At 35.4% G+C, this 72,089-nt stretch overlaps 2 protein-coding genes and 1 long non-coding RNA gene across 52 annotated transcripts; 2 read left to right on the top strand and 1 right to left on the bottom strand.

The window, feature by feature from the left end:
- The first annotated feature begins 481 nt into the window (after positions 1–481).
- myl4 (myosin, light chain 4, alkali; atrial, embryonic) lies at positions 482–5,844 on the top strand. Its single transcript, NM_001025183.1, is given in 7 exon segments — positions 482–615; positions 2,386–2,413; positions 3,348–3,497; positions 3,918–4,091; positions 4,419–4,496; positions 5,087–5,124; positions 5,248–5,844. Coding segments are annotated over 6 exon segments (564 nt in total). The 5' UTR covers positions 482–510; the 3' UTR covers positions 5,116–5,124; positions 5,248–5,844.
- Positions 5,845–12,634: 6,790 nt separating this feature from the next.
- Positions 12,635–71,063, top strand: maptb (microtubule-associated protein tau b). Of its 50 annotated transcripts, XM_068218899.2 has the most exons (15): positions 12,635–12,883; positions 15,005–15,102; positions 37,954–38,112; positions 42,019–42,114; positions 47,312–47,335; positions 48,276–49,484; positions 51,958–51,992; positions 52,247–52,420; positions 54,203–54,266; positions 55,235–55,285; positions 56,183–56,415; positions 60,428–60,509; positions 60,657–60,763; positions 64,885–65,023; positions 67,074–71,063. In XM_068218899.2, exons 3-15 carry the CDS (start codon positions 37,971–37,973, stop codon positions 67,076–67,078), a joined length of 2,361 nt encoding a protein of 786 aa, XP_068075000.1. In that variant the 5' UTR covers positions 12,635–12,883; positions 15,005–15,102; positions 37,954–37,970; the 3' UTR covers positions 67,079–71,063. The 50 variants fall into 50 exon arrangements, with proteins under 50 accessions (XP_068075000.1, XP_073800414.1, XP_073800401.1 ...); XM_073944313.1 differs by lacking the exon at positions 48,276–49,484; XM_073944300.1 differs by lacking the exon at positions 52,247–52,420.
- LOC141381184 (uncharacterized) lies at positions 31,233–36,892 on the bottom strand. The gene is made up of 4 exons (XR_012400942.1): positions 36,763–36,892; positions 36,610–36,697; positions 33,036–33,116; positions 31,233–32,898 (listed from the first exon to the last, which is right to left on the bottom strand). It is a non-coding gene; the product is annotated as an uncharacterized lncRNA (long non-coding RNA).
- Positions 71,064–72,089: the final 1,026 nt, after the last annotated feature.

Raw genomic sequence — 72,089 nt, 5'->3', positions numbered from 1 at the left:
TATATATATATATATATATATATATATACATACAAAAAAACAATCAGTCATAGCAGTTGCATGTTTTGCCAAAATTCTGCCTAATTCCTAAAAATAATTAGAAATTACACTTACAGAAATAAAGGTACAAAAGTAGCCAATATGGCCTCAAAAAAGTAGACGATTGTCCATAAACTGTCCTTATATAGAGTACATCCAATTCACATTTATGCACTTTTAAGGGTCAAATGTGGATCTGTAAGGTATAAACATGTACCCTACTGCCTCAGTGACAACTTTTTGCCTTTGTTTATTAAAGTGAACTATAAAGTATGAATGTAAAGCAGTGGTGAATGCGGTTTCTCGTTCTGCATCTGTCTCAGGATTCTGGCTAATGAATATATGAGCGTCCTGTCCTTGTTTGGAGGAGGTTAAAATGATAATGGGAAGGACCAAGCCTTTTGACCCATTGAGGAGGGTATAAAAACCTCTCATTCCTGATACTCTTCAGCTCATCGTCGTGGTGGAAGAATGGCTCCTAAAAAAGCTGAACCGAAGAAAGAGGCAGCAAAGCCAGCACCCCCTCCTGAACCAGAGAAACCCAAGGAGCCTCAGTTTGACCTTAAAAGCATTAAAGTATGTACATTTATGTTGTTGTTTTTGGCATTGCTATTTTACTAACACCCCAGTTTTAGTCCATCTGAGAGCAGATACAGGACTGTAAAAAACGTTAATTCATAAAATCCAAGTTGAACTAATAATTTTATTTGGGTTTAGTTAAGATGACTTATTTCATTGCAAAAACAATACTTTTTTTCTTATCTCATTGGCAGATTTTTATTTATTGATTTTTGCTTGTTTTAAGGAAAAGCTCACTTTGATATTATTTCTGAAAACAAGACAATATATTTTAACTAATCTAGAAAATGCTTCTTGGTTAAATCATTTTAGATATATGGACTAATAGCAAGAAAACAACTTTATGTAAGATTTACTTAAAGCATTTTTGCATTATCTGCATGCACAAAACATAGTTATTTGAATATTGATATTTCTAAACATTCCTCACTATTTAATCACAGTCAAATGGTTCAAAACTTCCATGAATATTTTTCTTCTGTTGAACACAAAACAAGATATTCTGAATCATTTTTCAGGATGTTTTTTTCCCAACAATTTTTAGAATATCTTCATTTGTACTCTACAGTACAAATGAAAAAACAACAAAAACAACAGATCTGAAACAAGTAATGAGTAATTGATGACAGTTCACCCAAAAATGTAAATTCTATCTCTTTAAATCAAGGTTTATTTTCAGATTAGAAAGACTAATGTTGACTGCAAATCTAATGCAATAGATGTTAATATTTATTTAAGAAAAATAATAACCAACGTGGTTTCCAACCACAAAACGGAAGAAAGAAGAGACTTTCAAGACCTCACTAAGAAATCAGGTGGTCAAATTTGACATATGAGAGATGAATATTAATAAACAAAATCTAAGCTTTTAAAAGTTGTTGCAGCACACAAAAATCACATTTAAAATACAGTTGTCATATTTTGCTATTGTAAATCAATTTTAGATTAATATACTTTGAATTAACTTCTTAGTTATTATTGCACTTTGTTTTGGTTTGTAACAAAAAACCTTCCTGATATTAATGAGGATTAAACCAGTTCAAGAAACCCCATTGAGTAAAAAAGGCCTATTTGGATATTGATTAGTCTTAGTCTAACATTGTTATTTAAGTATGGCACATAAGCTGCCCTGCATGACAAAATGGCTCAAAATCAATAAAATAAGGTTAAAAGGTTTCACACAAAACTTTAGGTTTAAAAGTCCCATCTCCGCTAAGTGCCTGTATGTGAAAACATAAATGTTTAGTCGTATTGATCTGATACCACATCTGCATCTTTAACTAACCTGAGCATCACAGTTGGGGATTCTTGTTGTCAAACACAGCTTTGCATGCAGCTGCCTGCAAAAAAGTACAAAAGTAGTATAAACAAACAGACATTTTTCAGATGAAAACGATAGTGTTCGTTAGTTTAGCATTCCCGCAAGGAGGTCTCTCAGTTATGCAGACTATTTGGTTGGGGTTTTACAGTAATTCCCTCTGGTCTGAGAACACACGTCTGTTATTCTTAGTCTCCCTGAGTGGTGAGCAGCTGACTTTTGTTGAATGACTTTGGAAACCATCTTAAGGCGACTACAAACATCTGTATTTCCATTGTGATTTTCCAAGGTTAACTGTTTCATCATGTTATAAGAATATTGCATAAGGAGAAAGCTCCACTTCAATATTGTTTATAAATAATTAGGATAATCATAACATTATACTGTACATTACATTAAGAGTTTCTTATATAAATGTCTACTACAAGATCTTTTGTTTTTCCTCCCAGGTTGAGTTTACAGCAGACCAGATTGAAGGTAAAGATTTATAAAATGTAAACAAACCTACATTTCATGTATTCAATGCTTTGGCAGATAAGGGGAAGAATGACCACAAAGATGACACTGAACCACAAAATATTTTGTCATTTTATTATTGAAATCAAATACATCTGAATAATAAAAAGGTAAATAAATACATAAGCTTTCCATTGGTCTATGGTTTGTAGGATATAGGACAATATTTGGCTGAGATACTATTTGAAAATCTGTAATCTGAGGGTTCAGAAATAAAAATACTAAGAAAATCAAGTTGCCCAAATTAAACTGTTAGCAATGCACATCACTTTTCAAATATGCAATTGACATTTTTACAATATGAAATGTAATAAACATCTTCATGGAACATGATCTTTACTCAGATTTACAATGGTTTGGCATAAAAGAAAAAAATAATAATTTTGACCCATTTATAATGTTTATGTCAACACAATCTCACGCCATACGTTTTTGATTTAGTGGCTAATTTAAATAGATTTGCAGTCTCATTCATACATTTTAGTACAATATGCTAATCCCACAATGACGGTTTAGGGGTAATGTTTGGTGCCATGACTCCTTTTTAAAATAGTTTAAAAACAGTCATTCTCGATGACTAAACTCTGAATTAGTGTGAATTAGCTGACAAAATGTAAAATAGTAAGATTTCTTCATGAGATCAGGCTGGTTTTTGTCTATCGCCAAAAATATACCCTTTGTTCCAAGGTCACAAATACACTTCTGCAGTTAATTTACTGAACCTCAGACCATCAAAATGATGTGACTTTTTTGAGCATGTATTTTTTTATGTCTTTAATACTCTGCTTAATATAAAAAATATCTATGGATGACCCAAGAGTGAGAAAATAAAGAAATATTTCCATCTTCTTTATTTAATACAATATTTACTGTAAATATCCCCATTTCCACACAGAATTTAAAGAGACCTTCATGCTGTTCGACAGAACGCCAGCAAGTGAAATGAAGATCACTTATGCCCAGTGTGGGGATGTCATGAGAGCACTGGGGCTGAATCCTACAAACGCAGAGGTCCTTAAAGTACTGGGAAAACCCAGACCTGAGGGTGAGAGAAATAAACTGCTTCACAGTACAGAATTAACCATTGATTGTTTGCACTGAAAAAACAAAATGATTCAAAGATGATTCCATGTATTTGCTAATTTCTTTCAAGGTAAGAAGTTGTAAACAATTTATTTGGGTTGAATTTAAACAAACAAACTAAGTTGAACATTTTGAAAAGCAATTTGCTTGTTTAAATTCAACCCATATAGATTGTTTGCAACAGTTTTGCAGAGATAATGTTTTCAGTGTTTTTTTTTAAAGATTTAGGTGCTAATATATACATTTTAGGGCCTAAAATTAAAACACTAATATGGACCTTCAACCTTTATTTCTGAGACTGTTTGTTTTGTTGAACACAAAAGAAGATATTTTGAAAAATGTTGGTATTTGTTTATTTTAACATTTATCCTTTTTTCTCTAGAAATGAACACCAAAATGATTGACTTCGAGACTTTCCTGCCTATGTTCCAACATGTGTCCAGGTCCAAAGATCAGGGCACTTTTGAGGACTTTGTTGAGGGCTTGCGAGTGTTTGATAAGGAAGGAAATGGCACTGTAATGGGCGCTGAACTTCGCCATGTACTTGCAACATTGGGTAAATACAAAGCAGTTCCTCTATGACAGTCTTTCTCAACCACATTCCTGGAGGACCACCAGCTCTGCACATTTTTCATGTCTCCTTAACCAAACACACCTAATTCACATCATCAGCTTATTAGCATAGACATCCAAAACATGCAATTTTGGTGGTGCTCAAGGAATGTGGAGAGAAACAACTACTAACAAACCCAATGCAAAGATCTACTGGAATATAAGCAGCATCCTAAAATCTGTGTGTTTACATGGATATTTATTGAGATTAGAGATGTGTAACGGGTGTTCGAAATCATCGCTCACAGAATATCACATTTCTTTTCTGCAGGTGAAAAGATGACAGAATCAGAAGTTGAACAGCTGATGGCAGGACAGGAAGATGGAAATGGATGTGTCAACTATGAAGGTTTGAACATGAAAAGCTAAAACTCTCCTAAAAATCTCTGAAAGCTTGTACAGTCTGCTATTTACTTCTATATGGTTTCTGTATATAGTAACATTAAAAAGTAGGCTCTTTTTTTTAAATAAATACTTTTATTCCACAAGGATTGATAAAAAGTGATGGGAAAAGTATATTGTCAATTAAAAAAAAAAAAAAAATTGAATAAAATAAAATAAATATTTTTAATAAATATTTCTCTATCGACCAAAGATTTGATTAATTGTCATGGTTTCTAAAAAAAAAAAAGTTAAGCAGCACAATTGGTTTTAATATTAATATAATAATAAATGTTTCTTGAGCAGCATAATGAAATACTTTCCGAAGGATCATATGAGGTAATTGCGGCTACAATTCAGCTATACCGTGCCATCACAAGAATTAATTACATTTTAAATATATTCCTATAAAGATTACTCTGTTTTCAAACAAGTCTTTGGAAAATGAACAGAATATAGTTGTTACATCAAAAAAAATTATGCCATATACAGTAGTTACTGCTGACCTTATTTTTGGGTAGATGATAATCTTAGTCTTTTTATCTTTTTCTCCAACAGCATTTGTTAAACACATCATGGCTGGGTAAACACATAAGGTTAGTGCTGGTTGTGCATCATCAATTCAATGACAATGTCGCATTACAACTGAATACAAATACAAAAGGAAATGTTTAAAAAAGATCTGATTGTCTTCTTACGTTTCTCTTTTTCCATCGCAGGTAGTAATATGGCCCTTTTTTCTCCATTTATCAAGTGCTTCAGCCCAGCTCCCCGCTCTCCAGTGCCCTTGAACTACTTTTCCTGATGAGCTTTTTTCTGGTTTCATTTTTTTAACATGGTGTTGAACAGATTTTATAAAATGCTAAAAGAAACAATCTGATACCTTTTAGCAAACCTTTTCCAAAGAATGTACAAGTGAATAAATTTACTTACATGATACATACAGTACATTTCAGTTCATGTTTACTTAATTTAGTTAAATTTACCTGGGTCAACCTTCACAAAAGTCTTGAATGGAATAGAACTGGTAATAAAGGGTTAGTTCACCCAAAACTGCTAATTCTGTCATCTATTAAACACCATTTACTTGTCACAAACATGTTTGAATTTCTTCACTCTCAAAAAATGAAGGTACAAAAGCTGTCACTAGGGTGGTACTTTTTCAAAATGTACAATTTAGTCATTTTAAGTACTTATATATACATTTAAGGACATTACAAATACCTCTAAAATATTAATATAGACTTTTTAGGTACACTGACATCGTTTCTACCTTTATTTCTAAGAGTGTTTGTTCTGTTAAACACAAAAGAAAAATTTTTTTTTTTTTAAATGACTGCCATAAAATTTGTTTTCCTACTATGGAAGTCGATGGTTTCTGACATTCTTCAAAACATCTTCTTGTGTTTTCAACAGAAAAAAAAGAGTAAATGGGTAATACATTTTTGTTTTGGGGTGAACAATCTCAAATGTACATTTCCTTACCTCTGCTTTAATACAGCTGCAGCCAGATAGCTCTGAATGTGGGGATTTCCATACAAATGCATTACAGCAACAGCTGGAAAAGAAAACACTTTGTATCAAGAGTGAGATGAGAGCATAAGATGAATAATGGGAGGAAATTACCATTACTGTACATGTGTAAAACATTAGTTTGATTTCAGCTAAAGTCATTCAGTAAAACCTTTTAAATAAAGAGTGTACAGCATGAATGCAGCATTAATAATGTAATATGGTACCCTGATGTGATTATTGATGTATATTAGCTCTGAAATCTTCAACCTGGAGAAATAATTCATGAGTGTGACAGCAAACAACAAAAACAACAAGAAAATAATAAGTGTAAGCAGACTCTTCTGATGGAGCTCAAATAAAAAAAGAGACTTAAACTGTTGTCATCTCTTTTTTTAATGAAGCACACAAGATCACCTGTACTTTATTAAATGAACTACAAACTCTCTTTTTTTCCGCAGAAATACCCAATCCACATTTTGCTTGCTGTTATTGTGCAACGGTAGTCTTGACTGTGCTTCAGTTATTAAAGCATTGCTATTCACCAATCAGCAGCAAGGAATAGATATACGTGTAACAGAGGCCAGCTAAGGAAATGCTATGCAGGTAAACCTCACTCCTCTGACCTCTAAAAGTGCTCTAGCAAAAGACACTAGAGGCCATGGTCTTTATAGTCCTTGTTAGAGCAACCAACTCCCATACAAAAATCACCGGTTGGGTGCAGTTGGACCGGTGGGTTACACGTGTGGGGCTCGCCTGAGATAGGAGTGAGGTTTAGGGTAGGTGAGTGTGATGGAGGCCAACTAGCAAAGTGCTGTGCAGGTAACCCTCACTCCTCAGACCTCTAAAGGTATATAGTGACAGACGTTATGGGCCATGGTCTTTAGCTTCCTTGTTACAGCAACTGACACCCATACAAAGAATTGCCGATCCCAGCTCAGACGAGGTTGGGTGCAATCGAACCAGTAGATTACACATGCATTTAATTAGAATGCAACAGTTATGTTTCTAAAAGTAAAAATTCTATTGTAAATGGCTCATTAAACTTAATTTTTTAACCGTGAAACCAATTTGTTCTGATTATTTCAACTCCTTTTTGAAGAAATACGTAGCTTAAAGGAATATTTCACTCTAAAATGAATTTTCTTTGATTATTTATCCACCCTTCACTTGTTTAAAACAAATGTAACTTTCTTTCTTCCGCTGAACACAAAAGAAGACATTTGGAAGAGAGCTGAAAACCTGTAACCATTGACTTATACTGTGTTTGTTTTTCCTACTATGGAAGTCAATGGTTACAAGTTTTCAGAATTCTTCAAAATATTTTTAGTGTTCAATAGAGGAAAGAAACTCATTAAATTTAAAACTACACGTGTGAGTAAATTTTGATTTCTGGGTGAAGTATTCCTTTAATACACTGCAAAAATATTTTATTATTTTAGATTTTTTTTAGATTAGATGTTTCTAGTCAAAATGTAAACAAATTCTTAAATTAAGCAGCATTTGTCTAGACAAGTAATAAAAAAAAACAAGTCACAATTAAGTTTTTCCTTAAGACAAACAAAATAGCCCTCTTATGGGGTGAAAAAAAATTAGATTGTATTGCTTGTATTAATAATTTTACTTTTTTACAGATTTTTTTTTTAATTCTGTACTAAAAACTGTTTAACAAAGAAGATTTTTTTCAACACATTTCTAATCATATTAGTTTTAATAACTCATTTCTAGTAACTGTTTTATTTTCTCTTTGCCATGATGACAGTAAATAATATTTGACTAGATATTTTTCAAAACACTTCTATACAGCTGAAAGGTACATTTAAAGGCTTAACTAGGTTAATTAGGTTAACTAGGCAGGTTAGGGTAATTAGGCAAGTTATTGTATAACAATGGTTTATATGATGGAATAGCTTAAAAGGGGCTAAAAATTTTGACCTTAAAATGTTTTCTAAAAAATTAAAAACCGCTTTTATTCTAGCTGAAATTAAACAAATAAGACTTTCTCCAGAATAAAAAAAATATTATCAGACCTACTGTGAAAATGTCCTTGTAATATTTTTTTAAAATAGTTATTTTTAAAAAGTAAAATAAAAAATTAAAGGGGGGCTAATAATTCTGAATTCAGCTGTATCTGTATGAACTGTTCAAAAATAAATATGTTCCACAATTGTGATAAAAGTGAAACACAAGTAACACCAATATTAAATATATCTCAGCCCTTGATGGTGGGACTGACCAATCAAAATCGGGTATTCCAGAGAAACTATAGAAATGATCCACAACCCTCAGTAAGGTTACAGACAGCTCATCCTCATGGATTAGTAATAGACAAGTGTGTGTTCGCAGCTGACGAGTGTTAACTTACAAATCAGAGCAGCTCTCCATTCAAAGCCTATTGTATTTTCATTGTGTGTCCTTGTGGTTCATGGCAACAGAGATGCTGTCATCTGTCTCTCTTATTGTTGGGCCTTGGGACACAAGCATCTCCTTTGATTTTTCAACACAACGACTCAAAAATAGCACATTAGCCTCAGCTGTGTCCTTGAGGATTGAGAAAGAGCAGGTTATTGTGTTACAGACACATGGAGAGGAAAGACAGACAAAGAAACGCACAATCTGTCAGCAGCAGTACCAGAAGGGTTTCGTCTCAGTCTCAGCCAAAGCTGCTGGATTACTGTGAAGTTTTTTTTTTGTGCTAAATATATGTACAGCCAGAAATAAACTGCTTCTTCCTGTCTCGTTGCCAGGATACCTTTGTAATAACTATTGTACTTACAATGTTATATTCATTTTGTCTTAACACTGTCAAATAGGGCAGCACAATATATCATTTTAGCATCGATATCGCAATGTGTGCATCCGCAATAGTCACATCGCAAAGATATGCAATGTAGTGTCTGAATTACAGCTGAGCAGGAGCTACAGAACTGTATTTAACCACTATATTTATCCGGAATTTAAGTAATTCATCCAAATTTTGACTTATTTGTAGTCCAAAAATATAGAACAAGATTATTTTGCTTACCCCACTGGCCAGGGCTGGAGTGGGACTCCTTTTTCAGCTCTGGAGTTTCAAGCCTTAGACCGGCCCATCAGTTCACGACTGACTAAGTTAAAATAAAGTCATTTCCAAATCAGTTTCTAATGACACTATCACATGTTTCAAGGAAACAGCTGCTTTAGAACTTCAAATGTTTTCCATAAATATGAGAACATTAAAGGATAGCTAAATCTCCAACATTATTCTTTAAAACATCACAATGTCCTTTCCTGCAATATCTGAACATATATTCTGTGCAAAATTCTTTATAGATAATATCCAGTCCTTTGTAATGGTGGTCACACAAAAATATAAAATAAAATATGTACATCTATATAAGTAACCCAAACAGTATCATTTGTCTTAACACAACTGCTCAGGAGAGGCTCGAACTCGGGTCAGCTGCGGTGTCGTAACGCAATGTGCTGACCACTGTTATCCGCAAGACTCTATTAACCACAGTATTACTTTCTATTGATGGCTTAAACTTTTTCTCCTCTTTTTAGATTTTTGATAAAGTTAAGTCAGATTTATCAATGTAGTGGATCATCTGATTTTCATTGAACAGGTGTAATTTTCATTCATATTAGATATTCAAATTCTTATATTCAGTAAGGTGCTGCTGTTTGAGGTCGAATGATAAATATGTCATCATTAACCTGCAGGCTGCATTTTGCTCACGGAGCTGCGAGAAAATACATTTAAAAAAGAATGGAGCTGCTGCAAAATAATGAATAAAAAGAGTAAGGCTATGGTCAAATAAATAAATAAATAAAAAAATAAATAAGTGTGACCTATGAGAGTGCAAGCAGCAAGGGACACTGGACCACCCGGTCAAAAACCAGACCGGTCCAACGGGAATTCTCCCGGTCCTCTCGTTTAGCCAATCCGGGCCTGCCACTGGCAGATTATTTGTTTGTTTTAAGGAAAAATTCTTGATTCTTCTTGAAAACCTTTAGAATTTTTTAACTTACTTCTTCTGAAGGTGAAAACATCAGGAGAACATTCTTCATTTATTCATCCATTAGTTTTTCAAAAATCTGTGTTAGCTGTGAATTTTTGAGTTTTCCATTTTTTTGAGATTACTTTTACTTTACAATTACTTTGTAAAAAAAATAATTTACAAGAAAAATGCTTTGTAAAGACAATTAAATGTGCATTGTGTTTAATTGCTAAATTAGGAGTAAAGACCTTTAATAAAATGTGTAATTTATTTTGTTGTCTGTTCTGTCTCTAATTGAGAAAATTTGCTAGATTAAGTTGAGTGAATTTGATGTTCTGCTAACTTGATATTGTAAGTTAACCTATTAAAACTAAACTTTGTAGTTGGGTCAATTATTTAACTATATTTAAGTTGGGGAAACATAGAGAATTACCGTAAGTCAATACATCTTAACTGAGTAAATGCAACAAGGTAACTTGACTAGGTTAAGTTGTAAAACAAAACAATAATTTTACTTGGTCTAAGATATATTTTTTATTATATTTGGACAAGAAATGAGACAAAGTAAGAAAAGCATTTTTTATTTTATTTTATTTTTTTGCATTGTGATTTTTTATTTTCTTTACCTGAATACTCTGTTAGAGTCCCCAGAGAAACCATCAAATATGCTATTGACGATTTACAAAACTATCCTGTGAAACTATCCTGTGTTTCCATATTTTATTTTACAAAATAAAAATTTTGCAGTATAAGATTTTTCCAATATTGTGTGTAATATACTGTAACCATAATTGATTATTCAATTAAGAGTTTACATTTTTTCCCTCATGACTCTGAGAAGAATGATATATTTAAAGATAAATTTAGCAATTTAATCAGTATAGGCTGATAACAAGTGGTTTCTATAGCATTATTGTGCTGCATAAGCGGTAAAGCATCTAATCTAATGCTAATCTGCATCTAAAAATGAATTAGATAATAAAGGCATTTACATAAAGCAGCAAAATTTCATTGTGTTCAATTCAAACATCACATTCTGATCACAGATGAGGATTTATTGAAAATGCCAGCAGTTGGCAGCAAATGATCGTATTACTAATAGAGTCGTTTATTTAACCAATTAATTCGAATCAATGATTCGTTCAGTTAGATTTGCTACTAAATGTGTTGAATTCATCAGTTGGCGAATGTCATAAGATCACCGTACTCAACACAACTGATACATAACATTACTCGGCTCATTTAATTTTAGACAATTGTCTAATAATGTAGCTACCCGCCGGTTATTAAAACAGTCCATGCTTCCAAATATTGATGCGTTTCATTTATTGAACACCATGAAAACTAAAGGAAAAAGAAACAAACAACCCAAATCTTTTACACAAACCCAATCAAAAGGACATCAAAATAAACAAATAACATACAAGGTTTCATTTTCCGTGTTGGCCTCATAACCAGCAGTAGAATAAGCAGTAGCACCCAACATGTGCCTGCATTGAGATCTCACTATCCTGTCCATACAAACTCTTGCACCTTACATCAATCAAGAAAGATCATGTGACCTCCGACTCAAGCCAACTGGAAACAAAGGAAATTTATAAAGTAAACATAAACCAAATACGCTTTTAAATAATGAAATACAAAAACAATCAACAACCAAAAAAATACAAGCTGACGGATCAGCGTCAGCTACAAATAACACTGCTAAAATAATTCATTTCATTTTATATAAAATAATAATTACATGGTGGAGCTTCTTGAGTTTGTTCAGTAAGGAGTGTTTGGATTGGTTGATTAAAAAAACTCACCACGATTGGCTAAACAGAATATCCTCCAAAAAAGATGTGTACGAATCATGTCCTACCAGAAATGTCTTAAAAATGTGCACACAAATTCAAAGGACTCCATGCTCGTGTGAGCATTTTCAAATGCACATTCAATGGTTTATAAAAACATATAACATAATTCATATATGCATGAAGAAAGTTAACAAAGAACTTCATATAAACATAATTGTGTAAACATTTAAAATGTATGTAGGTTGCTGCATATGTGTGCGCATTTGGGAAATATTTTTGCTTTTTACTTTTAAATTAATGAATTGTTTTTTGAATTGATGAATTGGAGTTGTGGATTTATGAATTGTGTTTTGAGTTTGAAAATTGTGCTGTGCATTTATTAAATTTATGAATGCAAATGTATTATTATTAAGACTGATATGACTCCATAGTGAACTGTCCCTTTACTGACAGAAAAATCTGTTACCTCCTTCCTGAGGGAGACCAGTCACAGTGACAGGTCTGAGACGCCACCTAGTGGCCAAACGTGTTTGTAACAGCCAGAGCTTTTCTCCTGTAAGAACCAATTTAACAGTATCATCATTTAGATCATTAAAGGCTGATGTGTAAAAAAATACATACGGGAAAGTTTCAAATTACAACATAAAAAAAAAAACAGCTGCAACATACATTAGCAGGCCATTAGCTTTCTCTCTCACAGACACAGCAGAACAAAATCTAAGAAAACTGCCTACTCATTCACAAGCGGGCAGGTTGCTGAGCAACTCCCACCCAAAGCCAACCTCAACCAAGCACACGATTGGCTTGCAGAAGATCATATCACACAGCAAGGACACTGAGAGCATCAGGAGCAGCATCTCTCTTCATCATTCAACATTCTACAAATCCTACTGCAGTGTTTTGCATGCGAGATATCACAAGATATCCACAATAAGGAGAAGAAAATACATTTAGGAAATTTGACTTTCTTTTGGGGGAAAATACCAGGTCGTGCTGCGGTGAAAGGACACAGGGACACTTTACTGTTCATGTGAAGGTGTGCAGGTGACAGACTTGGCTTGGTATGTAACTCTAGGGAATATGGATGAATTTGGTGAAGCTGATGGTGCAGTGTTTGTGCTTGAGTGTGTTATCCTATGAATGTTTGTTTAAGATTATGCTGAAGAAATATGCTGTGTGATTATAGAAAGCACGCTTTTTATAAACAAACGCTGTGGGTAAATATAAATTTTTTTTGCATTATGCTATCACTTACTGAAGAAATAATGTTAGAACTTTTTAGTCAACTATAAACTTAATTTAAATACAAATTTAATTTGAGATGGGTTTTTGTTTGTTTGTTTGTTTTATATAGCACATTTAATAGCAACAAATGTTTATTAAAGTGCTTAACAAATCAAAAAACACACAAAATCTATACTTGCATATGTAAACAAAATGAAATACAATCAAATGTAAGATAAGTTAAAGCGATATTAAAAAAAACAACAAGGGAAGACTTTGACCTGAAATACAAAGGCAAACCATTCCACAGACGAGGGGCTGCAACAAAACAAATCCTGTCTCCTTTTGTTTTTAATAGACACTCAGGAACACCCAGCTAAAACTATTGTGCCGATGGCATTTGATCTTAATAAAGTAAGATTGTTTAGCAAATATGCTTGTATGGCCATCTTATATCTTAAATCTAAACTGAGTTTAGGCACTCCTGATTTACAGTAGACGTTTCTAGTCTGTGTTGCATTGATATTTTAATTGAACCACACCAGAGTGTCTGAAAGCAGCCCAAAACTCATTTGGTTTGTTTTTTTGTGAGCACAAAGATTAAATGACAGCTAATTCATTAACTCTACAGACTGCAGCTCTGCACAAGACTTTTGGCCAGTGGAGAAATTAGAATGGTCGTGCCGAACAGAGTCTGGTTCTCTCAAGGTTTTTTTTCTTCACTCTCCTATTGGTAAAGTTTTTTTTCCCTCTCCGCTGTCATCACTGGCTTGCATGGTTCAGGATCTGAAAAGCTACTCATCGATGAATTTGCTCTTCAGTGTTTGGACTCTCAATAATGATTTAAACACACTTAACTGAGCTAAACTGAACTGAACTGAACTTAAACACTAAAAACTGAACTACCCTGATCCAGTTACTATGACCATTTATGTGAAGCTGCTTTGACCTTTTACAGTCATTGGCTTTGACACAAGCTACATTGTAAAAGCACTATACAAATAAAGCTGAATTGAATTGAATTAAGAGAAGTTTCACAAAATAATTTCGAGAGGAGCATGTGGTCTCTCATCTACAATTATTAGTAAGCCAATTAGATTAATCCAAACTCACTACAAGTAACCTGGCTAAAATTAGTCCCTTATCTTCGTTTTCCAAATAAACCCCCATCCACCCCATCTCCCCCTTTCTTCCTTTACCACGGGGAGCTCTTGAGAACTACTTGATCTCGTACTGCCCTTACATGCTCAATCGACCAGATGGGAACCCTGGGCTCAATTATCTTCGAGCTTAGGGTTTTCTCCCGGGACAGCATTCCAAATCTGACAAGTGTAAATGTGCACAGTATAATAACAGCAAAAACTTACAGCCTACATAAGGGATTTTTCCATATATTAAGGTTGCTGAGGTAGTCAATGAAGATGCTGTTCACATACACAGTATAGGCCCTTTTTATATAATTTTTTTTACATTATTTTTAAATAGTACAATTTTTTATAACCTTCGGTGCATCTTCCATTGGTATATATCCACAGTTTTACTACAAATACCATGGTTGGTGTTGCAAAACCATTTAGGATTAGGCTATAGTTGACCATGAAAACCCCAAACTAACTATTGGTAAATCATACCATAGTTTTATCAAAGTAATTGTAGTAAACTTGTGGTTATACAAAGTGAAGTCGGTGCAACCAAGATGTCTTCTAAATTTTACTGTGAAAAAAAATGCTTGATTTTTGCAAGGAGTCATTTTAAATTCATAGAAACATTCTCAAAAGTTTAAAGGTTTGAAACACTTGCTTTTTTGTAGGTGGCTGCCATAAATGAAAACATACTGCTAATCTAATACTGACCGCAACGAAAACATTAGCTGTGTGTGAATAATATCAGTGAAATGTCAGTTCAGTAGCGCACATGTTCTGCTTCATCCTGACATCATTCTCGCTCTCGCTCTCTAGCGCCATCCTCCCTTCGCAGGACACTGAAGGAACTGTCAGGGTTTGCTCACTGGCTGACTGCTGCAGTTGGACAGACAATAACTCAGAGTGCTACAGAGGTAAGTCAAACCGGTTTACAATCTTAAAGATCAACATCTAACAGCGATTCGTCATTAATCATACAATAAGCTATGCCTTTAAGCATCGGCACAGTTTTTACACTTACAATCACTGTATAAGTCTTAGGATGTTAGTAAATCCGACTGTTGGGTGTGTGACTGAGACATAATGGGCCTGATTTTCTTTATAGATTAATGGGGGAAAAGAAAAAAAATGCATGTCATTTCACTGAGATAGCATCGATAAGAAAGTGCACCTGAATCTGCTGGATTTCTTTATGCATTTGCATGAACCGGTACTTATCTCCAAGGATACACTATATTAACGATACACATTTAATTCAAATGAAATAATATTGCATTGCGTCTTTTTTTTCTTTGTTTTGTCCTTCTTTGCATGGCATGCATTAAATGCATGAATCTCGAAGAGGTGTGGGCGAGGAACGCATGCGATGCTTCACGTGCACGCGGTTTGCCGGTGTGGAAAAACCTAGAAGTGTGGAGCATAATGTGGCTCACGCCGGTGTGTTAAGTCAGTCTGTATGAAAGGTGTCATTTTTAAACAAAGGTAGCCTATATTGCAGGTATAACATATTAAAAATCTATATTTTTGTTTTGCTGTCTTTTGCTCTAAAGCCTAATCGGTCTAAAAGCGGTAAGCGGACGTGTCACTGGTCCTCCGGTGTAAAGGGATTTTCGTAGTTTGCTCTCCTCTGAAAATGGTGCTGATGTTGCATGTGAATGTTTGTCATGGTTACACAAATCGCCACTGAATCTGCAAGGTTGCTCTTTATATGTGCATTTAGCCTACTAAACTGAGTTTACAGCACGTCTTTTTGAGAGATTCCCCGTTTCTTTCCTCCCCGTGAGCGTGGTTTATCGAACATGACCTTTGTAACACCACATGGTGCTTTTGTCTGGGCGATTTCGCAAGTACAGTCTTAATGAAGGAGGACAAATATTTTTATAAATGTGCTAATACATACACTTAAAATAAGACTTCACATTTCCAAATGAAAAACAGAAACAACTAATTTAATGCGCTTTCTCATGCAGTATTTCATCTCTTCAGTTTATGTAGCACCATTAAACTACATAAAGGCTATTTCTCCCTTTTCACTATTTTAAATGAGAATGTATAGACTTAATTCTGCATTTTCGAGGCAGCGGACACACCTTGCTCCCCCGCCCTCCCCGTCTCTCTCTCTCTCTTCCTCACACACAGACACACAGCATCACGGCTGGCTGTTGCTCGGCCACGCGCTCATCATCCGCGCCCATTGTTCGCTTCGTAAGTACTGTCTCTCTTTTTGAAAATACCCTTTATGAACGTTGTGCTTTCGGAAATCCTTGACTGTAACGGCTGAGGCGTAACGGTCTAAATGAACGTCTGCATCTTTCTCACTTCCTCCCCCACGCCCATCTCTGCTGAACATGCCTGTCTTCAGCACTGTCGCCTTGGTATGGATAATGTGGGTTTTTATTGTAAAAACATTGATTGGTGATGAAGAAATTACATTTGCGGTTGGTTTTTAGGCTTGGTTTTATCGCGGGAAAAGATGTTGCTCTAGAAAAGTTTGTTTCATTGATATTTAAATGTCGGTTGGTAACGTTATTCTGAAATAACGTTATGTGTGGGTAAACCCGAATGGCTAACTGTTATTACTTTAGTAATTTATAGCCATTAGTGTTTTAAACTATATTAATGTAAAGTGTGTTATATTATCAAAGTATTTCCAACATTTTGTTTATGAATGCTACAGCATACTGCTGTATTAACTATAGAGAACTGATAATCTGTTACATACTGTAGCCTGCTTCGGTTTACAGCACAATGTGGTGTATTGTAGTATAATATACCTTATAGTTGTTGAAAACTACAACATTGGCTCATTTGTTTATATTAGTAGTTGTTATCATAACATCATAATATCATAACTATAGAATTATCAGACAGTCAGGTTAAATTAACAGATTAATTCAAAGTAGCCTACTTTAAGGTTGCTGCTAGAACGGATACAGTTGCAGCCGGAAATTAACGAGAACTAATAATATTATTTATTAAATTTCCAGACAAATTTCAGACAAATTGTTTTTTAGATTTTAGTTAAGGTACTAACTGTATTAATAACATGGTCACAGAGTACAAATGTCTTGTTGGTGTAGCCTCAGTGGGACAACAGAAAAAAAGTAGTATGATATCAGTACCTTGTAGTTAATAGTTAAAGGATGCTCCAATCAGGATTTTTGCAGCCGATATGTAATACCAATTTTCTTTCATGGTGATCGGCCGATACAGAATTCAGATTCTGATGCTTTTAAGCTTTATAATGCATTAAGCACATTTTTTCCTCAAAGTCTGAAAGGAATAAATTAAGTATGCTGCATATAATTCCTTAAACATGTTCCTTACAACCATGTAGGTATGAACATGTCATGGCCAGAAGCAGCTTTACAGAAAACAATTCAATTATTTTATTTCAGCTTAGGCTATGTATAATATACGTGAGCGCTTGTGCGTCTTCCTCTGCTTGTAAACTCAGAAACAAACACCTGCGATTGGTTCATGAGAGTAACAATCAAGTCATGAAATGTGTTTATCAGCCGATACCGTTCGTCAGCCAATCGATTGGAGCATCCCTAGTAATAGTAATAAAAGCAATAATGACTAATAATTTCATTTGCAACTACAATAAGTAACAAATAAATAATTAATAAAAAAAATTTGCATTTAATAAATGCTGCCTTCATGATCAGAATAATTTAATTTAAATTAATGATAATAATAATAATAATAATAATAATAATAATTCCTTACATTTATATAGCACTTTTCTGGACACTCAAAGCGCTTTACACATTGGGGGGAATCTCCTTATCCACTACCAGTGTGCAGCATACACCTGGATGAAGTGAAGGCACTCATATTGCCCCAGACCACACATCACACACCAGCTGATTGGTGGAAAGGAGACAGAGTAATGAAACCAATTACGACATGGGGTTGGTTAGGATGCCATGATGGACAGAGGCCAGTGGGCAAATTTAGCCAGGATGCCGGTGTTAAACCCCTACTCTTTTTTTTGAAGGAGATCCTGGGATTTTTAACGACCACAGAGAGTCGGGACCTCGGTTTAACGTCTCATCCGAAAGACGGATAATTAAATTATTAAATAAATTTAATAATTAAAAAAAATAAAACTCCAAAACTCCAAACTTGACTTTAAACTTGTGAAGTGAACACAGCTACAAAATCCAACGTTCTTTCAAATTCTAAGAGCACTTTTTTTTGTGAAACTTAAGTTAATTCTCAGGTCATAGATTTGTGATGCCACTAGCAATCTATCTGTAAATAAAAGAACAAGAAATAATTTAATAAAATATATATTTTAAGGCTTTTCAAACTGTGCTTAAAGGGACAGTTCACTCCAAAATAAAAATTCTGTCATCATTTACTTACTTGGCTTGTTCATATTTGAAGACATATTAAACAATGTTGGAAGTTGACTTTCATAGTATTTGCTTTCCTACTATGGATGTCAATGGCTACTGGTTTCCAACATTCATCAGTATATATTCTTTTGAGATAATAATAATAATAAAAAAGTTATTCTGGTCTGGAACAGGTCAAGTCTTTTCAGTGTTTCAGAGAATAATGTAAAAGAGTGACAGAAAGGACACAAGTTGGGATGAAGAAGAGGTCATTTCATTGTTTTCAATTCAGAAAAAAAACTTACTAATAAGGGATGTTAACTCAGGGTCTAAAAAGGCACAATATTAATATCAGCTTATGAATACTCAGAATTATTTGTTAACTTAGAATAAATTTGTTAACATTAGCATTCCCTTTATCCTGCATTGCTTTTATGTTTAAATTGCTACCTAAGAATACTACTTTTCTACTGATAGTGGATCCCCACCATTAGACAGAATCAGTGTTTTCTTTCCAGCCCAGAATAATTCGGTTTACCATGGCAATTAAGACCACCCATTGAACATTTGTTAAATCAGATTCAGTCTACAGACCATGCAGTGATGTGTGTGCTACTCCTGTCAGACAACCGCCTGCTACTCGCATCAGTTATCTGCTATTAATCACATAATTTCAGAATTGAGGAGGATGGGCTTGCTTGAGACAACATTTCTTTTTGAATGACCATGAGGAAGGATAGAAATGCCAAGATCATAATATGAGAAGTTCTTGTTGTTCTTAGCTATGTTTCCATCCAAAGATGCAAATTAGAGTAATACCCCGTTAACTAAAAAACAAAGAAAAAAAATGAAAAAAAATGTTGCTTTCTTATAAACTGAACCAAAATATCAAAAAGGCAAATGGATTTTGACGCAGCAGGGAAAGCCAATGTGGTATTTTTTTTCTTTAATGAGCAATTCTATTGTTATGGATGTTCCATTTTTAGAAAAACTCAAAACATACAGAGAAAGTACATGTTACATTATATTGAAACATCTGTTTGTATTTTCCAAAAGAACAAACCACAGAGTTATGGGATCAGAAATATATTAATCTGTAAAGTTTTTTTTATATTTTAAATGTGGAAAACAAACATGCGTTATGGATGTGACCAAAAAAGTCTGTGAGTTTATAGTAGACAACATACTTTGTAGAAGTTCTGTGAATTAAACTGCACAACCCAAAAGAAATAATGCTAATTAAAAAGATAAGAGTCGGCTCACTATAGAATAAACATGATTGATTAGATATAATTTGACATTTTTTGCATTTATGAGGAAAACGCTTTGTTATGGGTGTGACACCTCTGCGTTATAGATGTGACAGATGTGAATTTGCCACTGGTCTGATTTTGGTAAATTAAATATAATTGTTTAAATACAGAACCATTTTTGAGTATTTTTACAGGACTGTAAAATACAAGCCTACACAAAAAAAAAAACAGAAAGGGTTTCGCTATTATAGTGAAAATGTAATTTTTCCATGATGTGGTTGACATTTGCATGGAATTGCTCATATAATAAATTAGTAGCACCTCAGAAGACAAAAATGAAGTGCAATTAATGCAGGAGGTTTTTGGAGGAGTTTGAAACGGGTCTTTAGGAGCGCAGTCGTCAAGACAATTCTGGGAGGTAATAATAATAAACCACTTTGATGATGCACTGATGATCGCTAAGAGAATTTAGTATGACCAAAGCAACATTTCAGATATTTTACTATTTGGTTGGTCCAAGGGTTTGTGCATTAATGCCTTCTCATTGGTTAAACATTGGACAAAAGCTTATTCTACTCAGTGGTGTTCATAAGTTTTATTTTAATGTTACCATAAGCAGTTTTTTATTTGCAATATTACAAAATGTGCATTAAAAAAATCGGTGGATGAAAACAGCTAATGTGAAGAAAATTAATTGTGATTAATTAACCACAGCAAGAAGCAGCCATATTGTATCATCTTTCAGATCAGAGATGCATGCTTTATAATTATAATATAAGTCATTTAATCAATATTGCCAATGAATGAACTCATGAGATGAATTGAACATGAACTGCATTAGAGTGTGTAGCGATAGACTATGTTTCAGATTATACTTTGTTAGAGGGTCTCCACGGGGGGTGTGAGCATTAGGGTCCACTTTGATTTAATTAGAAGAGTCATTATCACCTAATCAGATCTCAAGAACTTCCGGGGTTATAACTTGGATCTGGAGTTACCAGAACCGCACATTGTTGTAAGACAAGCCAGATTCAACATGTTTGAGCCGGTTGAAGACCGTGAGACAGTGTCTCTCTCTGGTCTCGTTGGCCAGATTGCATGCAGTGTGCACTGCAGTCTTGAACTCCCTGATGCACCATGGCAACAGATGACTAACTTCCTGTGTGTAGTGTGCTGGAAATCACAAAAAAACGCACGGACACAAGCTCATGGAATTAATCTATCTTTTATTCTCAATGCTGAAGGCGGTTCAGTGTTTTATGCTGTCTGCGCCTCACAGCTATCTGCATCTGCACACATCGCTGGATGTATATCACCAGACTGACATTTTCACCATCAGGTTTGCGTATGTAAGATACTTGTTCGAGTAAATGCCAACCGTCCTTTTCAGGAGTCAGAATATTTTCATATGCTAAGTGGATCATGCTGTTATCAGCAGCAATGTCGTCTGGCAGCATGACTATTATTTCAGGTTGGTCAGTGTATGCATGCACACAAGCACACACTGACCGCTCTGGTGGTTTGTTAATTTATTGTCCATATTCAGTTTAGTGAGGTGTGATCTGCACTCTTGTGGAGAGTCTGGGCTGCGGGTCCAGAAACCACATGGCAGATGGGAAGGTTTGGACTCTGGGTTAAATCAAGGACATCTCTGCTGTTTGAGCAGGTGTGACATGGGAAAATAACCACAGCTCAGTTTATATATCAGTGAAGCTATCCTTGCAGTAATGCATATTATTTGCATTCTCTTGTGAATGTTACTGAACATTTTTACGAGATTAAATAGAATCTCCAAAACTTGTATCAGGCTTTGTGTAAGGCCTCGTGTACACTAATACGTTTTAGTTTTAAAACCGCGTTTTAGAATGAAAGTGATCTACGTCCACACTGACGTCTCACCTGGCGCTTTTGAGCAGCTCTTCGTCCACACTACACCCCTGAAAACGCACATCACGTGACCACAGTATGCGCACGTCTGAGCTCCAGGCAGTCAGCAGGGGGCTTTGAGCACACCTCCCCAGGTGAGAGCAGTGGAGGTCGGACAGTTTATCAAGGATCTTCCTTTAGATTTCACTACAGTTGTTAAAAGTGATGTTTGATTAATCTTGTCTCTATCTGATGGTATTTTGAATCTATTACTTGTTCTCAGGTAACATGTTTTGGCAGATCACAAAGATAAGTTAGGCTATATTAATTTATGTAACCACGTACACTGATTTTGCATATTGACTGATTGCTTGCTTTTAATTCCTATAAACTTCTTGTACGGTATACTTTTTTAATGGCCATTATTTATTATAAAAACTTATATTCAGCAAAAGAAAAGATATGTTTTGTATTTTAAAAAAAAAAAAAAAATGAAAGGAGGCAGTTATGTTATTCTAAAGTCCCTTTGAGGCAAGGCATTTCACTCAGCGGCCATCTTTGAAACACCTCTCGGGCAGTATGCTCGGGCAATCTGTCTGAATGAGTAAACATCAAATTATCCAAAATTGCTTGCCAAGCTTACGATTAAATTTCATATTAAGAATTACCAATAAAATTAAACAAAAACTGTGTCTTTAGTTTCATTTCTAAACATCCAAAATCTGCAGAAACTCTCGTCTGGTCCTCCCCCCGAAGTATTGTCAGTACATATCGATTGATGATTGGCTTTTGTACTAGAATGCGGGATTTATTCAGCATATTGACCCTAACACTTTTCCCCATTCAAAAAGATACAAGTGACATGACTTGTGTATTCTATAGTCTATGGTTATAGGCTTCGTTTTGTTATAAACATGCATACAGTGAAGATGATGATCATATAAAGATAGCTACACAATGCCTTAAAATTTTTATTATCTGTTAATATAAAAATGAAAATGGGCAGTTCCTTATGTTTTCATTTTATTGTTAAGATAGTGAAACAACATAGCCAGGGTGAATGACGTTATAAAGTAGCCTACACTGTTTTTACCCGACATGTCCTCGGGAGTTTGTTTTCTGTATCAAACTTGTGAAGTCCAAACTTAAGGAAGGGGTCCAAGATTGAAATTTGGGCACTTAATATTGAGTAAAAAGCCCCAATCAGACTTCAGATCCGTTTTCGCCCACCCACACTGACACAGAAAAGCAGCGTTTTCAAATGAAAACGGCCTCTTTAGCGTTTTCAAAAAGCTTTATTTTCAGGGCTCGAAAACTCAGGGTATTGTGGATGGATGCCATAACCATAGCAAAGCTAATGCATTTTAAAACTGAAAAGTGTTAGTGTAAACAGGCCTTAGTTCATCTCTTTATACTTCAAAATGAATGAATGAATGAATTAATTAAAAACAAATGAAGGCTCTTGTCAATTCAATTTGTCAGATCTTCTACTTTCTATGAAAATAAATGTTTGATTATCCTGCCCATTTTATAAAAAGTCAATTAGAAGTGTAGTTAACAAGCTCTAAAATGACCAAAACAAATCTATTTTTGTACTTTCAAATGTATAATTTGACTTTTAATTTATTGTACTAGTTATACATTCTTAATAATAAATGTAAAAGTCCAATTTATGAATTAATTTTGTGTAAAGAGTATTGGAGCATGATTTTACAAGAAAATACTATTTCAGTCTTCTAGATAGCTAGTTTAATTGATTGTATTACTCGCTGATTCTTGCAAAATTTGCTTTCTAGGGACAGTGTTGCCCAATCTGTGAACAAATCATTGTTTTAAACTGAGTGCATCAATTGATTGAACAGACTTGAACAGATCTAGTTTTACCCTAACTCAATGATCCAGTCCCACTGGATGTCAGTTGAGTGGAGAGAAGGTTAATAATAAATAACCACTTAAATTCATTCTCCTCCTCACACAAAGCAATCATTCAACAAAAGAAGACATTCTTAAATCCTTTTAGGGGTTTTCTTTTGACAGCTCTGATCCCCTATTCATGTTTACAAAAGTAGCATTGTGATTCATAGAGTAAACAAACTCATTATAGGTTTGAATTTACATTTAAGGACATTTAAAGTTGTCATTTTCAGGTAATCAATACCTTTAAACACATTAAGGTTTTTTTGGGATGAGCAATTGACATTGATAAGCTCTTAACTACTGGATTAGCGTTTAGGAGTTGATCTTGCGGGCTGGTGCAAGCATGCAGCAATGCTTTAGGGAATATTGAACATTTTTTCTGATTAAGCTGCACCTGCCACACATTTGGCACGTAAATGCATGCAGCCACCACCCTCACTGATCCTGCTGCCCAATTCTGGAGCTCTGCGGGAACCGACCGACAGAGAGAATGAAAAAGAGACGGGTTAAAGGGAGGAGACATGAGATGGGGAGATGGCTGCCACTACTGTAGTGATGCTGCAATCTGCGCCGCTAGCTGGGATGGACAAAACTAGGTCAGACACAGAGAGGTACGCCAGCAGAGTTGGCTACCCTTCAAAAACAGCACACAATTACTACTTGTCTACAAATTGATTTCACAATTATATGGCGCTAAAAATTACTTTCAGTACTATAAAGACAGTTCACCAAAAAATGACTATCATTTACTCAACCTCCACTTATTCCACAAAGAAAGAGCAATGTTAGGAAAAAAAACAGCCACTGACTTCAATCCTGTAGTATTTTTATGTTCTTTCTCATTACGAATATCCTTGGCTTCTAGTTGCCAACATTCTTCAGAATACCTCATTTAACTGAAGAAAGAAATACATAAAAGTTTAGAACCAACTAAGTGCAATTAAATGATTTTTGGGTGAGCCATTCCTTTAACTTAGGTGTTTGTTTTTGCTGCTGCATTGTTGCAGAGGCGTTCCAGAAGCAACTCCCGGACATTTCAATTACACCACACACAGGGCACTTATGTAATTGGTCTGTCTGAAAAAGTCTGAGAGAGACCCATAAATATAGTGAAGCGAACAGAAACGCTGAGCTGAAGAGGACAGTCTGGCTAATTTAACCCTCAGAGCTGTTAAAGTATGAAAGTCTCTCTGGGCTGTTAAAGGAGATGGATAATAAATAAGCTTGTGTTTTAGTTATAGGGAAGTAACCACCTGGTTATGTAGCTGCGTTCATAATGAAACAACAGTGCAAACATGCTGGGTTCCACACAATTCCTTTATGTTGTCCCGACACAAATCGATTATGTCGACTTAATCATTTTAACAAATTGAAGTGGACTGAACATAAAATTAATAAATTGTCCCAAAAAACCTTAAGAATTGTGTTGTTTCAACTCACTTTAAATAAGTAGTTTGAACAAACAGTAGTTGTTTGAGTGTGAGTGGTGGATTTTATGTTGCCATGTTCAAAGAACAGACACCAAAGTCTAGACAATCATAATCCATTTGACTTTGTTCTGTGTAACAGCTATTTTGATGTAGGCCAGACCAACCCCTCAAGATATTCTGACAAACAGAATATACAGACAGGGTCAATTCAAGTTATCATGAAATGCTACTCGCAAATTTGATTTCATGATTCAATTGAAAATAAATAAATAAATAAATAAATAAATAAATAAATAAATCAAAGATATACACCATCCAAAAATGCTAATTATGTAACGATTTGACTAAATATTATTAATTAAAGTGATAAATAAAGACAAATAGTTTTGGAATAACATAAGTGTGACTGATTTGAGTTTTAATTTTTTGAGTGGAGTTTCACTAATGTATCTGTTGCCAATGTGTTAACAGCTTGTAATGAAACTTAAAGGGTTAGTTCAACCTAAAATGAAAATTCTGGGATTGATTACTCACTGTTCCAATCCCCGGAGGCCTTCGTTTAACTTTAGAACACAAGTTTATAGATTTTAGAATAAATTCAAGAGCTCCCTCATCCTCCATTGACAGCAATGGTACAGAGACATTTAAAGTAGGTGATGTCGACCATTTTGGCATTGTACGATGCCTAATGTGAAACATGAAGATGGACGATGACATCTTCGTCATAGGCGGTGGTGAATTAATTATTTTTGAATAATTCATTAATTCACAACTAATTAATTATTTGTAGCCTATAAAAAAATACTAGGTAAAGTCAAATTCCAAGCCTCCTGTTGGCATTTCGATGCCAAACAACTTCTATGCAAACTATGCAAAAGATCATAGATCCCAGAAGTGTCCAACAGTTGTACACTTCAAAATCTTTAAGTGGCCAGTTCTGAGCACTTTGATTTGGACCAACACTTTAATATTGCAGCCATGTTTGTTTTTGCTTCAAAGTGACATTCGGAGGGCGATATGTCTCATTTGGAACACATTGGCTGTTTTCTCATTATGCGTTCTTCAAAATATCTTGATATCTTGCGTCCTTGTGTTCTCATGTAACATCATCATCATCAACCAAGTTCAATTCCAAAACTCAAGACCACAAGAAAGGAGGACACATAAAAGCTCTAGGATGTGTTCTTGATATTGAGGATCCTCCGATGACCACAGTACAATAAGCATCATTTTATATAGATTTATTATTAAAGTTCAGAGATATAACTCATTTATCTCAGGAGTTTCCCTAAATGAGACTGTGAAAGTAAACATTGACATGAAAATCTTAATAAAGGCATAAACACATTAAGGGTGTTTATTTGCTGACATTTGTATTAAAATCTGTTTGGTTTTTGTACATGGTATATTTATTGAAAAGGGGAAAAACAATAAGTTGTTGTATAAATGCTGTAGCGTTTATATAGTTTTCTGTAAAAAAAAATGTGTGAAGGTCATGTGACCATAAGGAAGAACGCAGCATCTCATTTCTCAGAGCATGCGTCTCCTGAGTTTGTTCTTCCAAAGTCTTCACAAGAACACGAGTACGTTCTCAGCATTCTTAGAATTGAGAAACAGCCACTGTCTAATGGCAACATGTCATAATGCCAGTATTAAATGCGAACGCCAACCTGATGGAGGAGAGAACACAAAGGCAAACGAAGCATTTTTAAGTGAACATTAGATTCAATTTATAGTGGCAAAAGTAAAATGTAAAAACAGGAAACGATACAAATAAATGCACAATTAAACAGTTATGGCCCTTCATAAATTAAATTTTAAACCACTTATATAGGGCAGGGATTGAGTTTAGTGCTTTAAGACCAATTCAAATACTGACAGATGCTGACAAACAGACAATAACACGTCATTTCTCAGTGACGCAACAACCATCAATTCAGAACGTTAAGTCTGCAAAAACAAGCTCAGACAACAGATGTAGTAACATGCTGATCCAAACACCCCAACATAATCTGTTTCCTTGTAAAGAAACAAAAGAGGGTAAATTTAATTTCACGTCGCCCTTAATGAAAGGTTGCGTTGAAGCATTGATAACACTTTAGACAATTACAAGACAGCTCATTGAGTTAACAACACAGACAGGTACTGTAGTTGAAGACCTCAACTGGATAGATTACAAATAATGAATTTTATAGCCACAAGAGGCTAACATAATTATCCAGAGTTCAAGACACACATGCCATGTGTACCCTTCTCATTTACTCTTTTATTAACACATTAACCTTTTGTTACGCAACAAATGAAGATTCTAAGTGCTGGACAAGCTTGTTCATGGATTGATCATCAGGCATTAAAATACATAAATGTAATGTGAAAAGAGAGTGTTTAATGTGTGGGAATTTTATCATATTGACTTGTTGGCTGTGGAAGAAACAAATGATTCATATCTGCACTTACCAGGTTTTATTCTGCTTGTTGTTTATAGCTCATATTGATTGTAGATGACCACTCCATTGATTTCTCCTCTTATCATATCAGCTGGCCTCTGTTAACCCTCTGTCGCCGTCCGCACTTTCTTCACAGATTTCTCTTGCCTAGCAAAACATTTGCCTCATTCCCTGGCTTTGCCAAAGGCTGTACATTTACTGACTGGACCTAATTACTGAAACACAAACAAGAGGTTACATGAGGTTAAGGATCACCATGTCATCAAATTATGGCATGCGCACACAGACACAGACAGACAGACAGACAGACAGACAGACACACACACACAGACAGACACCTCCTAGTATGTGCTGTTGAGGGTCTGACAGATGGTCATTTTTCCAACCGAATGAGCAAACGTCAGCTCAGTTTAGCAGAAAAATGGCCAATATTCACCACACCATGGGCATTGACAGGTTACATTGCATCACATTTAACACGCATAACTGCGTCATTACAAAACAGTACTGAAAACTCATTTGTTGGGTATTCAGTGATATTGGTCAAGTAAATCTAGGGTTTCTGCAGGTTTCACCAAGTTAAATTTAAGGCTTTAAGACATTTTTAAGACCATTATGAATAAGATTTTAGACTTATACAGGGCTAAATGCTAAGGTTTTTTTAGACTATCAGAGTTGGAAAAAATGTTAAACTTGACGTATCAAAAAATATTATTATAACTTAACTTAAGTGATTATAACTTAATAATACAATAATAATAATAATTCAATAATAAAAAATATGTCCGTTCAGTGTTTACAGTAGTAAATAAATTGAGAACTTTTAAGTTTTAAATGTTACTGTAAGGAAAGTATTTAAATACTATTTTTAATAAAAAGTTTAACTGAGATTGGGGTTGTTGGTGGTTGTATGGGTGTTAATGGCCAGATTGGGTAGCTATACATGAACAAAAAACATTTAAGACCTGTTAAAAAAAGATTTGACACCTACAACACAATATTCAGTAGATTTAAGACTTTAAAGGCCTAAAATGAATCTTTTGAGACTTTTTAAGACCCTGCAGACACTCTGAAATCAAACATTATTATTTCCCTTTGTATCAATCCCATACCGTTGTAAATTAGTGTCTAGATTAATAACAACAACAACAAAAAGGAAAATTAAAATGAAAAAATCCAATATATGGCTGATGGTTCTAGCAGAAAATGATCCCAATGCTTTTGTGAAGAACTTGTAGCAAAAATTCTACACAGTTCTACAAGTTCTCTCACAGATCTATTATTTTTTTCCATAGCAAATGTACAGCAATATAGTTTTTCTACCCATGTAATATTTCAATTATAAAAATGAGAGTAAAAGCAAAAGTTTTGCATATGAACACAAATGAGCTTCCCACCTACTGTAGCTCTTAACCAAGGGTCATTCCAAGCACTGTAATAACAGAAAGTGCATGTGTCAATGGGAGTGAAAAAGTAATGCATTTTGTTCTTACCTTTATTATTCGAAAAGACAATCAGGTAAGCAAGCTGATGATACAAAGTGCAACTTTTTGGGCAATGTTGCAAAGCAGTTTTACTTGGTTACTTTACTATTTACTTTACTATACTTTACTAAGAATGTAAAAGAATGTTGCTTCTGTAACCCCATGGACTATATTCACAGCCAGTGTTTTTCAGTCAATGATGAACTTTGTAAATTTATTCAATTTCATAAGGTTCCTTTTACAGTATTGATGTTGTAGTGTCATTCAAATATAATCGGTTAATTAGCATCCATTTGGTTGTTAAAGAGTAAAAAGAAACAAGAGATTGTTTAAATGTTAGCGTCATCATTAGAAACAGGCTAACGCGGAAACTCCATTGAAAATACAGGGGTAAAATTAATTTCCACATTTTAAAGACTTGGCACAGAAAAATATAATTTAATACAAACAGTGCTTCTTCTTTGGTCTGATACCCACTTTATATTGTATCCCAGCCAGGCAGTGAAGATGCAGTTTTTTAAAGAAATCAGATCTTAAACACAACGATTTTAAATGGGATGACAATTCACAGAAAGCCCTCAGGCTGGCTGACTGAAATTAAAAGTCCCTGTACATATACCCTATTATCCTATTTTGTTGCCCTGTGTCGCACCTGGTTTTCTATTTAATTGCATCATTTCCTAAAGTTACCCTGTGTATTATCAGCAGTAGGATAGCAGCTAACAATATCAAGCTGGGGTGTCCAAACTCTGTCCTGGAGGGCCGGTGTCCTAAAGAGTTTATCTCCAACCCTAATCAAACACACCTGAACTGGCTAATCAAGCTTTTACTAGATATACTGGAAACTTCCTGTCAGGTGTGTTGAAGCAAGTTGGAGCTAAACTCAGCAGGACACTCAGTTTGGATACCCCTGGTATATAGTTTTGTTAATATAATCAGATCACATACCACATTCAATTATGCTGATCCTGTAAATATGCAAATCTACCCAGGGTTTAGGAACATTAAGTCTGAATCATCAGCATATAAAATAACCTGAATTGATTGTTAAATACAAATCAGATAATGGGGAGAAAGAGTATGTTTAGTCTGGGTTTAGCATGACCCAGGGTTAACAATTTCCAAGTTTGAAAACTCCTTTCTCAGGGCAACTTGGGAATGCAAATGTTTTCTGAAAGAATGCAAAGAATTATTATAATATTTGACCATCACAATCTTCCTTTAGCAGCTTCAAAGTTAATCAGAATCAAGTGTACCAAATCGAGAAGGTCATCAGATGGTCAGTGATTGCTCTGTGTGTGAAGCATCTGCGCACAGCTCGTTGACGAACCCCACACAACCTCAAAAAACCTTTCATATCTGCCGTGCTGCAGGACCATTTAGCACGGCCATCTCAGGCAAAATAACATGTGATCTGATGAGAGAAGACAGGGCCGAGTGCTGTGAAAACACCCATGATGCCCCATTCCTCTAGAAGTGACGGCAACCCATTGCGCTGTTGCAGAAATCCGTGAAGGTCCCTCTAGAAATGTGCTGTATCATACAGTTACAGGCTCTGTCTGTGTGTGTGTGTGTGTCTGTCACTCTTTCTTTTCTCTCGCCTGAAATTCCTTTATCTTTTCCTCCCTGAAGTGCTCTCTTTCTCTCTTCTCCTCCTCCTATTCTTTCTCTCGCTTGCTGAATTCTTTCCTCTTGCTTGTTTCGTCTTTGTTGTTTCTCTCTCCTTTCCGCCTACTCACTCTTGTCCTTTCAGCTCAGAAACCCTCACACATTCCCTCTCTGTCTCTCCCTGTTTTGTCCTCCTCATCACTCGCTCTCCTCTCCTCTCGGCTTACAGTAGGGTTGAAGTGGGTAGAGCAGGACTCAGCAATAAGTTTGTTCGTTTTTAGCTCTTTTGGGACAATTTCCTTTTTCTAGATGATACTAGCCCCAACATTTTTTATCAGCATGTATATAATTAGTACATTTTATTAAATTCGCCACAGTGGAATGAACCGCCAACTTATCCAGCAAATGTTTTACGCTGCAAATGCCTTTCCAGCTGCATCGCATCACTGGGAAACATCCATACACACTCATTTCACACAAATACACTATAGATAACCCAGAGGAAAACCTACACGAACTTGGGCAGAACATGCTAACTACACACAGAAATGCCAACTGACCCAGCCGGGACTCGAACCAATGACCTTATTACTGTGCGGCGATCGTGCTACCCCCTGCACCACTGTGTCACCCATAATTATATATTTTAATGTCAATTTCTAATAAAAAAAGTAGAATCAATGACCTCCCTCAGGTAATTTAACATTCAGATTTTTATTGTACTCTGATGACACTGTACTTATTGTGTCTGGATCAAGTACAGACACAATTACACTAAACTAAATGCAGATCTTCAGCATTTACATAGATGGCTGCAGCCTGCAAAACAATCATTTGACTATTAAACTAACTTTACTCACCTCGACGAAAATGATTCCCAATCCCATCGCTTTCTCAAATCAAAAACTTTCCATTTTATCTACATATCAATATTTGGGAGTCAGTTTGGCCTCTCACCTTACTTATTATTGTAACTATGTTGAAAATGTCTATAAAAAGCTGAAACAAAAGCTATTTGTTAATGGGAAAATTTGTCTTTCTGTTTCTGAGACTTATATTCATGCCATAATCTTGTCCACCTTGCCTTACGGTTTGCCTGTTTGGTCACTGAGCCACTGAGATAGCCTGTTTCTCTTTATTTTGTATGTTTGGTGATTGTACTGTTCTCATGTGTTGATGGATGAGATTTTTAGGGTGTCTGCATATTTTTATGTTCTGCAGAGCAGGAACCTGCTGAAAAACAGCCTTCGTGCTGAGTCAGGCTTGATTAACTTTTAATCTTTTCCTGTTTAAAAAAATTATAAATAAATGAAAATGGTAAATAATACATTAATTAACAGCTTTAATAATATGTACATTACGTCTACACTATAGATAAAGAAATGTTTTATATGATCAGATTCATCATTTTCATCCCATTCAAGTGACATTTTACAAATAGGCAAGCAACTAAGAATGACTTTGATATTCAGGAAATGAGATTTTGTTTATAAGTAATATGATAATAAGTTTCAAAAAGGTTCTTGGAATTGATCTGATACTATTGTAATAAATATTGTATTAATATTGTAATATTTTAATTATTTTTACTTTCGTAGAACAGCTGCATACTTGCTGATGTTCAGTATATTACTGTAAACGAGATTTCAAGAAATAACAGCTACATTAAACCCAAATATAAGGCTGGTGAAAGTAAAAAAAATAAAAATAAAATAAATAAATAAAATCAAGTGGCCTTTCTATCTCGAATGGCCCAAAAGCCTCTGACAGTGGCATCCTCATTGTTGAGCTGTTCTGTTGCATTAGTGCACTGCTCACCTCTCTCCCTTTCTGCTCCCCCCTCCTCTGTCTCCATTTCCTATTCACTCTTTCTTTTTTGCTCTCTCATTCTCTCGTGCTTTCTACAGTAATGTGTCCTGAATATTGATGAGGTGAGAGTTGTCCGTCCCTGGCCGCTGGCCAACTCGCATTACAATTCTCTGCCTCACCCCTACCCTACTTCAGTCTAGGCCAACCCTCAACCAGATTGGCCACATGTCGCCCCGCATTGTCTTTTAAGAGCCCTCCGCATTCCCAAGCCTACCTTTCATAAATCCACCTTTAACCATTCATTTCATTCCAATGTTGCCCTTTCTGCTTGATGCCAAGCTCTTAACCACAAGAGACAGAGAGAGAGAGAGCGAGAGAGAGAGAGAGAGATACATCCATCGTCAGGCAGAAAGGCTTCTTAAAGGGGCATTGACATTCTCCCAACACTGCCCAGGAGGTATCAAAATCATTCAGGTCAAGAGCACCAGCACCATAAACAACGACTGTTGTAAATCAGGAGAAGACCCATGAGCAGGAGACTTCAGAACTTCTGTAAAAGAAAAACTACAATCTCAAATCAACACATTTATTCAACATATATTTAGTCTTAATGTGTCATTCATTGTGAAGGTTATTACATAGAAAGGCTTCTTAAAATGTAACACCACGATCTGTCAATGAGTTTACCCTCATTCTAGGCTGTGGTCACCAATCCCTCATATACTTTTAGCTCCATCTGGTGTCTGCTACCCACACTCCACTCAGTTCCTTAAGGAAAAAATCAGTTGTTGACTTGATAGAAATTGACCTGCTTTTCATAACTATGCTCTTAGTATCTTCTGGCAAACATCACACATTAAGTAAACGTTTTTTTCTTGCTCCCCAGACCAGCATGTGTTTTTTTCATGCTAGTTTCTGCTTGTCAGAGACCATTTGTTGTTGGTGTATCTGGTGTAGTAACCATGTTTTTTGTCATTTTACTCCAGGTAAACCTGGTCAAATAGCAGGGTATTGCAAGTAAAGCTGACTGACTTTAACTTAAGAAAAGTCAACATAAATGTTTTTTTAGTAAAGTTTCACTAAATTAATTCCTTACATATACAGTATATAGCACTTTTCTAGACACTCAAAGCGTTTTACACATTGGGGGAAATCTCCTCATGCACCAACATTATGCAACATCCACCAGGATGACGTGACGGCAGCCATATTGAGCCAGACCGCACACCCCACACCAGCTGATTGGTGGAGAGTAGATAGAGGGATGAAGCCAATTATTATATGGGGATGATTAGGAGGCCATGATGGACGAAGACCAGTGGGCAAATTTGGCCGAGATGCTTTTTCAAAGGACATCCTGGGATTTTTAACAACCACTGAGAGTCAGGACCCCGATTTAACATCTTATCCAAAAGACGGCGCTCACTGAGCAGTATAGAGTCCCCTTCACTATACTGGAGCGTTACGACAGTAACTGCAGGTTGAGTGCCCCCTGCTGGCCTCACTAAAACCACTTACAACAAACTAGCTTTCCCATTTGATCTCCCATCCAGGTACTGACCGGGCGCAGCCCTGCTTAGATTCAGTGGGAGATCAAGTGAGGGTTGCAGAGAGCTAGCTATAGTAGCAGTAACGATAAAGAAAATTTAAAAGTACCACAAAAAGCATTCTAAGAGGCTTAAATGTTTGTATTCAATAGTTTTGTGAGAAATAGATTTAAAGTCTCTTAAAAAATGGTTGGCTAACAGACACAGTGATATGAAAATTTTGGTTGATGCATATGAATGATAACTCTCTATAACTGGAAGCTGATAACAATACAGGCATGCATGAAAATACAAATCTTGATGATAATTTTCTGAACCCGATTACAAACAACTTTTTTTTAACTGCAGAAAACTACAAAACAATAAAAAAATTCTCCCAAAATCACTTAAAAATTGCAATTCAGGATTTCCATTTTATAATAAAAAAACGTGCCATGGGAAACATGAACATATGATTGGGAAAATGTTCACACCATGCTTAGAGCCAACATTCTGAGTGTCCCATTTGCAAAAAACCATCAATATCCCTGCAATTCTAATCTTTCACATTTTTTTGCATTCCATTTGTTTCCCCACATTTCATTGTTTTTTTTTCTTTTTTTTCACAATCAATCAGTCCTTAATAATGAAGCGATGGTTTGATTTGGACTTACTGTGGTTGCAGATGGTTTTTAAGCTTTGTTTACTGATATCACAGTTCAGTCTGAATAATGCATGAGAGGCCTGCGGGAGTCAGGCTTGAATTTGCACCACTGCTGCCTAAGGGAAACCAGGCTTGTGAGGGTTTATTAAGAAGGTGACAGATTCCCTCTGGGGGATTTGGAGTATGATGCTTCCCAAACCTCAGCGCACTTGTGCAATGATTGTACTGGGGGAGAAAACACCTACAGTTACAAAGCACAAGGGAATAGCTCACCCAAAATAGGAATGTTCTTCCAAACCCACATGACTTTGTGGAAAACAAACTGTGAGAATTTAAAGACTGTTTTACAAGTTCTTTTCAGCAGATTGTACTGCAGTTTTACATGGTCAGACCTATAGATCATTTTGAGGGATGTAAACAATAACAATGTTCCTGACCTATTTCCTGTTTTACATTTTTAATTTCTATGGCTTTAGAGAATCCAAAATAGTTTACTTATTGATAAATAATCTTATGGCAGTAAGATATGATTGAATTGCCTCTTGTTGCAGTTATAAAATAGTTTGACAACAATCAGGAAATGTTCATGGGCCAGTGACATTGCCACATTGAAATGGTCTGAATAGACTGAATGCCAGCTTTCATTGTCTAAGAACTGCCCAAGACTAACTAATCTAAGCAGCAACCAATCACAAGTAAATTGGATATCTTCACTATAAGGTCTCTCACAATAACAATATTTTGCTCTATTATATACATTATCTCCGAAATTATTTTGATTACTAATATTACTGTCATTTAAAGACCATTTTATTGCATTGGCTATATCATGATGATATTTCAATCGTTTCAGCACAGGGACTTATCTACAACAGGCTGCCAGTCAGCAAAGATACACCAGTTAGTGCTCTAATAAATGCGCCATAATGAAACCGTTTACTCAACGAATAAGTTTAAAAGTGCCGAGAAACTTGGGCAACACTGAAGCTGAGGTTTCACTTCATAGAGTTCATTTGTCTTAGTTTAACACATTGAACAGCGCTGATGAGTTGGAATGGGAAATCGCCTTAAACTTTGAAAGGCAGTCGCATGAAATCCAGTTTGATTACTAAAAATCTCCCACAGTGTTTCTTATTTTGTGTGACTTGTGCATCAGACTTTTTGTCAGTGGTCCATGCATGTAATGTATTAGGCTGAGATGCTGAGTGGTGTCCAAACATGGTCCTGGAGGGCCACTGTCCAGGAGCATTTAGCTTCAGCTTGCCTCAACAGACCTGTTTGTAAGCATGCCTGTATGGACATTTCTAAAATGCTTAGTAAGAGCTTTAAAAGCTGGTTATGATGCCTTACATTAGGCTAAATATGGAGAACAGTGACACTCTTGGATTGAGGGTACCAAAGCTTTAGACCAAAAACCAACTATTTTGTCCTATCGTACCAAGTCATTCAGGTTTGGAAATGGTCACAAAATTATTTTTGGATGAACGATCCCTTTAAAAAGCCATTTTGGCTTGGGATACTGTTCCTCCCTGCTGGTCACTGCTGACTTTGAGGATGATGTAATCGACAAATGTAAACCCACCCCTGCAGCTTTAGCACTGTTTTTAGCACCACAGCACTTCTTGCCTAAAACTACTTGGTTTTCATAATGACCCCCACGTTTAGATGACCTTCCAATGTGGAATCTCAGACAACAACACATTGAGGTGTCCGATTACGTAAACGTGGCTCATCGACAACTACAAAAAAATAGGTTAGGGGATGTGAAAATGTTGCATTTAATCCATTTTGACACTAATGGAATTCATGTTTATAGGCGTCCTGTTTGAAAGAGATGGACGTTCGTGTACTGCATCGAGTAGATTGACTAATAGCTCTATTGGGACTACATAAGTTTGGCTTGATCTTGTATAAAGGATAAAGCAGAACTGCTGAAAGGAAAACTCCATTTTTACTTGCAACAGGAAACACACACTCACTGCACATCAGCAACCATAAGTAAAAGGACCGGATACAGAGTGTGCTTTAAGAGAAAAGGAAATTCCAGTGCCATCAATCCATCATTTAATACCTTCATATATCTCGTCCTGTGCTGTTCTCTAGATGAGAGGTTCTGGTAGCTTCTATATGGTAGAGTTGTTGCCAATTGTTGGGTTTACCTTATGGAGAACATGTACATTATTGGTGAATCTATTTTTCAGTGTTACTGTAAGTAACTATATACCTGAAGCTGTTCTTGAAGGAAGAGAGGTCTCTTACTACTTCCTGTTGTCCTGGCTTGCTGTTTCCTGTAGTCTATTCTTTCTGGCATTTAGCATGGCAGAATGCAGATAAGTTGACTTTGTATCACAGAGCTGTTAAAATGTAGATGATATGGAATTACTGAATGCAAACACATTTATTTATGTGTAAAGAGGTGGCTTTTCTATATAGACCACAGGATGGGAAAATACACTCCAATAACAATAAACAATTTACAGGAGAAGTGAAATCTTCCTCCACTTGATTAAATCATGGCACTTAAAAATGACCTTGTCCTTGACTGCAGCTTTGCAAACTGTCTCTTTGGTATTTAATTATGACATTTCCATGCATTCCTGGGTTCTTTATACTATGTTATAATACATATTTATTTCTAAATACCTGTCCTAAAGAAAAAAAAGTTGTGAAATAGATTTTAGGGGTATTTATTGGCCACTCTTGAAATAACTAACTAACTAACATGATGGCTAACTCGTACGCTCACAGGGCAAGGTTTACTGCTTAAATCAGATTATTTACTCAGATTAGATTTTTTTTATAGCGGTTCAAACATTGCTTTTTTAAATGTGGCCAATTTCAGATTTAAACTGTGAACAATGTGTACACTGTATAATGTATAAAACAGCTTGTCAGATTGTTTAATATGATTATTATTGTCAGTTTCGCAAAGAACAGTTGTGTATTTTAGGAAGTATGAAGGGTTGTTTTACTGGTACTAATGTATATTTTACATGTATGAAACCTTAAATAATATATACTAATATATTGTGATTATGACAAGAGTGAAAGATGTCTTTTGGAGGACCTCACAGAAAAGCAGATTTGAATTTAGCAGCTGATTCACCACTGTGATTTTCACTACAGAGGACAGCCAAGACTGATCACACCCGTGTGATATCATCAAGGGTTAATTAGCAGCCACTGAGGAGGAAGTGGATGTTTGTAGTATGTGCAAATACATAATGATTGAGCAAATCGCTCTTAATCTCAACTAACTAGCTAAAGGCATAGTTTTAAATAGGTAAATAAAGGTTACTTTTATGCAAACAAACAACCCAACCACCAAACTCAAGTGGTTAAAAGGTAATGCAGTGCACACCAGTCACTTTCACACATTAACCCCCAATGATTTTGTTGTGTTTTACCTCAACAGACTGAAATCATCTCAAAATGGACCATCAGGACCACATGAATTCTGGACAGGTGGGTGACTCTCCCGGCAACAACATAGCATCTGGTGTAGTCAACATGTCCATCAATGACGGCCATCAACAAGACCTGAAGAACGGGACAGCGGGATATATGGGAGCAGGTGAGGGTCCAGTGAAAGGTCTGTATAAAGAAGGATAAATACTGTAGTTACTGTTTACCATAAAGAAAAACAAAGTAAAGCCTGAAATCCCATCGTTTCCCCACAAAGCGCACAAAAGCTGAGTGATACTCATGGCAGTGTGTTTCTTGCTTATGTCTCGTCTCATACTGGGAAACCTGACACATATGCTGATGGTGACATCACTCAGCCATGTGTTGGTTTCAGATGTCTGTGGAGATGTTCATTCATTCAGGTCAAATGCAAAATGTCACATAGAACTTATTTGTTGGACTTTATTTTCCATTTGATGTGAAACGATATTCACAATCTCAGTTTAACCTTTAGAGAGAGAGAGAGTTCACACACTTATTGTAAATCTTTTGGCAAACATTTTTATTTTAAGGCATCCCTGACTGGGGGTTTCCTCTATCAATAGCTGTGTGTCCATTTGCACTTCAAGCTTTGCAAATCTTGATTTGTTTTTATATTGTTATGCACAGTGACAGTGGTGTAAAGTAACAAATTACAAAAACTCAAACTACTGTAATTGAGTAGTTTTTCTCAGGAATTGTAATTTACTAAGTAGTTTTAGAAATGTGTATGTTTTACTTTCCCATGAGATTTTTACTACTGTTTTGGTACTTTTACTCAACTACTTTCCTTCAACCTGAAGTCACTATGTTATATTTTCTTGTCATTGGGGATTAGGAAAATCAGTCCTATCAAATTGCACATAGACGTAAAAAGGGGTAAATTGCATCATAATGAACTATCTTAAGACATGGGCGATTTATAAATGCAGCAAACTGTTTGGAAGCATTAAAAGTGTCCAAGAAGATTTCCAAAATCTTTTGATTCTAGACCATGACCATGGCCTCTAGCATCTGTCACTAGAGCACCTTTAGAAGTCAGAGGAGTGAGGTTTTACTGGCCTCCATTACACACGCATTGACGCAGAGTCTGTTTAGATGCATGTCACTTTTGGTTGTCATTCCTGATGAATAAATGTCTGTATTTGACGTCTATATGATGTTGGTTTAAGATGTTGGCTCAACTTTCTAACAACCTGAAATCAACAAAACTTTTCAACTTCATTTGACGTCGTTATTGGATGTCAAAATAACATTGTCCTTAGAGCTGGCTAGACATGGATTTTTGACATCACAACCTAAATCCAACCTAATATTAACGTCTTATAATGTTGTGTGCCTGCTGGGCAATAACTAAATGCACTACAGAATGTTACGTTTACACAGATCCACAAATAACATGTAGATGCTCCAGCTTTTTACAGAGTAATACTCACTACTCCCGAGTAATTTTGAAAGGTCTACTTTTTAACTCATACTTCGAGTAATATTTACAACAGACACTTTTATTCTATTTGCACTACATTTTTAGGTAAGTAATTATAATTAAGTATGATTTTTCACTACTCTTTCCACCACTGGTTATGCATTTATTTGTATGATGCAGAATCCTTTGAAATTATGCAGCATGTGCTACAAGAATTACAAGAACCCTGTTTCATTTCACAACTCTGGTTGGTGTTCATCCAGAAAATCTGAATTCATAGTTACTCTGTGAAATCACATACTATAACCTCCCAGAGACACCTCATACTCGCATGTATAAGGGGATTTGTTGCCATTTACTTAAACCTGCTAACATTTGTCCTCATGACTTATCACAAGCAAAAAAAAATGCCACATACACAGAAATCCTGTCATTAAGTAATAGGTTTTTTTTTTTAAATCTACATTTAGAAAATAGTTTTGAATAAGTCTATAATAGAAACCAAATTTGTGATACCTCTGGGAAAATACTTTCTTTGCAGTTTTGAATAAAAATCATGTAATGTCTTTCATAATCATTATAAAATGAAACCTTATAAAATCTTATATAATTAAAAGTTTTAATTTCTAATTAAAATCGTAAAAGTGTATTGAACATTTTGTACAAATATCCATGTGCAATATACATTTCATCACCACAATTATAAGGTTCTATCTGCGTTCTGAATGATTTTGAGATAATGAGCTTCAAAGTTTTGCATTCCATATAGCAGACAATATGTGTGTAACATGTTTCATGCATTACCATGACAGAGACCCTACATGTACTCTAAATGTAAATCAGCAAAATTGTCCTACATTTGCAAATCGGGGTAAAAAAAAAAACAAGGCAAATGCAGATAGAACCTTCTGATTCTAAAAAGTCATTTTTTTCCCCTCTTGGAAATATAAGGTTCTATCTGGCAGATCATTAATCGAAGCATTACTTTTTTTTTTTAAAGAAATTTAATCACAAAACTTTTTACTTTCTATAACCTTTAATAAAGGATTCATGTTGAATATTTTTCCCTGTTCAAATTAATTATACAAGGCTTAAAAATATTAATGATTTTATCCAGTGCAGCTGGTAATTTTATGTAATTAATATAGTCATGTTTACTGAATTATATGCTTTATATGAACAATTCAATTATGTTTATTGAAATATTTGTCCCATGAATTAAATGAGTATTTGCCCTTTAGGGTTTTAGAATTTAAACTTGAAAGAATTTAAAGTTTAGAATTTAATACTGAAACATGTTTCACTGACTATATACACAAATAAAAAGATTTCACATTTAATATATTACATTTTTTAATAACTGTTTCTATTTCAACAATGTAAAATTGACCATTTCATCTCAATGTCAAAAAATGCTTCTAAATCATCACATTTACACAAAACTTTTCAGTTTCAGGTTTCTTCTCAATTTTGTGTGCTGCTGCATTATTTAATCGACTCTGATTTTGTTTTTCTTTTTGGTCTTTCCAGCTGTCAATGGAGCAGTCTGGCAAAATGTCAAAGAAAGCTGATACTTAATGGTAAATATTGGCTCACAGAAAGAACCGTATATAGTTTATAGCTAGAGTTCAACTTTGTTGATAAAACCTTTTTTTTTTATGAAAAAGTTTTAAAATTTAAACAACTTATATATATATATATATATAAAAAACATCACAATGTAAATAAGTTTAATAAGAATATGTGAATAACTCAATTTTGACAAAAATGTCAGATAGAACCTTATAATTCGAAGTTGATGATTTGTCAAGTCATTTGTTTATACTCAAGACATTTGTTTGGCAAGAAATTTGTCTGTGAATCCTGCAACCAATCAAAAACAAATAGAAAAGTCATGGGAAAATACTTTTAATCCTTTGTTAAAAACACAAAGAAACCTTGCGACCATTTTGACAACCATAGAACACATTTGGATAAGCCTTGAGCTATCTTCAACTGTTGGAAAATAAAGTTCAATAATGAAAAGCAACTATAAGACATTTTGTCCTGCCTGCATTGTGTGTTTACAATAAGGGGTAGATATAAAACATTTATAGATGGTTTCGCAAAATGTATAGTTGGATGAGGCTTAGATATGATGAAATGGGTCGTAGTTTACAAAAAAAAAAAAAAAAAAAGATTAATCTGTCTTACCCACTTTGGATTGTTCTGGCACAACTGACAAGCATTCAGCAAGCCTCAGGCTTCCTCACAAAGCACAGACGAAACCTTCTTATCCACCAGCAACCCAATTTCCAGCTCCATTCTGCTGGCAGAAGTCGGTGAAGCAAAATGTCTCTAAAATGACACATTTCATCAAATAAAGTTCGAAAAACAGCCTGATGCTGGCATTCAGTATGTTTGTTTGCCCATTATGATGAAATGTTACAGCTCTCGTCTCAGGAGTGTACTAACAGATGCATCAAAGCACCACTGTACTTTATCCTACACCTAGAGGATAAGCAGAATGCGAGCAAATAGACTGCCCTAAAGAGAAGTTTTGCTTTGTTTGCCATGTGAACCACATCAGTCCTCTGCTGTCTAAACTAAAAGTTCATCGCTCTCTCTTAGAGGAGACACATGAACCAACACCTGAAGTGACTGCCCACAAGGCTGCTTTAGAAGACTCCGATCCCAAGCCGTCCTTTGATAAAGATGAGCAATTGGGTATGAACCAACAGTGTGCCGCTCATCTTCGCTTTACAAATCTGCTTTTTGCATAGCTTTATACAGCAACTTATTTTGATCCCATTATGCTACTGATTCAACCTGCAATTTGGCTGCGATGCTGATTAATTTCCCAAGGATGCAGTACAACCGTGTAGTTCAAATCAAATTAAAAATAATAATACTTCTGTGATGAAAACCAGCCTCTCATATTTCCCCATTTGACAATGGACAAATGAGAGTGCTAGATCTAAATTCAGCAATTATCATTAGCACCTGCTGCTTTTCTTCCTCTGCGCTTTTATTTCTAATGGAGAGCCCTTCAGAGTGGTTGTGTGTTTTTTTTTTTATTGCTTATGTAGTTCACCCAAATTTTAAAATCATTTACTTTCCCTTATGCGGTTTAAATCCTTTACGAGTTTCTTTCTTCTGTTGAACACAAAAGAAGACATTTTGGAAAATGCTGGTGCCTGGCACCCACTGACTTTCATAGTCATTTTTTCCTACTTTGGAAGTTGATGGGTGCAAGCAAACAACATTTTTACAACTAAGGCTGCTCGATTATGGGAAAAATCATAATCACGATTATTTTGGTCATAATTGTAATCACGATTATTCAAAACAATATACAGTTGACGTCAAAATTAATATTCATAATCCTGTGAATTTTTTTTTTTATAAATATTTCCCAAATGATGTTTAACAGAGCAAGGATTTTTTTTGTATTAAGTATTTCCTATAATATTTTTCCCTCTGGAAAAAGGCTTACTTGTTTTATTTTGGCTAGAATAAAAGCAGGTTTAAATATTTGTAAAACTCTTTTAAAATAATATTATTAGTCCCCATAAACAATATATATTTTTTGATTGTCTGCAGAAGAAACTACTGTTATACAATAACTTGTCTAGTTAACCTAATTAAGCCTTTGAATTTGCATTTTAAGCTGAATGCTTGTATCTTGATAAATATGTAGTAAAAAAAATGTACTGTCATCATAGCAAAGATTAAAAAAAATCAGTTAATTAAAAGTGTGTTATTAAAACTTTTGTGTTTAGAATTGCTAAAAAATCTTCTCTCCGTTAAACAAAAATTGTGGATCAAGGGTTGCTAATAATATAGGAGGGCTAATAATTCTGACTTCACCTACCTGTAAATAAGGAAAGGGATATAAATACAATAGAATAAAAATATGAAACAAACTGTGCTTTAAGCATCCTCACTGTAAGAAAAAAAACTTTAAGTATAGCTACAAAAGTCCTTCAGTCAAGAGCAGTGAGGGATTTTCTCCCTTTGTTGTTTGATTAATAATGATAAAAACAGTCAGCAGCAGGAATATTGTGCGCTGTCACATTAAGAGCAGTGCAGCGCTGTTTTATGGTTTTACTTTTACATGTCTTTTGATTCTCAACTCATTCGTTTATTACATAAATGAGGGTTAATATGAATAATCACTAAACCCCACGTTTTGGCACTAATTTGCATGTATTTGACCATTAACGCTTAATCCATTTGAGTAAATGAAGCAGTTTGTGCAAAGTAAAACCCAATAAAGGAAGAGAACTCAAACCAACTGAGTGCTGTAAAACCCAATAAGTTAAGGCAACTCAAACTGTTTGAGTAAAAACTGATTGCTAGAAACCATTTGAGTTAGAAAACTAATCTATAAGAGTACTGTGAACTTACTCAGTTTAAGCTGAAGTAATGAGGTGTTTAATTTACTCATTACCTTCAGCACAGAGTTCAAAACTTTTCAAATGAGTAGAATTAACTTTGAATTTTGAGTTAACTACACTCATTTCATTTGATAAATTTGATTGTTGGGTTTTACAGTGTGAGCTTTGCAGAGCAACAAATGTGTACAAAGGAGCAGTATATGATGCAATAATCGTTTTATCTCAATTAATGCTTTTTCATAAACGTTAGAAGCCAAAACCGAAATCAAAACTAAATTTTGATCAATTGCACAGCCCTAACTACAACCTTCTTTGGTGTTCAACAAAAACAAAAGGTTTAAAACCAGATGAGGGAGAGTAAATAATGAGGTTATTTTCATTTATGGGTGAACTATTACTTTAAAATTCAAGTTTTGTTCTTGTTATTCTCCAGACAACAAGGTTCCCATGGTCATGAAAGTCTTTTTTAAAGTAAAAAAGTTTAAAGTAAAGCACAGAAAACCAAATGCTTCATTCAGTCACATTTAACACTTTTAGGTCATTTTGGAGACCAATCATAAGTACAAATGGAAATCAATTAAAAACAAAACAAATTTAATAAAAATGAACAAGTACAAAAGTGATAGAAAACCCATGAGAACCTTAAAATGAACAAGACTCAATGCCTTGCTGTTGCTTACTATTTCCAAAAAGCACTAAGCACAATGCTTATGTTGTCAATATTGACAGTTTCATTGACTTTTCTGGACCAGCAATAAGCCTGGAACCTCTCAGCGGTGACCTTGCCATGTTCTTAGAAGCATTTTGGAAATGCAGTTGAGTTGTTTTTGTCGCTGACACTGTGATATACTGAAAATTTTTCACTGAAAGCTAATTGCATGCCTTCAAGTTGCATTAGGAAGGCAACCGTTAAAGATTTCAAGGCCAGTAAAAGCCCAGAATATTAGTCAAAGAGCAATTAGGCAGGTCTACTCCACCCTTCCTTTTTGTATAAGAGGAGGATGTATGTTCCGGGCAAGATGAACACTAGACTACATAGTAATGCTCAGAACATCCATTTGGTAAGTGAGTAAATAAGACAAGCACTTGAATCTCTAATGGCTTATATGGATGTACCTGTCTGGTGCCGTGACCAGGATATGCAGTAGCGTGGTATAGCATAATGATTACAGTATAGATTAGTTAATAATGATAAAAGCTTAATATATCATTAATATTTTGGAATATTTTTTAGTACTAATCTGACCTTCAAATTTCTGACCTAAATATGTCACATATTTGTACTTTACACTACAGAGGCATTCATATGTACTTTACACATCTAAGTTTATTTGGAGCACTAACATGGCATTGTACTTCTCATCAGGAGAACTGCAAATTCATACAGTTTAATCTTTGCTTGCAATGAATTACTTTAAAGTAAATTAGCCACCATTTACATTAATAGCTCAAAACACTATTTTACCATAGCTGTCTACTTTTACCATCACATCATAAATAATTACCTTACAAAAGTTCAAGGTCTGAGAGAATGGACTTTAAGACGAGCTTCATTTATCATTTACTTCCCGATGTCACAGACTCATCGATCTTGTTAGTGAATTAGCAGTTAGCTGTTGAGAAAAAGACATTAAGATAGCGTTACGTACAGTACAGTATGCGCATGCTGTGGTTCTATGAGGCTGGGGGTAATGTAAATGGATTAGGCTACCATTATGCATCGGGTAAATATTTCATGTTAGAAAACATGCTGCTGATGCAGCTGAAATGGCTCTGCAACTTTAATTGCGACTTAGTTCACTTTACATGGCCTTTCCTTGCCTTTCATAGGTCTTACATAATGCTGACCAAGGTTATAATAGTTTTTTTTTTTTATATAAGTTCTACTTTTTATTTTGTTTCAACTTTTTGTTTTCAAATTGGGTTAGGTTTAATTAGTTTTTAGAGGGAGATTTTCTAATTTCTTTATATTTTGAAATTGTTTTAGTTTTTTTTAGTTCAGCTTTTAGTTTTTTGTTGTTGTTGTAAATTAGGATATTTGTTGGGTGCAAGATTCAAAACCATCAGAATAAATATTGCATAATAAAAACTCAACCAAAGCTTCTTTTTTTGACATAACACTACCGTCTACCCATCCTCAAATTCAAATACAACAGCCCACAAGATAGCAGTCTTAAATAAAATGTGTGCAAGGCTGCTTTTGAGGGTAAATACACAGTAGTGATGGAAAGTTTGGATCTTTAATGCGAACTGGATCTTTCGTGACAATCTTAGGGCTCAATGATTGTTAGGGCTCAACATATCAGAAATTTCGTAGTCAGCAATCATAATTTCAGTCAGTTAAAACATCAGCAAGATCTGAAAAGTTTCTTACAATTACGTTTTTTGCAACCCAACTGAAGCATGATTCACTTCTTTACATTCCATTATGACTTTCTGTAGCGACGCGGTGGAGCAGTGGGTAGTGCTGTCACCTCACAGCAAGAAGGTCGCTGGTTTGAGCCTCGGCTATGTCAGATGGCATTTCTGTGTGGAGTTTGCATGTTCTCACTAGGTGCTCCGGTTTCCCCCTCAGTCCAAAGACATGCTCTTTAGGTGAATTGGGTAGACTAAATTGTCCATAGAGTATGAGTATGAATGAGTATGTATGGATGTTTCCCAGAGATGGGTTGCAGCTGGGAAGGTATCCGCTGCGTAAAACATATGCTGGATAAGTGAGTGGTTCATTCCACTGTGGCGACCCCAGATTAAAAAAGGGACTAAGCCAAAAAATAAAATGAATAACTTTCTGTAATGAAATAAACTTACGTTTGGCCTTATCCTCTCATTTAAACCCTCAATTAACAGTGCTGCAGTTGTTCAAGTTTAGTTTAGTCAAAGCAGGCTGTCATGTACTGTTGGTGTTCAGTTCACTGAATCATGCATACACAGTATGATTGGTTCACTGCTTCTCAAATCAAACCTAACTGAGACTAAGGTGCTGTACGGGTCAAACACCTGTCAGTGCAAAGTAAATAGATTTTACTTCTAAAAGGCTTACAGTCTGTATCAAATACATTTACAAAGACGAAAACGAAGGATGTTTTTGCCATGTATAACTGTAGTTAGGTTTAGTTAGTTTTGTATGCACATACATTTTCAGATAATTCTAGTTTTAAAAAAAACAACTCGCTTTTAATTTGATTTCAGTTAACAAAATTATTTTTCAGTTTTAGTTTGTTTGTTAATTTTTTTTGTTAACTATAATAACCTTGATCCTGACTCTTCCCCTAAATTTCATATACGCTTAACATTTTTTTTTTAAACTAATGAATCTTTGTTTACTGTGATTTATAGGTTAATATACCGCATCTGTCAGCTGCTCCTATACATTGAGCATGTTTAAATCACAGTATTTACCAAGGTGTACTAAGATCAACCTACTGAACTGGGCAATGAATTCTCAGCATTGTTGTTTATGTCCTCTGTATCCTATATGTTCTCTTAACTTGCTTCCATGTGATCACACAACTTTGACGTGTCAGGAAGGACAGCAGGAGCTGGAGAAGGTATGGTGGACCACCACCCCTTAATCCACCTGCAGCCTAAAAGTTCACAGGATCTACATGTAGACAAATATGCATTGGCCCCATAAACCACCACAAATCATTCACTGCTTGCGCAAACATGCAAAAAATAAAAATAAAAATAAAAATAAAATAAAAACTCAAACATGAGATCTCAAAGGGGATCACTTTATATTTGTTCCAATTAAATGCGTTTATACTGGCTCTATATTGCATCACTGTATCTGAGAAACTAAATGTTTCAGAATAATGAGGCTTTCAAGTAGTTATTATTAAATGCATTAAAAGTGCTTCAAATGCATTCACAGCACAATGCAAAACATGCATTTTACTGCTCAGATCAGATCCAAAAGGTCTATCTGTGCATCAAATGATATTTGCAAGTGGATAGTGCACCAAATCATTGCTTTGCTGGTCATTTTGCTATCAGTTATAAGTGCTTTACACACTGAAGCTCACAGAGATGTTATGGTCCATTGTGGTCTGATTGGCCAGTATATATTGTTTTATTGTTGTTGTTGTGAATGAATGAGTGAAAAGGCACTTTTATAAGCACTGATCTCATAGCCCCTTGACCCTACTGTTCCGATCTCTCATTTTGCCCCTTTAGTTGCCTGTTTTTACAAACAGTTTTGCTTGGTAATACAGATTAGCAAGCATTGCATACATAAAAGTGCTTTTAACTCAAAGTTTAGTGTGTACAACAGATTTTTGGATTGTTTAACTGCCATGAAAACAGACTTGTGTTCTGTGTTGTGTTCAAGCTCCTTATGTGGTTCTGTGCTTTTAGTTCCTTTAAGTTCCTTGATTCCTTTTCTTTCTCTGCTTCTAATGTTGACTGTTGAGAGAGGGTGGTTGAGTGTTGCTAATTCTGCAGTGTTGTCTGTGGCTGTTCCTATAATTCTGCCTTCCACGTCATCAGAAGCCTTAACACCCGGAAGTCCGCCAAAGAGTGGCCGGAGCAGTGCGGCATCAGTGGATGGGGAGGGAGAGCGGGAGAATGGGGAAAGGGAGAGCTCTGTGAGCCCACGGGAGTCTCCAGTGTCGCCACATCCACTCCCGGTAACCCTTGCTGATGGCCTGAGCTCAGGGATCACAGGCTTTGACAGCCAGATGAAGAGAAGTCCTTCGGATAAGATGTCCGACCATCATAGTCCCAGTGGATCTGAAGAGGAGGAACATGAAATGGAGAAATCTGAAAGAAGATTTTCTGGTTCACCTGGATTTGGAGCAGATCCTAGAAGCACTATCAACTTGAAAGAGAATGAAAATGAGGACAAAGAAGTGAGTGAAGTCAGTGATGAAGAAGAGGAACAAACGGGAGTTTCCTTAGTGAGCAGTTCTATCACCCCAGACTTGACAACCCAGAAAGAGGATGAACATGAAACCCCTATTCACCTTCCCATGACCCCAGAAGAAGCTAAGAAACGCGGCCTGTCGTTCGACTACACAGAACCTCAGGATCCTGGTCATCCGCATGGTCCTGTGGGCTGGGAGTGCAGCTCTGATAAAACACCACCGGAAAGCAAGAGCCCAGACTCCTGCAGGGCAGATCCGGGATCACCTCTTACACCCAGTGCTGCCGCTGACCAGACCCAAGAGGAATCATCTCTAAGGGACTTTCAGACAGATACGCAAGAGGAAGAAGAGGAAATAGAGGTACCAGAACAAGAAGAGGAAGAGACCCCAGTTCCTCCATTTTCCCGAGAAGTTGCTACACCAAAGATGGAGCTTAAGGCAGAGGAACATCTAGATTCTAATAAAACAAAGGAGGTCAGTCAGGAGAAATACCTGGAGACGAGTGATGATGACGAAGTAGAAACTGAAAAGGTTAAATCTGTTGCCACACCAGAACCTGTTGTCATACCAGAAAATGCTGCCATACCAGAACCTGTTGCCATACTAGAACCTGTTGTCACTAAAGCTAAAGATGCTGTTAAGCCCAGTGCCGAAGTCCCGCCAACAAAACCACCAAGCAAAGCAGCTCTTGTCAAAGAAGCTCCAGCCAAAAAAACGAAAAAACCCGTAGCTACAGTTTCTGCCACTCCTTCCCCCAAAACTGCTCCTAGCCTTCAGAAAACTCCCTCTAAAGATGCTGCTCCGGCCAGAAAAGCAAGTGTCCCATCCAAAGGTCTGTTTTTCTCTTCTGTCCTTCCAAACCCCACACAGATCTTTTAATTTCCTCTTCCCTTTTCTTCTTTTAAAGTAGATCAGTAGAACTTCGCAGCACCCTTTCTGAAAAGCGCACACTCAAATGAGAACGTGTTCGGTTGAAGAAACGGGCTGCTTGTAGCCACAAAATCTCTCTCTCTCTTTTGATCCTCTGTGCCCTGTGTGTCTGTCTTTTCTCCTTCCCTTTCTGTGTGTGGTCAGTGTTATTCTGCTTTTGTCTGTGACTAACTTTCTGCATTGTGCGTTATTGCTGGCACAGTCTTCACCTGCCCCTTTGTATTGCATGTCACCTGTGCATGAATGTTGAATGTATCACTCACAAAACTGTGCAATTCTTTTGTGGGTATACCCTTATTCCAGATGTGTCCATTTTTTGAAACATTCAAATGGACTCAAAGACCCAAGCTTATGGGGTTTGTCTAGAACACGTTTTGAAAGGAGAAGGTCAGCATTTGCTGTAGGGTTCAAGACAAACGTACTCTAAACGTCCCCTGCAGTTGTGCAGACCTCTCTTATAAAGTATCAGACAAAATCACCTAATATTGTGATGTATTCATTACTGCAGGCCATCACTAGGCAATTTAGCAAGCCAAGTTTGCAAGGCACCACAATTGATACACTATTTCTGAATCATTGCACAAATGTCAATTTTCAATATTAACAAACAAACCAAATAACAAACAAAGAAAATATGCATTTTACTTCATCTTTTATATTTTCAAACATTCAAATCTGACACTGATGATGACATGCTCAAAAAAATTGCTGCTTGTTCAAACTACTTATTTAAAATGAGCGGAAACAACCCACTTCTTGAGATTTCATTAGGACAACTTAATTGTTTTATGTTGATTTAACTTAATTCCTTTATGTTGTCCAAACACAAATTGATACCAAATTGCAGTAAGTGTTCTGTCTCAAATGATTTTGCATATTGAAATGCAGTTGGTCTTGCATAATTCCTATATAAAAAATTTAAATGTCGTCTCTTACTTATAAATATTGCATTAACCACTGCATTTGCTAAGAAAGTGCCAACTTTGGTGTAGTTTCTTGGTGTTGGAAGCCAAAAAAGTGTATTCATGACGATAACAATAACAGCTCTGATGGCACATTTTATTAAAGTTGAAGATTAAGCTAAAAACTCTAACACTACTCTTTTGCTGCCTTGCAAGCACTGGTTTTTAATTCAATACAAGAAAAAGTGACTGTTTGTCCCTGTACAAGGTTAAAATACTCTTCATTCGCTTTACTCTCTGTAATAATAAAACAAGGTACTCTGCAAATCAAACGATGCCAAAAAGCCTTTTAAGAAACAAGTTCAGAAGTTCATCAGAGATTCAAAATTTCTGTCATCACTTTACTGGATTGATCAATTCATGCAGAATTCACAATATATCCCTAAGAAAAGCTAGATTAGGAACTAGTGATGGGTCGTTTTTGAACGATTCGTTAATTTTGAATGAATTTTTTGTATGACTCAAGAACAATGAGTCCTCTCAGGGAGTGATTCGTTCATTTGCGCATGCACACATTTGTCTCTATTAAGTTTGAGTCGTTCGTTCATCATGTGAAAAACAGAAGCTAGTCATATGCATTTATAGCCAGAAAAAGTTTTGATGCGTTTATCTCTTGAGTCCACAGTTTGAGTCATCTCACTTTACATGCTTTCATGTGATTAACGAACGACTCAAATACCAGAAGACTCAAAAGATGTACTTTTCATTTACTGTGTCCATTGGTTAAGCTTATATGGGACTGTCAGTGTGACGTGAATGAACCACTGAAATTTAAAGACCTGTCAGAAGATGTGAGCTGACATAATTATTTATTAGTTATTTTCTCTTTGTTATAGCATTCGAGTTTTGACTTGTTAGTAGTGTGATCAGTAGATGAGTTTGGAAGCAACTCGAAAAATTTTAATAATATTTTGGCAAATTGAACAAAATGACACGGAAAAAGATTCGTTTATCTCACTGAATGTGACTCAAAGGTCAAAGTCAGTAAAATAATCTGAACTTCCCATCACTAATAGGAGCTATTTATTCCGTTAATCCTATAAAGCTCCAGAATGACATCAGAAAAATGATACACCTCTTGTATATATTAGATATAGCTTTAATTAACAAAAGAGAGAAGATTCAGAATGAAGTTGACGCTGAGTAAATGATGACAAAATTTCAATTTCTCAATAAATGTTTGTTTCTGGTAGCTATCATAAAGAAACATGCAAAACTGAAATCTGCTGCTTCTGGGTGACATCACCGCTGAAAAATCACATTGAGCACTGATGTTGAAACATATTAAGATCAACTTCCTTTTTTTGGAATCAAGTATTATAGATAACCATCTTGATAAGCGGAAGTCAAAATTCAGGCCACTAAAACTGTCAATACATGTGCTTGCACTTAATGTTTCTTCCTTTCTTACAGCCAAGGCTGGAGCAGGGGCAACTCCTGAAAAAAAGGTATAGTAATTATGACTGGTGGGTTCCTAAGAAATATAGTTACATGTCTTGTAGCCAGATTTGTTCAAATATGGCAGGGGAAAAAACTGTTTCATTTGTTTACAATTAATTTCGATGACACTTCTTTATCTAAATGATTTCAGTTTAACATTTTTATAATTTTGTTTATATTTTGTTGTATTTTACATTTCATTTACTCATTTGTTTTTTCCCATTGCTTTATACTGTCTGTATCACCCTCTCAAACACATAAGACACCCACCACCACACCGCATGCAAAAGCTAGACTCACCCAAAGAGGGTCTTCAGTCACAGGCATCCCCAGAATAAAGCCCTCAGTCACTCCTTCAGCTCCATCATGTCCCTTTAGCACTCCAGCCTGCACAAACTCTGTAAAAAGCCCAGGAACAAGAGAGTCCAGGTTCACAGTGAGTACAGCCACTCATCCCTAACCATTGGTCAAAAGCTTTTTCTTCTCTGCAGGAGAAAGCCACTGAAGTTCATGTCTTTTTTACAACATTAACAAGGACCTATTATGCAGGAATCACTTTTATAAGGGGTTTAAACACAGTTGTGTGGCAACAGTTTGTGAATTTAGCAATTGTTAAATGGTAAAATTGAATGAATGCCCCTTCTTATGTGTCATGGGGGAAAGGCCCACCCAATTATTGACTTTTCCTCATAAGCATATACAGACCTGAGTGAGAAGCAGCCATCCGCCATTAGAGTTTTTTTTACTTGTTGAAGATAATCTCAGCGACTAAAGCCTAGTTCACCCCACATGTCTTTAAACATTGGCAGATATTAATACCTTAAATTAACATATTGCTCAAAATGACTGCATGCATGTCTGCTACTTTTCACTGTGACTTTAAATATATTACATTTTTTTGCCTAGCAACTTCCTACTAACATAAGTATAACTTTCTGATAGCAAAACCATAAATTAACTTCAGCTATATCTTTCAAAACAGCTAATTTTGTGCCAGGAAATATCTCCTGTTTGAAATTGAAAATGTAAGCAAGGCCCAGACCTTTGCGTGTTCTAGTATCTTAATTACATATTTATAGGCTGTATTACCAAAAAGATAATATTTTAGGGTAATGGTGTCATAAAATATGGTGACAGACATTCAAAGCTTACTTTTAATATCTCAATAGAAGTTTTGAATGTAAATATGATGTGACAATATGACGTCTTGTTAAAGAACGGTCAGAATGACCAGTATGGTAAAACTAATATTTTACAGAACTCTAGTTTCACAGTTATTATAGACTACACTCATGTCTGTGTTAACACATAAGTAAGCGAGTACATCAATGCCTATTCTGGCCAATCACAAATGTTTCTGTTGTGCTGCTGAGCACAATGACCATTCAGCTTATGCTGATATGCTCTCTCATTGGCTGCAGCTCGTCACTACATCTGACCACTCGTATGGTCGAGTCGGCTGACTGCTCTGGAATATTCACCATGCTAGATATTGGATTCTCATCTGCGAGGTGTCAGCGATGCATCAGCGTGCCTCTTTGATGCATTGTTTAGTAGTTCACACATAAAGATGGCCGAGCGCCCCCAGATTTCTTCTCGATCACAGCCTGATCTGTCGGCGAGCTTGTTAATTTAAAAATCAGGCTCAAATTGGGCTTAAAATCCAGTAGTGTGAATTAGGCTTAAGAGGATTATAAATGTTTTAGATGCACAAATAAGCACCGTAATCACTTCTAAGACACTTCTTATCACATTTTCTGTTTTTCACACAGATAACGTTAGTCCTGTTTTGAATCTGTTGCTATGCTGACACACAGATGTTTTAGCTCCGCCCTTTTTTTAAAAGAGCACAATCTCATTTGAATTTAAAGCAACAATTTGGTTCAAAGCCTAAAAAGGACAGTTTCAAAGAGTTATAAAAGTTAACTGTGGAGTATTTTCAGCTGAAACTTCACATACTAGGGACATCAGAGACTTATTTTACATCTTGGAAAATAATAGGCCCCCCTTAAAGTCTACTCAAAATAGGGTGCCTATCAGAAGAATGAACTTCCAGTACCTGAGACATTTCACGACGTAAACATCCTTATTGGCAGAGCAGAAAGAGAAGGGAATGGGTGGATTTTAATTATGTATTACTACATTTGAACTGTAAAATGATTATAAATAGCATTAGATTTACCGCTAGCTCATTCTTGCTTTAATTGTCCATATTTAGGCTGGAGATGCAAAGACAAAGACAGCGGGTGCTAAACCCCAAGGAGTTGGTGCCAAAATCCCTGGTAAGTGATTTTTTTAAATAAATATTTTCAGGGTTCTACATGAATCTTTATTTAGTTCCATTAATAGGAAGTATTTTTGGTGACTCAACATCCGACAGGTTGAAAAGGAACTTGAATGTTATTATGTAAACACTTTTTGCAATTTAGTACTGATTTCCTCTATTTTAAAGCATTCAGTATTGCTGTGTACAATCAAAAAATTCACTCAGTAATTATAACATAATACCTGGATGTATTTCAGTGCATTCACTCACAGTTGAAATCAGAATTATTAGCCCCCTTTTGATTTTTTTTTTCTTTTTTAAATATTTCCCAAATGATGTTTGACAGAGCAAGGACATTTTCACAGTATGTCTGATAATATTTTTTCTTCTGAAGAAAGTCTTATTTGTTTTATTTCGGCTAGAATAAAAGCAGATTTTAATTGTTTTAAAACCATTTTAAGGTTAAAATTATTGGCCCTTTTAAGCTATATTTGTTTTCGATAGTCTACAGAACAAATCATTGTTATACAATAACTTGTCTTATTATCCTAATCTGCCTAGTTAACCTATTTAACCTAGTTAAGCCTATAAATGTCACTTTAAGCTGTATAGAAGCGTCTTGAAAATATCTGATAAAATATTATTTACTGTAATCATGGCAAAGATAAAATAAATCAGTTATTAGAGATGAGTTATTAAAACTATTATGTTTCGAAATGTGTTAAAAAAATCTGCTCTCCGTTAAACAAAAACGGGAAAAAATAAACAGGGGGGCTTTATAATTCAGGAACTTTTAATAATTCTGACTTCAACTGTACATATAATGGCAACATGCAAAAGTATGCACACCTTCCTGCTTTGCTAGTCTTCTGGAAGCACAATTTCTGCCTATTGGAAATGGGTTGTAAAACCCCAAGGGCATAGTTTTCTATTTATAGAGCATTTATGCGACTGATTTGTACCACTTTGATTTGTAAAATACAGCTGCTTCACGGATGGAGCAGCGAAGGACAGGACCAGGGTCCATTGAAAGAGGTAAAAAAAAAAAAAGTCCTGGGCCAGGATCTAATCAAATATTTTATTACACTATGCACTGTTGGCCATGATGAATCTTGTATGGATCAAAAATATACATTTTTAATGCCAAAACTTATAAGAATATTATAGGACAGTTTACCCCAAAATGAAAATACTGTCATATTTTACTTGTTCCAAACCTGTTTGAGTTTCTTTACTCTATTGAACACAAAAGAAGATATTTTGAAGAAAGCTAAAAACCTGTAACCATTGACCATTCGTTTTACCTGTTATATAAATCAATGGTTACAGGTTTTCAGCTATCTTTCAAATATCTTATTTTGAGTTCAACAGAAAAAAGAAACTTATAAAGGTTTGGATCCACTTGAGGAAGAGTAAATAATAAGGAAATTTCCATTTTTGGATGAACTATCCTTTTAAGTAAAGATCATGTTCCATTATCCATGATGTTCCATGCTTCCATGATCATATTTAGTAAATTTAACACAGTAAATATGTGAAACAATTTCTTTATTTGTAATGTGCATTGCTAAGCACTTCATTTGGACACCTTAAAAGGTGATTTTCTCAATATTTAGATTTTTTAGAACCTTGTATCTCAGCCAAATACTGCCCTATCCTAAAAAACTTACATCACTAAAAAGATGGAAAGCTTATTTATTTAGCTTTTATCTGATGTATTAATCTCAATAATCATAAAAAAATAAACATTTATGTACAAACAAGTACATTTATGAATTGTTTTGTGGTTAATAAAATGACACGGAAGCTTGTAAATACTATCATGCCAATGGTAGGCTAGAAGGCCTTTTATAGGACAATAAACTATAGTGTAATAAAAAAAAGCAAAAACAGAAGAAAACATTGTGGTCTTCTGCTGTTTCTCATTGTCAGCCGACTCACCTAAAACCCCAGACCGCAGTGGTTGCAGCAGCCCCGCCAGTCGGTCCTCCACTCCCGGGCAACAGGTGAAGAAGGTAGCGGTTGTACGCACCCCACCCAAATCACCTGGCTCGCTGAGATCCCGCGCTCAGATTGCTCCTGTGGCACCCATGCCTGACTTGAAGAACGTCAAGTCCAAGATCGGCTCCACTGAGAACCTCAAACACCAACCTGGAGGCGGGAAGGTAGTTATGTCATGCATGTCAGAAAATTGGGACACAATTAATCTAAAGCTGCAGTGTTTAGTGCAGTAAACTGTAAGAGTCAGTTTTGACCTCATGCAATGTTCACAGGCCAGTCAATTCATCCTTTTTGAGTGTATATTGGGATTCTGTATGAGACTAGCATCATTTCTAAGAAGCCATTACTCAAGCTCACACAGAAAATATTTGAATACAAAGAAAAAATAATGCTTGCCAAGCTAATCTAATGTCTTTAAGAAGAAAACAAACCCCTTTGCAGAGCCGGGGAGCCGCAGTTCGGCTCAAAGCACCTGGTTAACACTCTTGACTCTCCTTTTCCAGGTGACTATTGTTCATAAGAAGATCGACTTGACTAATGTTAAGTCTAGATGTGGATCCAAAGACAATATGCAGCATGTTCCTGGTGGTGGTAATGTGAGTAACCAGTAGGGTTAGAAATCCTCACTTAAGTGCAGTTAATACTAGACATATATTATAAAAGAAATTCATAAATGAGAAATATAAATGATGAAATGTAAAACTAAAATAAAACTATTGGAAATTAGTGCATTTCCCTCTGGATATTTAAATTTATTTCTATGAGTTGAGATTAAATATAAGGAAAATTAGACATTAGGCATTCAAAATGTTCAATTAATTATTAATTAATTCATATTTCTATTTATCCCATTTTACAATATGACCAAAATAGTTAAAACTGTATATATTAATATTTAACATAGTCAATGAAGAGTTTAGATGCAAAAGCATCTAAGTGCCATCTGAAACGTTCTCTTAAAGCAGACCTGGGCATTTTACGATGGACTTCTTTGGTTGGCCTGTGTAAAGTATTTATTTAATTTAAATTAAACTGCAAACAGAGCCTTGCAATGTGCAGGTCTTATATTGCGAGTCAATAAAAGGTAACTTTCACATAGCGTCTTTTGGACGCTTAGTTTTGTTATTTCAAATAGAGACGTGCTTGTTCAGCGTGCAAATAGGATGGGGATGCACATGAGGTATTTCACGCTCACGTTTTCCAAGTGCCGTAAGTTGAAAAAATCAAAACATTTCAGAGTTCTGTGAGCGGAAAAACGAGTCATGTGACAGGAACCAAATAAGGCAGCTTCACACTTTGTAGGGAATCACACAGTAATAAAGGTAAGCAGGGCCAGCAAGAATATGCAGACATTTTTTGCTATTTCTGCAGAAAAATTTGTAAAAAAAAAAAAAAGAATCTGCGGATTTTAAGAGTATCCTATCTAAAAACTTTTAATAATAAATAAAAAAATTATACATTTTTAATTTTTATTTAATGTTTACAATGCAAATTCAATTAGGTCCACTTATTTAATAAACAAAGCAAGTCTCCTATATAAAACAACAAAGAGAGAAATTATTGCTTCACAAACTGCATTGTAAATAAATCATATGAAAATTGTAATAATAGCATTATTATATCACAATAATATTAGTGAAATTAATTAAAAAACTGAAAAATAAATTTACACATATTTAAACAACTAAATACATAGACTAAATGATGTGTAAAAAATTTGGGGATTTCTGCGCACGCAGATTCAGTGTGGGCCCAGTAATTACCTCAGATTAACGATTTAATAAATGCAGATACAGATCCTCTCTCAGTGATAAACATTACATCACATATCCACTTCACATTCAACCTGACTTAAGTGCACTTGTTCAGCCCAACACAGGCTAGAATTCGCTCACTGAACAGTAAAAATATATATGAATAAAAACAAAAATGAACTATGGTGAAGCAATCAAACAAACAACCCTGTGGTATTAATATTAATGGGTCGTCACAATTGTGATGCTGGTCTTTAAAATACTTGTGTAAAATTGATTCATTTTTTTTTTTACTTTAGAGTTTTTATAAATGTTTGCTAAGAGTTTCACAGATTATGACCCTCTAAAACCACAACAGAGTCTAATGTGGCACCTTGGAAAAATTAATTGCCCACCCCTGATCTAAAGAGGTTCAGTAATTTTACTTTGCTCTTTACTTTTACATTGTCTTTAAAGTGAAATACCTGAACATAAACATAGTGGGCTGAGAAAATTCTCATTATAAGACATTTTCAGATGGCACTTAAGAGGCTTCTGCATCTAAACTCTTCAAAGTGCATCATTTAATACTAACGCAAGATGCAAACACATTACCCAAGTAGTAGAATCATGCAAACTTTATGAACATCTCTCAAGTCTTTCTTGATCATGTCTGCAATAGGTGACTGCATTACAGCATTACAAAAAAGCATTACAATGGGAAGTGACTTTTGCTTTAGCTGCGAGCTTTGCTATTAGAGTTCCATGATGGTTTGGCTAGAATTTAGAGACTGCAGCATTCCTGCACGGGTCAGTCCATGGCCAGGACATCCATCTAGATGCCTTTGCCAAAAACTAGTTTGAATGCATTTGCCTGACTCCCCCAGTGTTAGTGTCTCCTCTCACCTGGTGTTCCTCGTGGTGATGCACCTGGATTGTTGACTGTTGTTGCTGCATTGCAGAAGAGCTGTTGTGTAGTGCATGCATGTTTCTCCGCTATTCAGCGTGGAGATATATTCCTTTGCAGATGAAGATTGGAAGATGTTTCAGGATGTTAAATATACATTAAACTCCAAGGGTTATGGATCTTTAGTTGAGTGCTTAAAAAAACATGAGCATGCTCATTGTTATAGCATTTGCAAGGCAAGCTGTTTTACAATCCATAGTATTTCCTTATCTTTTTTGTGATTTTTCTTCTTGAACCAGCCAATTTAGACATTGTTTTGAATGTAATTTCTTGCTTATATGTGACACTGGAGCACAAAACCAGGGTATATTTAAGAAAATAGCCAACAATACATTGTATGAGAAACAATCATCAATTTCTCTTACAAAATAAATAAATAATAATAATAATAATATTAATTATACAGTTGAAGTCAGAATTATTAGCCCCCGTTATTGTATAACAATTCTGTAGACTATCAAAAATATAGCTTAAAGGGGCTAATAATTTTGACCTTAAAATGGTGTTTAAAAAATAAAAAACTACTTTTATTCTAGCCAAAATAAAACCGATAAGACTTTCTCCAGAAGAAAAAAATATTATAAGACTTACTGTGAAAATCTTGCTTTATTAAACATCATTTGGGAAATATTTAAAAAAAGAAAGAAAAAAATTCAAAGGAGGGCTAATAATTCTGATTCAACTGTAAATATGTCTCGGCCAAATATTATCCTATTCTAATAAGTGATACATCAATAGAAAGCTTATTTATTCAGAAAAAGGTGGGACTTATAACTGGTTTTGTGGTCAATAGTCACGTATGTGGTCTCTATTTTAAGCCCATAGCTTCCACTTATACAAAAAGTTAGTAATGGTGATATGCCAATTTTATGTTAGCTTGGTTTCCCATTCCTCTAACTTCTAATTTGGATAAAATGCTACTTTCCTTTATATGTTATCATTCATGTGGTGCATTTTGTAGCTGTATGTGAATGTAGAATGTAAAGATCCAAGTGCTGCACTTGAACATTTTTTGCTGTCTCACAAGTGCTGCTTTTGCCTTCAGAAACCTAGTTTTATCTGAAACCAAAAATAAGATACAACTTTTTTTTCCATTACAGTCTCCTCCTTTTGCACAACATTGAGCGAATCTCTTTCTGACTTTCCATGGCTTAAATCTTATTTAAAAGGGTATATATTTAAAAAAGTGTAATAGCCAAGTAAGGTTCTTTGAGAAAGAATCTGAACATGAATACAATCTGGTATAAATGCCATGTTCACTTTTTTCCACATTGAAATACGCCTCTCATTGAATTTGCATGAAGCATGGGCACAGCAAATGGAATTTATATCAATTTTGAGGTAGCTCTCAGTGGCAGCAAGATCCTACGAACCCTGTTGTTGTGATTAATGGTCATCTTCCTACAACCAATCATCAGCTCCAAAAGCATTTTCTTTTTGGCTGATGACTGATGATATTTGCTTCTTATGCTTCAGATTCAGATTGTGCACAAAAAGATCGACCTAAGCAACGTCCAGTCAAAGTGCGGCTCCAAGGCCAACATTCATCACAAACCGGGTGAGATTTCAATCAGATCATATAAGAAAACTGAATTTAAAATGAAAGTTAGACGGATTAGGCTTAAACCCTTTCAAAAAAAGTCAGTGTATCCACCTTACCTCACTTGACTAATTGTGAATTTTTACACTTTTACATGTATTTTAGGGGGTGGAAATGTCGAGATCAAATCTGAGAAGTTGGATTTCAAAGCCCAGTCAAAGGTTGGATCTCTGGAAAACATTGGACATGTCCCTGGGGGTGGACAGAGGAGGGTATGGATTTTACGTTATTAAACAAAAGCATTGATATTTGAGTTTCAAAAGTGCAATACTGTGTTGCATTAATTGCGTTGGATTACTTAAAAAAATAGTTCACCTAAAAATGAAAATGTACTCACTATTTTACTTACCCTCAAGTGCTTCCAGACTTTGAGTTTCTTTCTTATGTAGAACACAAAAGATCTTTTAAAGAAAGCCTGTAATCATTGACTTCAAGAGTTGGAAAGACAAATACTATATAAGTCAATGGTTACAGGTTTTCAACATTTTTTAAAATATCTTATTTTGTGCTCAGCAGAAGAAAGAAACCTGTAAAGGTTTGGAACAAGTAAAGGGTGAGTAAATGGTGACAGAATTTTCATTTTTAGATGAGCTGCCCTTTTATGGTGGATGTATGAATTCATTCACTACAATAATACAATGCACAACACTACAGAATTTTATGTAATATTATATGTGCCGTATTTGCTTTAAACTCTCCTTCATGGTCAGCATGCTTTCTCCTGCCTGCCAGACTTCAGTGTACTTCTTTTGCGCAGATTGTTGCCTATTTCTTTGAGTTCTCTCTCAGATCTGCCTGCCTGCCAGACTTTAGTATACTCATTTTGCACAGATTGTTACCTATTTCTTTGAGTTCCCTCTTAGATCTGCTGTTTTAATTGGACTGTTTATTAAAACACTGAAAAAGCAGCTAATCTAGAGCAGTTGTTGGTTAATTTTTCAGCCAAAATGTTCAATTCTGTCATCGTTTTCTCATCCTTGTTTTGTTCCAAACCTGCACGACTTTCTGTCTTCCATGGAAATCAAAAGGAAATGTTCAGAATGTTCAGGCTGCTCTTCATTTAGCAAAAAGTGAACTGAATAACTCCTGTGTTTGTCTGAAGAGAAAAACAAATCAAAAGCAAGCACATCAACTCTTTATAAAGATCTGCAGCCTTCATTTAATCTCAATTAAAATGAATCAGAACTGAATCATTAGGGTGACAGAACCGCAGCTGGGTTTCCTGCTCTCCTTTACCTTCTCTCTCTATTGAGCACATTTTCAAGATCACTTACTAGTGCTCACTATTTTTCCATACAGTAATCTTCAGCTCATGTGTCTCTTTAATCACACATACTGTCACTAAAAAATGCTGGCTGAGTGCTACTTTCATGCAGTCAAATTCAAACATGTTCTGGAATTAAGTATGAGTGCTGATCTAAGAAATATCGGCATCACATAAACACGAACAAGCCTACACTACCTGACAAAAGTCTTGTCGCCTATCCAAGTTTTAGGAACAACAAATAATAACTTGACTTCAAGTTGATCATTTGGTATTAGAAGTGGCTTATATGAAAGACAAAGGCCTCCAGATTATGCTTATTTTACCAAAATACAATATGATCATTCCTTGATTTTTAATTATTTAATTATGACAGTAAGGTCTGACTTTGCTTAGACAAAAGTCTTGTCACTTAATAGAAATGATGTACAGTATAGAATATAAAGTCATTTATAAAGTTAATATATTGTTTGACTCCCATGAGCTTAGAGGACTGCATCCATACATCTCAGCAATAACTCAAATAACTTATTAATGAAGTTATCTGATATGGCAAAGAAAGCTCCCAGAGTTCATCAAGATTCTTTGGATTCATCTTCAATGCCTCCTCCATCTTAACCCAGATATGCTCAATAATGGTCAAGTCCGGTGACGTGGCTGGCCAACGCTGGAGCACCTTGACCTTCTTTGCTTTCAGGAACTTTGATGTGGAGGCTGAAGTATGCGAAGGAGCGCTACCCTGTGGTTTTTAATGTAATGGGCAGCACAAATGTGTTGATATGAATGCTGTTGATGTTGCCATCCACTCGGCAGATCTCTTGCACATCCCCATACTGAATGTAACCCCAAACCATGATTTTTCCTTCACCAAACTTGACTTAATTCTCTGAGAATCTTGGGTCCATGTGGGTTTCAATTGGTCTTCTGCAGTATTTGTGATGATTAGGATGCAGTTCAGTAGATGATTCATTGGAAAAACCTTCTGCCAGTTTTTCGAAATGATCAACTAGAAGTTCAGTTATTATTTGTTGCTCTTACAACTGGGATCAACGACAAGACTTATGTCAGGTAGTCTATATTAAATCCTGAAACTTCAAAATTGCAGATTACATTTTTTATAAACAAGTTCAAGACATTTACAAAGTTTCATTCAATTCAACATTAACATATGGCAATACTATACATTTTACCGTACGGCAGTTAGGAAAACTAGATTTTCTTAATTAAACAGTGATTTACTGAACAAATTGTGGCTCTGTCTTTAAGTTACAGTTGTTTAAATATTTTTATTTGCAAAAACAGATAATTACCATTAGATGTAACCAGATAATTACTAAACAGTCATTTTCAGATATTAATGTTTTTTTTTTTGTGTTTATTAAAATGTGCAATTAGAAAAAGATTCATGTAGCTTACTAAAACTGAGGGTTTTCATTAATTTTTAGAAATCACATTTTATTGAAGAGTACAACTGCACAACCTTTTTAAAAATGCGTCTATCTTCATATACACTAAGGCCCAATCGCAATTCTACCCCTTCCCCTTATCCCTACCCTTTGTTTTCCCCGTACCTGTGAAGAGGAGTCTCAATTCTCTTTAGCTTGAAAGTGTAGGACTAAGCGGAAGGGGTAGATACCCCTTCGAACAAAGATTTTTCAGGACCAAGGGGTAAGAAATAGAAAACACCAGCCACAACGGCAGGATAGCTGTACATGAAAGTAAAGAGATCTGCAAATTAGTATTTTTTGTCATTATTATATATTTTTACAACAAACAATCATATGTTTGAATAAATTCATAATGGCGTTCGTGTTTTACTGTCATGCTTTAAAAAAAAAAAAAAAAAAGCTAAAATAAAAACCGCTAAATTTTGCAATATATAATGCATAATTATAACTCCTGTATAGCAGTCCCACAACATTCTAACACTCGATGACACTGCAATACCCTGTCAGGAAAGTCTAGTGGCTGAAAATGAGCTTTTTACAGTGTCTGCTATAATGTTAATGTTGTTTTAGGTGTGTTTACATAGATGAATATAGTCACTGTGTAAATGCGCAGTACAGCTACGATCTTATTGCCACATTAGAGCGTTATGATAACATCATATTGTTTCCTTCAGTGATTCAGATAAACACCAAAAAAGCATGAGATCGTGATGACATATGATGACGTACAGAAGTAGAATTGGGATTGGGCCTAAATATAGCTATATGACTAAATGTAGTCAAATATAAAGACTAAATAAATACTAGTGAAGAGAATTTCTCTAAATATTTGCACTACTGGTCTAGAGTTGACTGCTAGAGATTATAGGCAAGAAGTGAGCTATATAAAGTCTAGTGAAGTTTTCACATTAACTGAACAAGCATATACTAAAACAATTTTTAAATTTAAAGATTTAGATCTATTTTTAGCTTAAGAGTGTTAATAACATTGACCTTAATATGGTTTTAAAAAATTAAAAACTGCTTTTATTCTAGCTGAAATTAAACAAATAAGACTCTCCAGAAAAAATAATATTATCAGACATACTCTGAAAATTTTCCTTGCTTTGTTGCACATAATTTGGGAAATATTGGGAAAGGAAAAAAAATTCAATGGGGGCTAATAATTCTGACTTCAACTGTATATAAAACTAATATACATAAAAAAATTAGCACATTAATTAATAACAAAAATACAGTTTGTTTTGTAAACATGCAAACTAAAGCAAAAAACAATACTAAAGTTTTTGATAAAAATAAATGCCCGATTAAACTTGATGCTTTCCTATTTTTGACTAATATAAAAAGTATAGATATAAAACACATGAATAAATCAGCACAAATATTTGGTTCACCAGCAGTCTGAAACTGTTCATTCATTGATGGATATTATTACTTGACCCAAAAGAAGATCTGCACTCTTACACTGAGAGCACTGAGACAGCTTCATCCCCTCTCTCTGCATTCCTTCTACTGCGATTGTTTTGAATCACTTCATAACCTCATTTCACAATTTGTATCCCAATCCATTTTGTTTTGTTTACCCATAACCCTATGAACTATGTGGCGTCCCATGCTGTAGAGGGAGAAGGAGAAGGAAGCAGAGCCGCAGGCCGCAAATGCTTCCTATAATGGGGATGCTGTTCACTCTAATGAAGTGGACATGACCTTTGACCTTCACGACTCTGAAGGCAACAGTCTGGTTAAGTCAAAGGCCCTCAGTAAGTATATTACAGGAACTATGGGGTTTCGATTTAAATGACGGACTGTATAATCACTACATATAGTTTGGTCTGTAATAAGCAGTGTTAAGGAAAGTCACCTTTGAAAGTAATGCATTAAATACTCCCCTCCCAAAAATAACTAGTTACTTATTTATTTATTTAAGGACAGTAATGAATTACAACACATTTGAATGACCTGTTCTTACCTGGCTGAGCCTTTACTTTTTTTAGAGCTTGCAGGTTTTTTTTTTTTTTTAATCAAGGAGCTCTGCAATTAACAACGCACTGTACAACCTTCATTTACTTAAAAAGAAAAAACGCATCAAAAGAACCCAGAGCTATACATGCCATATATACTTTAATTTAAATTTTAAAGCATCATTATTGCTACTTTTGTACTTTTAGTTTAGTAAAATCACTGTCCATTTAGGGCGTACTCACACTATGCTATCCGAACCATGCCCAGGCCCGTTTCCCAGATCGTTTGAGAAGTGTGAGAGCTCTGAATCGTGCTCAGGCGCAGTTCTCTTGGCCGGCCCTGGTCCGGTTGGAAGAGGTGTGCCAGAACGCGGTTCACTTGGGCTCAGAAGCTGAAGACGAGAAGTGATTTTTACAGGACTGTTTCATATGTGTTTATTAATCATTCTCACTGTTTAATGAACGCAAACTGTCATAGATTACTAAAGACGCAATTTAGCTAACCTACTAATTCCTGGAGCACGAGGACTTTATAATTGTTTATAAGCGTCAAAAGTGGCTGATCTCTTCGGCGAAATATTTGACTGCATGTCACTGCATCTCAAACCACTTAAAACAATATAACAATATAAAGAAATCTTCACTGTGCTGAGCGAGAGTGCATCTTTAACTGAACAGCGCATCAGAGGACGTAAGCGTGCCCAGGGCAGAATGAAATGAGATTGCGGGCCGTCGGGTGAAACATGAGGTGGGACAAGCGTGCTTCGGCCCAGTTAAAGGCAGCTGTACATAATGTGAGTACGCCCTAGGTAATTAGCTTTTAAAAATACATTTCAGAATTAAAACTAATGTAGTCACGTTGAATCACACAATGAGCTCCCCATGGGAACAGACAGAAACCAAGATGGCTCTGGCTTAGATTTCAGCAATGGAAGTATTCTCATTATTTTGAATTGAATAGACGGAAAAGGAGAGTGTCTCTAAAACTAAAACATAACTCACAATGCATTTTTGAAAAAAGAAAAGTAAATTCTGCAGGACATCGGCCCAGGAGCAGAATTTGACACTCCTGCTCTAATGTTAGAAAACAGTATGATTGTTTTGAATGCAAATGATCAATGTAAATCCCCTAAAGAAAACTAGTGCTGCAGGTTTAATACACACACACTACATTAAATATGCAAGACACTTCTTACCTCAGGTTGTCCACTAGAAGGCAGTCTAACTGTATGACCTGGATGACTTTCAGCTGCTACTGCAAATGAAACTGGGATAGCATCAAATATATTAGACATTTCGAAATGTGTGGGATCAGTGAGCCTTTTAGATTCAAAAATACTTTTATTGAACAGGGACACATTTTATTTTTCAGCACTGATTATTTAGATTTATTTACAGTACAACATAGAATAGTGACTGCGGTCAGGACGCAGTCCGTTTTTTAAAGAACAATTTTCTTTTGTTAATTTATCATAGATAATGTATCATATATAATGTTGTTAATGTATCATATATAATCCAAGCAAGCATTTTTTTTTTATGTCTAAAAGAATTCAAATAGACGTCTAAACATAGATGCCTTGGCTAAAAGAAGTCTAAATCTGGGCTCTCATTGAAAATCTAACATGTCAAACAATAGTCAAAACAGAGTACTTTACTGTAGCTTTGTTTTAGCCAAGACATCCACATTTAACATCCATAAACAAAATTGCTTGGTGGGATGCTTCATTTTTTCTGATTTAGAGTGACAACTGTCCTGAATTCACCTGATTTATTTGTTTTTTTTTTGTTTGCAAAATCTGTTGATGTTCATCAAACTTAATACAAATTCCACCTTTTCTCCCATCAGATTGAGAGCCACAAGCTAAATTTCCGTGATCAAGCCAAAGCGCGCACTGACCACGGTGCTGACATCGTCTGCAAGTCCCCTGACATTTCCACGGACGGATCCCCTCGCCGCCTCAGCAACGTGTCTTCCTCCGGCAGCCTCAACATGACCGACTCCCCACAACTGTCCACACTGGCTGATCAGGTCTCGGCCTCCCTTGCTAAACAAGGCCTGTGAGCTTTCCGGCTACTGACGAATCCAGAAAAGAAAGAAAAAAAAAGTTAAAACGTATCTCCTTCAGTCCTTTCAAATAAGGTGCTTGTCGGATTTCTCCCAACTAAAAGTTGTCCCAGCAGCTTGTCTGCTTGTAAAATAATTCTTGCCACTCGGCACGGAGGGACAAGAATTGATGTTATTGGCTCAGTCCATCAATGAAAAAAAAAGGGGGGAAATACAAAATAAAAGGAGCTGGTGGTGTATTGATCCAAATGGTCATTTACAGCACTGAGTAACCTGTTCCGTTTAATACCCTGGTTTTAAAAGAAACAACATTTGCTTTCAGAGCTGTATTTGCTTTGTTGCCTTATCGTGAATGTTTTTATTTACCATAACTTATGCACTCCTGTTTTGACATGCAGCAGTAGGGAAGGCAAATATGCAGTTACCATGAATTTGATGATTTAACACAAATTTAAGAATGATAAACAAGTCTGCGTCACTTAAATCAAACGCAAATTTCATTGATCAAAGTATAAAAACACCAGTGGTGTGTTTTGACCCAAAATAAGAAAACATTTCCTTTCAGAATATTCTTGTATGTCCTTTCAAACTACAAATATGCTTCTGTACTTTATCCCAGCATATTGTCCAGGCCTTTCTGCCCCCATGATGAATGCATAGGAGGTTGCGTCACTGAATGGAAAAACAAATCCTCTTGCTTTGCCTCTATTTGGTAGTAGTAAACAAATGTTAATATATGTCAAAATAAAAATGAACTAATGCTGTTGGACAGGGCTCAACAATAAGGATTCTCTTCTGCCTACCACTCGAGTGGAACAGATCTTATTTAAATATATATATTTTTGAATAATTTATTTTTGGATTTTTAGCAGTGTTTTGTTTACAAATATTTAAGTTATTATTTTTTTTTATTATTTATTGCATACGTCAACTGTTTTCATAAAAAATTCAAAGCAATGCATCTTTTTGGTTTAAAACCAACCGATCCTGCAGGCCAGTAGCCAGCCTATTAGAAGGGGTGGTTCTTTTTTTCCTTAAAATGTAATTATTTATGTTTTAATGCCATTTCAGCAGCATTGGCTATAATCATGGCAAAACATATAAACAAACATACATTGAACAAAAAACAAATAGCAACAACACTGAAACAAGTCATATACAATCTTTTAGTTTGATTAAAGATAGATAATTGCTCCAGAAGGCACCTTTTTAAACATTTCACTTCAATTATTTCATGAATAAAAACCTTCTTAAGTCACAAAAAGGTTTTTCTTCCCCTTTCAATAAATATGCGCGTGTTAGGCTTGAGTGTCCGATTCTACATCTCGTATGTACAACCCGGTCATGTGTCTACTTTCAAAATGCTGATTGTTTCTTTCATTTACAAATGAATTCACTTCATACAATTTATTTCTACATCCATCCCATTCGCCATTTCTTATTAATAAATAGATTTACATTCCATCAGACACAGGAATTTTACATTCTGTGATCTCCAACTGTAGGGCTTCCTTAGGCTTTTTTATCTGCACGTTTGTTTCTAATGAATCTTATATGACCAGGAATCCAGCAGAAAATAATATCAAAGTCTGATATTTGATATAATTTGATATCAATATCAAATGTTTTCTTTAAAAGAAATAAAATCAAAGGATGATCGGTTTTCTTTTTCTCAAAAAGTGGAGCTTTTTGCAGTTATTCTCCTCAATTTCTATTAAATTATGAAGTTCAAATACTGCATTTTAGGGAAATTTTAAGCACTAATCTTTGCTGCATTAGCTTGCCGGACTCTGATCATAACCACACTTTTTGATGCAACAAAAGTGCTTACCATACTGTTTTACCACAGGGTTTATTTATAAATGAGCATTTAAACTAAATAATTACAGTTTTATAAATCATGTTGAGGTTAGATTTTTTTTTTTTTATAAAAGAATTGAATAAAGTAGTATAAAAAATACTTATTTAAAATACAAGTTTATCATCATGCATCACTAAAAAACAATTAGGAGTCTGCTAAAAGTTAATAAAAAACAACTAAAAACATTACAAACTGTAGCCTGTAGGTAAACAACAAACTGGCCAGCTCATTTCTTCAGTCTGAATTTGTATAATTAGAAATTTAATCAAGTGATACTCGCTGCAGAGCCACTAGGGCAGAGCTGAGGTCCAGCTCCTCCTTGCTGCACTTATACAAGTGATGTCACGGGAGAGCTCAAGCTTCCACTCATTGGAGCTAAAGTGGCTCTGCAGCGAGCAGCGAGTCTCATAAATTATCTCATATACTGTACGGGCCAAATTCCGGACTTTGTCAGTGGTCTTTCAAACCACCTGACCACCCCTTCTGGCTACAGGCCTGTTCTGTCTACAATTAAATGACAATAAGTGCATGACTTAACTACATTAAGCACAGTAAATGTTTTAATGTTGAGTGCAAAAAAGAGGTTGATTAAACATTTATGATATTAGAAAGAGTAATAAAAAAAGGTATCCAGCATCAAGATTAAGATTTAGTGTAAAAAAAAAGACCTCAAGATCACTTTGCCATCCTTATTGTTGAGCTCTGTTTGCCCTGCACAAGCACCATCAATCAGCTTTTTGTTAACTGACCCCAACGCTCAATGGCAACAATGCTTCTGTATCAGTGGATTTCAGCCTCTGCATTTAAAATGTTTTTCCAAAGAATGCATGAATGGACATCAGACTCAATAAAAACAACACCACACAGAGAAATCTCATATTGAGAACAGACAGCTGAGAAGTGCCTCCCCTGTTTCCATCAGCTTCATTTCAGAAACCAGTTTTAAAGATTCTCTCCGGTCTAGTACAGATTCAGTCTAGTCCATCAGCACAGAGCTGATCCATTTGGTGTGAAAAAATGACATTATTTAACACATAGCCGAGCTCCCCCTTCAGTCCAAATCACAACTCTCACACCCTGCACATTTCCCCAGCATGCTATGAACTTCACCCATGGTCTCCTTGATAGTAGCCAGTCACCACGTCCCTGTCCAATAACCTTTACTATAGCGTCAACCAATATTTAAATATGTAAAGAAAGAGAAAAAAGTGGAGGAAAGATACAAGGAACAAAGCTACCTGCTAAAATCCAGGTTTATGTTGCACTCTTTTTCTAATAGTGTTGTGTGGACGATGTAAAAAAAATGTACGAATGCGTTTAGACGATCTGATACTACTAGGCTTTTTATTTTATACCTGCAGTGCGTTGCTCATTTGAAAATGAATGCACTGGTTTGAAGCAACAGCTGCCTCAAACTACGCTACTTCTTAAGATGTATAGGCTATCTTGTGTTTAAATGAAACGGGGAGGAAATATATAGGTAGAGCAACGGTTAAATTTGCATCCAGAATCCACACTATCAGTAAAACGACAAGCTTCAGACGGATATTGCTGTAACCCGATATGACGTCCTGAATACAGCATGCTGCTAACATAAACCTGAGCATTTAGACTTGTGGGTTAAGGTTTAGAACAGACTTTTAAAAGATAAACCGTGTAAACGTGGCACTGGGGGAAAGGTTTTTCGAGTAATTCTGCCCTTTAGCTGTGTTTCAACGGTTCGGTAATCCGTTAACGAGTCCCACCTTTTCTCCTCAGTTTCATTTCCCGCCTCTGCTCTTCTCATCGCGGTTCCTCATTCTAGCTTGACAGTTGTGATTGTCCTTATCGTAATGTGTTTTATTAATTGGTTTACACTGATACTCCTTGCTGTAAACGTGAATTTGGAAATAAAGTCCGTATTAAACTGCTTTACCTGTCCTTTGTTTTACTTTTGGTCTCGTTTTCTCGTGAAACAAACGGATGCAACATCGTTTGGTCAGGTGTAGCCTAGTTGCGTTACACGTCTTCGGTCACTTTGGACTGTGAAGGTTAAGTGTGTGACTTCGATTTCTAGATAATAGGGGGTAAAAAATGCACTTAGAAAAAAAAAATACGTACAAATGTGTACGTCCAGGCAGGGTGCGAATTATACATTGACGATTGGGGGTCAAGTTGTTATGCTATGTTCAGTAATATGCCTCATTGAACCAAACTTTTATATTTGCCTAATTTAATAACTAAGTTTGTCATCAAACTTGTTCTATTTTTTCAGTGTTTTGAGGGATATTGAGTGGTTCTTAATGACATTTGTGATAAATAAATAAATAAATAAAACAGTGAAAGGTTTGCTTTCTGGCACCTAATGGATGACTAAGAAACACGTTCGTATTGTACATAACTTCCATGTGGAAGCCAGTGAATAATCAAATACAAACTATGTATCTAGATTTAGACACCTACAAACACATTTTTAAAAGAAAAAAGTTTTGTGAACATTTTGAATACTAGATTTGCCGGTTTCAAATCGATGATTTAATATTTTTGGCGCAAACCTGTATATTAAACAAATGTACATTGAAGTTATTTATTATTGTAAACATTAATATTAAGATATAAATCAGAGAAAACTATTTCTTAACCACTAAAGGGCAGACTCCCACATTAAATTTAATTTTGATGTCCTTCAGGGAGGATCAAGCATATATTAGAGGGGGTCAGACCACCCTGTAATGGACTATAAGCTGCACGGCTAGTATTTCAGCCAATAATGAACTTTCGGTGAAAGATTTGTGACTATTTTCAATAAGACTCATTTTACAGCATTGATGTTCTTATTTAATTCAAATCAGTTAAATAAACTTAAGCATCCATTTGCTTGTTAAAGCATTAAAGAGACGAAAAACCTTTTAAACACAGGCGCCGTCATTATCAACAGGCTAGTGCAGAAACTCCAT

This window comes from Danio rerio, chromosome 3 (genome assembly GCF_049306965.1).
Source record: "Danio rerio strain Tuebingen ecotype United States chromosome 3, GRCz12tu, whole genome shotgun sequence".
Taxonomy (NCBI): domain Eukaryota; kingdom Metazoa; phylum Chordata; class Actinopteri; order Cypriniformes; family Danionidae; genus Danio; species Danio rerio.
This window is presented reverse-complemented; position numbering and strand designations above follow the sequence as displayed.

Excerpts from the sequence above, each read along its gene's own strand:
- maptb (XM_068218896.2), top strand. The coding sequence starts at position 37,971 with ATGGACCATCAGGACCACATGAATTCTGGACAGGTGGGTGACTCTCCC. Across the intron at positions 47,336-48,275 it reads GACAGCAGGAGCTGGAGAAG|AAGCCTTAACACCCGGAAGT; the intron begins GTATGGTGGACC and ends CCACGTCATCAG. Across the intron at positions 54,267-55,234 it reads AGTTGGTGCCAAAATCCCTG|CTGCTTCACGGATGGAGCAG; the intron begins GTAAGTGATTTT and ends TGTAAAATACAG.